Raw genomic sequence first — 72,089 nt, 5'->3', positions numbered from 1 at the left:
GATAAAAAAATCTCATTAATCAAATTCGCGGACATATGAATGGGAGTGCATTGTATCTTTTAAAATGTTTAATAAGTGTTGGTGTATATTTTTTTTTAGTTTTTAATGCAATGTATTCAAATGTATGTCACTGTATATTTATGGAGTTTACACTGTTTTGCGAAATCAAGAACATTTAAACGGAAGACTTTGAAGCGGAAAGCTGTATTTCTTATGTTATATTTATTGCGAGAGTTATCGCTCTTGTCATTTGTATTTCTTATGTTATCTTTATTGCGAGAGTTATCGCCCTTGTCATTTTAATTGCTTGTTAGACATACTCAAATAAATATTTCATGATGGTTAGTTTTGAATTAAAGTACATACAATTATAATCATTGTGTGTTTCTATAGTAGATTCTATAAGGATTAGCCAGTTTGGGTATGATTAGTATTTTGTTTTAATTTGTAAGTAATTATACACTACGGATCATATATGGTAATGTGTATATATGGGGTTTTCTACACGATGGGTTAAAGGACGGTTCTAGAGGTAAAACTCGACAAACCCTGTAAGGTACGTATAAGTGTGTGGACTTCCCTACTTATACTGTACGTCCTAATAGGAAGTGTGCGGTCATCCCTGCGTATTACTGCCAGAGTGTGTTGTCAAACCCTGCTCTGGGTTGGCATCTTTTAGCTACAAGTGTGCAGACATCCCTGCTTGTTGCTGCGCAAGATCTGGTGTGAGGACATCCTTGCCTGTCTTGTGGTAGAGCTCTGGTGTGCGGACATACCTGCCTTGTCTCTGATTAGAACCCGTATTTATATAGTGATAGGTGTGCGGTCATCCCCACCTATCACTGCGCAAGGGCAGGTGTGCGAACATCCCTTCTTGTCCTTGTGGAAGTGAGCTGGTGTGTGGAATTCCCTGCCAATGCACTTGTTCGCTACCAGTCATTAGATCCTATATAGACGCAGTAGAACTGATTAAATCTGCTCATTCTACATATTGGCAGCGACTCAGGGTTATCTGTTTCTATCACGGGTACGAGCCCGCGGGGGTTCACAGGCAGTGACCTCCCTTGCATGTTACAAATGTGTGCTTATTGTGATTGATTTTAATTGCATAACTATATAAGTCTTTTATAGATGAGGGAATGGAGTAATACAACAAAAGGTACACGGATGTACTACAATATACATTAAACTAAACCATGATATGATAGTGGATAAACAGACGCGAGTGTATGCATGTACATCTTTTAGAAGTTATTCTTATGGGTGTAATTTAGTATTTCTTACTGTTTGATATACGTGTAGTATAAATTTCATTCAAAGTAATAACATATATTAGCGGTGATATTTCTTGATATTACTAATGATGGTTTTCAAGGTAATTACAGCTCTATAGTCAGAGGTTAATGTTTCATATAAATCTTGTCAACCTAATTTAATACTATAACTGGTCTAAATGGTAAACAAGGTGTGTTAAACGTAGGGGTAAAATACACATATTCTAACTCGTATAATACTGAAAGTATGTTTTATACCATATACGATCGCTATTTTAATAGTACATTTATTTCGTAGATAACAAAAGCCCAGACGTTTTAGGAAAATATTTAATGTCTTTTAGATACAAATTATTCACTTCTGAATTAAATATGACAAACAGCTAGCGTTTCTTAAATACAGTGAACAATTGTCTACACATCGGTGAACATAAATTACGACGTTGAATCAATATCTTTAAAAACCAGATCTTACATGGCTGCATAATGGAACATTTGCGTATCATATCTTCAAAATCTCGTACATAATGACGCACTCTGGATCATATCTTCAATGGTACTTCTGATGACCTAGGCTTTTGAATATATATGAATCAGTTGATATATATATATATCTATATATATATATATATATATATATATATATATATATATATATATACATGGGCCGAGGCCTCTGCTGGTGGACTGTTAGTCCCCGAGGGTCTCTACAGCCCAGTAGCTAAGTACTTCGTTACTAGCTTGAAAATACGGATGTATATTTAATTGCTCTTATAAAATTAGAAATTCATTTCAAAATTAAGGATTATCTCCCTCATGCATAGCTCTTATCCGTGCACGAATTTGGCTCCACTTTTTTGGCACGCTGTTTTTGGCTATATTTAGCTCTAAAACTTCATAGTTATTTCGGATTTCAAACATTTCGGTTGAGCATCACTGAAGAGACATTATTTGTCGAAATGCGCATCTGGTGCATCAAAATTGGTACCGTATAAGTTTTATAAATAAATAAATATATATATATATATATATATATATATATATATATATATATATATATATATATATATAAGCACTGAATAGGCCACGACACTGTTGGTTATTTAAAACTCAAATTTTCGACGCATCCCGCGTCTTTATCAAGATACATATATTACATCAACAAATAACACGCAAAAACGACAAGTATCGATAAACTACATTGGTGATATATATATATATATATATATATATATATATATATATATATATATATATATCCTTGGTCTATTTTGTAAGAAAAAAATACGTCATTCCTTTATAAATTGCGTCTTGTAAACGCTTTATGTTGGAAAGTTAGTTTATATTATATCTAGAGATACTGTGTCGTTAATTATTGACATGATAGCTATAGTACACGTAGAGAAGTCTATCACTATGGTAATGTAATCAAAATCAGACACAATTTGAAAACTTAAGTCTGGGGTTTTGTGCTATCCTGTTTAAATAATGGACATCATCATGATTATTATTATATTAGGTGAAAACTTTCATTTGAAATAAATCACGTGATACTAAATGTCTACAAGAAATTAACTTGTTTTATTATGAATTATTATGAAAATTTTACCTTAGGCGTAAGCTATAAATGCCTCAATATAAGTCTTTGGTACTAATAGTGTGCGCGTGTATGCCCGTGTATTTATTTTATTTTTCAATTTTGTGTACTAAAATAACTATAGCGCTCTCTTAAAAATCTGGACTAAAATGAATATTTTGCAGTAGCTTCATGATACAAATGGATATAAAAAATCCCATTAATCAAATTCATGGTCATGTAAATCGGAGTGCATTGTATCTTTTAAAATGTTTAACATTAACTGTGGGTTTATATTTTTTTTTTAGTTTCCAATGAAATATGTTCAAATCTATGTTTAGGTATATTTATGGAGTGTACACTATTTTATGTAATCAAGATTACTTAAACGGAAGCATGTGTGTTTATTATGATTGAATTGAACTATATAAGTCTTTTACAGATGGGGGGTATGGAATGACACAGCAAAAGGTACATGAATGTACTACAATGTACACGAAAGTATACCATCATATGATAGTGGATAAACACACGAGAGTATATGCATGCACATCCTTTAGAATTTTTCTTATTGGTGTATATCAGTACCTCTTACTGTTTGATATAGTATAATGGCAGTAGCATTTCATGATAATAGTAATGATGGTTTTCAAAGTACTTAAAGCTCTATAGTCGGAGATTAGTGTTTTATATAAATCTTGTCAACCTCCTAATTTAATACTATATCTGGTTTATGTGGTAAACACGATATGTTAAAAGTAGTGGTAAAATATACATATTCTAACTCGTATAATACTCTAAGTTTGTTTTATACCATATATGACTGCTATATACATCTGCTTCGTACTTATATTTCTTTTTGAAAATGAATATCAACGGCAAATTCACAGGTCATCTTTATGACGAACAGGGTGATTTCAGCTTCTCCATCGATATTTATGTAGCAATATTCCGTTGTCACCTGCATATGGTGTTTATAGCTCTCAACTGATTCGATACAGGAGAGCTGCTGGTACGTATGATAACTTTTAAAATTGAGGCAGGCTCTTTTCAAACAAGTTGATATTTGAACAGTCTCATTTAAAGTCAACATTTCGCAAATTCTATAGTCATTATAATACTGTAGTTTGTCAATGCAACCAATCATTGGATAAAATGCTGTCTGACATGATTCACACCGATTATTAGACCGTTTTAGGCACATTGATTTTGACAACAAATAACTCCGTTTACCTGATCAAGACATTGGGACCATGACGGGTGCGACCGATCGTCAGGGGATGTTTACTCTTCCTAGGCACCTGGCCCCACCTTTGATATATCCAGGGGTCCGCGTTTTCCCAAACTCTTTATTCTGTATTCCTTATATGAGTTGTGACATTGATAACTTAGTTATCTTCACCTTTTAATTTTACATCTTTTTGGAGTTTTAACTCTCCACGCTTCTTTCAGAAATACAATTACAGCACAGTGGTAGTTTATACGCATCGGAAACGTGCAATTACGAAGTAATTCTCCACATTCGTTGTTCATTGCAGATTTCTCCCATTCAGTTTCATTCATTCAACACCTCTGAACTCGCCGTACCTGCAACGGTTGGACATGCTGTACTTTTGTTGATTGATATGGGTACATTTATTAACAGCATTTTATAAACAATCAAGATTATCTTAATTAGTTCTAGACGTTGTGTTTCTTTGCATTTTCAATGTTAAATCCACCGCGGTAATAAAATGTAGTACACTACCTAGATATGATGCTTAATTGAACAATATATGCCACTACTAATCCTTATTGTCCAACGATCCTATAGCGCAAAGTTTTTCCTTTACTATGAGTGAAAAAAAACCAAACATGGTCTAATTACGACTTATAATCGCTATTTGTGTGATGTGTCGTGCGTCATTCTAAACTCATATTTATTTAGCAACTTTTCATTATAACCTGCATGAAAGGTGAAGGCAACGAACAGTGATGCTGTTTATGTCTTTTAACTGATTCGATACGCAAGAGCTTCTTTTGTGTATGATAAGTTTTTAAATCGAGACAAGCTATTAACAAACACGTTGATGTTAAAGGGGTTTTAACAGTTTCGTTTAAATTCAGCATTTCGTAAATTACGTGGTCGTTATAACCTGGAACTAGCCAATACAACCTACAATGGGGTCAAATGCTGTCTGACGTGTTTCATACCGATTGTTAAACCATTCTTGGTACACTGATTTTGACTACGGATAACTCCGTTTACCTGATCAAGGTATAGGGCTCAGGGCGGGGGTGACGGGTCGACAGGTTATGCTTATTCCTCCTAGGCACCTGATCCCACCTCTGGTTTGTCCAGGGGTCCGTGTTTGCCCAACTTTCTATTTTGTATTGCTTGTAGGAGTTATGAGATTGGTCACTGTTCGTTATCTTTGCCTTTCATCAAATACTTTCTTAAAACGTTTGGGGTTTTGTTATTTACGAAAGTCTGTAAAAATGTGCGAAAAGCACTGTCTTTGAATATAAAACACATTTCAATATAAGAATAATTTTAAATAAATCGATAAATCCAATACAATCGCATATACATGCGCGGATCCCCCACCCTCCCCATTTCGTACTTAATATATGCGATTCATATAACATCCCCCTTGTAACAATGGTATGTTTCAAAAGAGAAAGAAAAACATGTTAGAACATTATATATGATATTGTACATAATCCTAGTGGTAACACAATGATGAAATACTTCAGAATTTCAGAATTTACATATGTTATTGCAGTGTGTTATTGCATATCTTATTGCAAAATTGCGGAGCTCCTCTCCACTGTTGTTGTGAGGATATCTTAAGATGTATTTACAAAACTAGAATTAATTAATGATTTTCCAGTTGTTAATAGCAATTGATATGGTTGGTGGTCATGAGAGGAGGGGAGGGGGGGGGGGGTAATCGTTTCAAGTATTTAGTTTGATGTTGACGGATTACATCAAAACAGTCAATGAAAACTACAGATACGTGGAAAAGGGTTAATGTGTCTGTATATCGACATGTTTACAAATGCATCGATCTCTAGTTGCAAAGGATTTATTTAAATGATCTTCAATCAGATATAAATTTGTTTTGTAACGTATTAATAATTTTTTTTGATGATTTTGAAATTGAATTATCTCTAAACTTTTTTTTTGCATGGTCATGAGTAATATTTTTAGAAAGCTATGAAATTTGAATTTTCAAGATTTACCCTATCAAAACCTGCGCTTGAGACTTATTTGTGAAATTACATCAATGAAAACACCTCTTGAAATAACTGATATTTCATCGAAAAAGATATATACCATTTTTTTTCAAAACAAAATTTCATACCCCCCTGTATCAATCCTATTATAGCAGAACTTTAAATATTAATACACCCTCCTGGAGTCTCATTTACTAAAACAATATCGTAGGTATGCATGAAAAAAAGGTAGCACAATATGATTTTAAATTACTCAATAATCTTCTATGTAACACATCTTTTCTCATGAAAATAAAGAAAACCGAATCAAACATGTGTGAATTATGTAAGAAGATATTGCAGACAATGAACACTTGATTTATTTTTGTGAAACTGTAAAGCCTACATGGGAAATAACGTCAAATTTGACATGAAATGGAAACACATTCTTATTGGATTTTATTTTGAAAACAACCACAGAATTGTCATTTTGAATAACGTAATTTCTACTATAGCAACTGTTATTTATAAATACAAGATGTACTGTAGAATCAAATAAATTGAAGAAAGTACCGAAAATAAATCCATGCATGTTAAAGCTTCTTTAAAGATGTACTCTCATGTATACAAAAGGCTACATACAAATTTCAATGATATGTTGGAAAAAATTAGTAATATATTGTGATGCAATTATATATATATCAATGTTTTCTTGTTATCAAGACATGCGCCCGAATATCTTGAACATTGTGGGCACTTTGAAATATGAATAAGCTATTACAATAAAATTTAAAAAACACAACTTTTTTGCATTAGCAATTAGCAAGCACGAAATTTGTATTAATTTTCTCACAATCGGTGGTCATATATAATTTCGTTGCACTAGCTGTGGTAGAATTAACGATATCGTGCTTCCATACAATATACGTTGGTTTAAAAAGGTCAATAAATCTCGCAAAAGTCCATTATGACAGGTATTCAAATGTCGTAGTTTTCGGAGCAGAACACAGTGAAAAATAGGTGTGTTCTTTATAGATTTACAACAAAAACATTTATACATACCGTATGTAGCGCGCTTCACCTCTGTCAGGATCATCAAACAAATACGGTGGAAGAACCATAAAAACACTAAGTGAACAATTGTGGAATAAACTGTCACTGGAACTTCGAGAGCTTGAAGCACATGGTGCATTTCACAAGAACCTAAAACACTCTTGTTCAAGCGTGAATATACCCTGTAAATGTAAAATTCAGTGTAATATCAAGGATTCCATGTGCAAGCTCTTGCAAACTGAATTTTGATCCAGCATACGAATACCTGTATGCCAATTGTATCTTTGCAAGTCAAAGTCGACCACTTTGTCATTTTACTAGCATGTTTTATTCAAATTCTTTCTATTGTTTTATCATTTCCTTTATAGCTCTTGCAGGTCTTTAATTAGTATATCATAATGATTGTTAACACAAACATTGCACAGTGCAAAAAAAAAAACCCAACTATATGTAAGTTTGCGCTTTATAAATGAATAGAATAATAATAATAATGATAATATATTGAATCGACATGTGAATGAAAACGATTATTGTTAATAAATAAGATATCGTCGATATATCTAAATGTCGAGTTGAAGGCCACAACAAGAATTTTTTTCTTCTCATGTACAAACATTTAAATAAACTATGTTTCAAAAGAATATAAAACCAGGCCAGCTGATAAAAGAACACTATTCATGCCGAAGTAAATTCCAGCAGACTGTTGAAAGACTTTGCTTTAACATACGTCGATATTCGTAGGAATATTTTTATGATGTGTCCTCACCATTCTTTTATTATCATCGGAGGCTAATAAATGGTGCGGCCTTTTGGACGAGACCGCGAAAAGCGAGGCCACGAGTCAAATCACGTGTGGCACGATAAAGATTCCTCCCCGCTCGAAGGTCATAAACGCTGAAGATAAGCCTAAATTTTGTAGCCATTCACGGCCGGTGTTGTAGAGTGAGCCTTCCCCCATAATGAGACTTCCTCCCGGAAGCCTGACTCTAGAATGAGCCTTCCCCCTTGGGAGAAGGCTCACTCTAGAGCAGGAGAACCCCGGGGAAGTGTCACTCTAGAGTCAGACTTCCCCGTGGGAAGACCTACTCTATCACTAGTTGTAGAGTCAGACTTCCCCCTTTATTTATTCCTGATCAACTACTATACAATTTATGGAGGCTGTCGATATACCAAGACCTTTTTCAGCAGGGCATTAAGTTACTTTGCTTAAGTCGTTCATCAAACTCAAGAAAAGAAAACGGCGAATAAAACATATTGGAATTAATAAGTCATTTTGTTTGAACCATAGACCTTGGACTTTGACCCACACAATACCTAAGCCTTGGTTAGTTTTAGAAGTTTGGAAAATGAAATGAGGAAATTTCGAATTTATGTTTCTTTTCATCTGCGTACAAATATCGGTTATGCTTTTAAACTTGTACAACTTCAGGTAGGTAGGTTGTTAGGTAGGTAGGTACATGTAGGTAGGTAGGTAGGTAATTCTCTGTCCGATAAACTAAAATTTATTTCATAGTTTGCGCAGGAGGGGATGAAAGCGGGGTTGTCCCTCTAGAACGATATTTCGAGAGGGTGTTATGCCTCTAAAGTGAGTCTTTCCCGAGGGGTAAGGTTTATTCTAGAGCAAGTCTGCTGGGGGGAAGGCTCAGTCTAGAGCGAAACTACCGGGGGTAAAACTAACTCCAGAGCGAGACTTCCCGGTGGAAACCTCATTCTAGAGCCAGACTTGCGCACGGGGGAAGGCTCACTCTAGAGCCAGACTTACCCCGCGGAAGTGTCATTATGGGGGGGGGGGGGTCTGGTTCAATAACACCGGCAATGGTGATGCCTCGATATGAGTGAAAGATTATCGAGTGAGACGTTGAACAATATATAATAAACCAACGGATGGTCTCAACTGGCCAATAATATTTAGAATTACAAAAGCAGTATACTGAAAACAAACAAAAAAATTATTTCGAAACATTTATAGTAACATAATGTTTTACAGATGATCACATGGAACGAATATCATATAAAACAGTGTATTCCCTGTGAAAGTAGGTCATGTACGCTCTGAAGGTAACTTTTCAGCAACAAAAACATCTCTCCATCATTTTGGAAATAATAATTTTTCAATGTAAATATTGTCATTTCATGTTCGGGGATTATGACAGTATATATAAAATACCAACAGGAACACAATGATCTAATTCATTGTGAGATTTTTAAGAAAAACAAATGTGTTCCAAGCAATTTAATGTGTACAAAAAGATCAATCGATGGGGAATGCTTTATGACAATTCATTTAATTTTCCGAAAACGATATCCAGAGACGTAAAAATACACATTGTTGGTTAAAGTAATGAAATGTGAAGATAACGAAAAGTGATTAATCTCATAACTCATAAAAACAATACAAAATGGAGAGTTGAGCAAACACGGACCCTTTGATATACCAGAAATGGGGTCAGACGGCGGGGTGAGTAAGCATCCCCTGTCGACCGGTCAAATTCGCCTTGGGTCCTATACCTTGATCAGGTGAACGGAGTTATCCGTAGTCAAAATCAGAGTACCAAGAACGGCCTAACAATCGGTAGGAAACATGTCAGACAGCATTTGACCCAATAATAGGTTGTATTGGCAAACTAGATCGTTATAATGATCATAGAATTTGAGATATGTTGAATTGAAAGGAGAGCGTTGAAATTTCTGCACCATCAACTTGTTCGTCAATAGCCTGGTTCGATACGATTAAAGACAATATATAAACACTCTTTCACGTTGAAATAAGTAACAGGATATAATTCAAAGTTGAGTGGTTAAAGGGTCCTATTACGAAATGTGGCTGTTTAAAGAGAAGCATGACCTAGTTGTCTTTTCTTCAAATTTAAAAACAAAATATAAATAACACAAAGTTAATGATATAAATCTTATGTGTGAACTTTAGAATATAATATACGATTAATTAATGATAAATAAAGGTTAAGTTTTGACAAAAATGACAGGTCGCACCGTCTCAGGACTGTACTTGGCGTACAACCAAGCTATCCCAACCTGATGAAAGCTTAACATAAGTCCTTGGATAAGAGTTATCATGTCCATTAACGATCTAGTTTGCCAATCCAATCTTTCATTGGGTCACATGCTGTCTGATGTGTTTCATGTCGATAGCTCCGTTTACCTGATCAAGATATATGGTTCACGGCGGAATTGACAGGTCGACATGGGTACTTACTCCTCCTAGGCACCTGATCCCAAATATGGTGTGTCCAGGGGTCCGTGTTTGCCCAAGTATTTATTTTGTATTGCTTATATGAGTTATGATATTGATCACTGCTCGTTATCTACACCTTTTATCTACATTCCTAAACAACCTGGCTAATTACTCAGTAACTAATACCAAATAAGACACACTCACTCGCCGCAGCTAATTGATGAAACTCTCCAGCTGCACCAACTGGGTATATTCGAACCTCTAGTTTTGTCTCTAACATTTTAAACGGTCCTCCAGCGACATGTAAACTGCGGGCCCCCTGCCCTGAAGATAATATAAGAACTAATCCCATCGAGCTGGTCATTTTGAAGCCCATTCTGTAGCCCCGCATTTCACCCTTGGGTGCCCATTAAGTGACCCCACATGACGTACCACTGCCGACCACCTCGCTGCACTGAACTTGTGAAATGAAAAACGACATTCAATCTTGTGAGTATCATTATTCTTTTGCAGGATTTATATCCCTGGATTAATCTAGGTATGAAATATCTTATTATCTATACCAGATTGATGAATGATAAGTTTGTTAGAAAAGGCAAATGTTGACATTTCAAAAAGAATATGATTTGTACCGATGCATCATCAACACACTTTTGTGCACAGGAATGATTCCAAAAATATGTAAGTGTACACTTCGTGAGTCTTACAATGTCTCCTAGTGATTCTTATCATCCATCTTTTATTTGCACCTCTTCTTTCTCTCGTACGTTTTCAGATATGTGCGACGGGGTATAAATATGCGTCGCTTGCCGATGACCTGACGTTGACGTTCCCATAATATACAAAACCATCCACATTGTCCTCAACCCTCTCGTAATGATCATTTACTTCACTTACTTCTGCTGACAGCTCTAGGTTCTCCCCAGCTATTTCTAATCCATCTGTATTTAGCTCCATATTCACAGCAGATTGTTCTTTCTGTATACGGCCATAGGATCGAGGTATGTTTTCAAAATGCATCCTTTTTCTTTGACACATTTTGTTAAAAATATAGAACATGCAGAATATAGAAAATATTACAGCAAAAAATCCAATAACAGCAATAATCCCTAAAAGTAGTATTTTGGTATTATCGAGCTTAGATGGCGATTGTGTCGTACTTGAAATGGAATTCACTGTTTGCTTCTCGTAGGATATCGTTTCTATATGCGCAGTGGTCTCTATTGCTAAAGAAACGGGAATTGGTTGACCTGTAGATTGAAAGCATATTTCGATATTACGATCGACCATTTTAAACAAATTCAAAAGCAATGCATAGGTCCTTTCAGAACCCCAATTGCATAAAACAAATTCTAACCAAAGCGCCATAACTTTAGATAACGATAATAGAAAATCAAGAATTAATCGCCCCGTCTTCTTTAGCGAGCTATAACACAAGGTTGGTATCAATGTATCATCCCATAATTATTCAATGATGGTAAGAATTAGCATAATAATGATTTTGAAGTTTGTGTAAACCTAATGCAAAATGACATATAACTAAAGCGACTACCTTGAAAATTAAAACTTTTATGTATTATGGTAAAAGGTTACAAATTACAAAAACACAAAGAAAGTAAAATGTCTGTATTTGAATGGAATGGGTTAAGGAATAAAAGAAAACTTTACTCATTTTATACGATATAATCTAAGTTGGGACATTATACGCTATGTTGCGGTTTATAATGAGTAAACTGCCACAATCGGCTTTATATCGTGTAAAATGAATGCAAATTACTTTGACTCATTAAGCCAATAAAAAGGAAATTTGATGGAGATTTGGAGAGATTCACATATTTTAGAGGGCAACGTTGTTTGACGGGCAAAGTAGAGATGTGTAGATGACGAGAGATAGTAAATATGAGTTATCGTATTTGTGAAATGAGCATTGTGTGTTAAGATACTGGAGTGAACTGATTAGGGATCACTGCTATTGTGTAATGGACCTTCTGAAAACTGTTTAAGGTGGGTCCTTAGTCCTGGATTTTGGGGTTTAGGTAGCATTTTTTTGTTTGGAATCAATAAATTAACATTCGGGGTAATGAAAAAAGGCAAATCAGTTAAGGATTTCCATATTAATTTTCATAACAGACACTACTGAAGTCATGTACCCCTATATAGATTTTTTATGAAATTCATTGGAATGTTGTTATTTTAAAATAAAAACAATAAAATATTTTTTTTAATTGCATTCATTTATCGGGAAACATGTCAATAACCAAAACACATGTCATTTTCAATATGTTCATCAAGTTTTAGAATAATATGTGCAAAATTATTGAATTAGCGTTATTCTACAAAATGTTTAAAAAACAAACAAATGTGGACACATTTTCCTTATAGCATGGTTTACATATAATTTTTTCTGTTTATATTAGTAGATGTACATCTGTTATAGTTATTTAAGAAAAAATCCATACCTTTCCTTAATGATTTCAAATCTATAGCTTCCAGAGTATGTATACCCTCATAAAAAACGGAAGTCTGGCACCATACAGTTGAGCTATTCAAAATCCCTCGGGATTAAAATTTTATGCAATTTCATGAAAAGACACAGATAATGATTCCTTATCACCTTGGTAAAATGTTTGTCAAAAATAAAGGAAATCTATCACATAATGAACTTGATAATTAATTTAATGAAAACAGAGTTATTGTCCTTGGATTCAATATTTTGAAACATATCATTGACTATTCATATGTAACTAAGACTTTTGAAATATTTTATGGCTAACAAGATTTTTTTTACAATAACGTTTGGAAAAGGCTCCAACAAAAATATTCCTGTCATTAAATCATTGACTTTGCAAAATCCTATGACGTCACAGAAGTGTGGAACGACGTTAACATTATCACTCATTAGAAAAGTTTGAAAGAAAATGTAATTCAGAGGCATCATTCCAATTGTGAAAAATTATTCATACACATTTATACAACATACATATATACATCTGATACCATGGCGATCTGGATTAGAATTGGTCATCAGTATTCCTTGCTTGTTGTAAGGGGCGATATAATGGGATGGTCCTTCGGATGAAACCGCAAAAACTGATCCCCCGTGTCACAACATGTGTGGCACCATAAAGATCCCCCAGCCCAAAGACCGTCATCCCCGAGCATAGGCCTAAATTTTGTTGCCCTTCAATGAGTAAGGTGACGTCCCCATATGAGTAAAAAAATCTCAGAAAGGACGTTAAACAATGTACAATCAACCGATCATATAGAAATGGTAACCATATTGTATGAAAAGACGAATGACCCGGTAAATGAATACGTTGGTAGTATGTACATTGCAAGTTTGAATAACTTAGAAGATACCGTTTCTGACATCAGAAACATTCTTTAACTTCCCCCTCATCCATCCACAAATATAAGTCATGTGCATAACCGAGTGAAGATAAAGAAATGATCAATCTCTATATATAGAGACTGACTTGACGATTTCTATGAAACACGTCACATAGAATTTGCAAAATGCTGATTGTAAATGTCACTGTTGAAACCCCTGTAACATCAACTTATTTGTCAACAGCCTGTCTCAATTTTGATTAGTAATCATACGCAGAACATGTTCTAGCATATTTAATCAGTTGAAAGACATACATGTATAAGCCATATGTAGGTGATGATGGGGTATTGCTCCATAGATATGGAAAGTTAACGATGGACTAGCTGAAGACATCTTTTTCTCTTAAAGTTGAATCATCAATTTGCCGTTAAAATCCATGTTAAAAAATTCAGATATGAGGCTGATATTGAAGACTCTGTGATGTCTTTTATTTCGAGTTCACTGGAATATATGTTATGAGACTGATCACTGTTTGTTATCTTCACCTTTTCATCAACTCAAGATATGAATATTGATCTCTTAAGACATTAAAATTATCGTTATAACGATCTGCTTTACCACTTCAACTTTTCGTTGATCAAATGCTATCTGGCATGTTTCATACGACTTATTAGGCTGTTCTTCCAACACTAATTTTGACTGCAGATTACGCCATGTACCTGATCAAGATAAAATCCCACGGCGGGTGTGATCGGTCAGCAGGTGATGCTTATTCCTCCTGGGCACCAGATCCCACATTTGTTACATGTATGTCAAGTGACGCATGTTTGAACTACTGTTAATTTTGTATTCTTTATAGAAGTTACAAAATGTATCATCATTCGTCATCTTCACTTTTTCATCAATGAAAATGAAAATTAATGATTCAACACGTCATCGGAATAGCTAAATGTAAGTTGAAGGAAACATCAACATATTTTTTCGTCCAATATAGATTATTCTTCAACAAATGCTGCCTAATAAGAATACAAACAATGTCATCTGATAATGGATTGCAGTGGATGCGCATTGGAATTTCAATATGCTGTTGAAAGACCTGATCACCAAAGACTACGTAATATTGTCAATGAAAAATACATCATCTTGATATCAACCTCACAGTACTTGTACGTAGAATCAGAGTAGTATTTGAAATGGTAATTTCCTGATGAATGATCACAAGATACAGATATATTCGTGTTCCATTGTTATTGACGAAAAAGGTGTCCATAATGTCAAAAAGTCTGGTCTTTAATGTATGGTTAGGAATGATCATGTAAAGTGTTGAAATGTTATCTGTTTGATTTTGATGTTCTTGATTTGGGAAAAGTTTTGTGATAACCTTTACTGAATCCCGCTACGCATATCTATTTTTTCTTCTTCTGTAGTTTGAGAATCCATGTAGTAGCATACATTCATTCATTACAACCCTTGATGGTTTAAAGAGCCTGATATAGGAAGCATCCATGATAACATAATTCAAACTGTAATTTGATGTTGAAAAATCCAAGCATGGTTTTGTTTTCTTCAAATAAACCTATTCAAAACTTTCAATGGGACGAAATAAAGTGTTGTGCAAATATGATGGACACCGAACGTCTGTGAAGGAAATGCGATATTGCGTGTCTTTGCTTTAGTATGAACGATCTTCATGATCTGTTTAAGCCTTTGTATATCGGGATCCCGATCACATTCACATTATTTCCTTGTGCACCAATAATATTTTTCACACTATCTATCTTGTAATTGTACCCATATTGATATTCAATGAAAGGTGAAGATAACAAACAATAATCAATCCCATAACTCCTATAAGCAATAAAAACAGAGAGTTGGGAAAACAAGGACCCCTCGATATACCAGAGGTAGGATCAGGTGCCTTGGAGGAATTAAGGATCCACTGCCGACCGGTCACACTCGCCGTGAATCCTATATCTTGATCAGGTAAACGAAGTTATCCGCAGTCAAAATCAGTGTAGGAAACACACCAGACAGCATTTGACCCAATGACAGGTTGTATTGGCAGACTAGATCATGATAACGACCACAGAATTTGTGAAATGCTGACTTTCAACAAGATCGTTGAAACCACTGCACCATCAACATGTTTGTCGGTAGCCAGCTTCGATTTAGGCATTCAAATGATTGCTGGTTTTATTGATCACTTGTATATATCATGCATGCATAATGTATCTATCAATCATGTACATGTATACGATGGACTATGCAGAAAGTGTGTACTAGTCTAAAAAGATATCAGCCTGTTGCCCACAGACGTCGTTACCTCTGAAGACAACACAAACAAGGACATCGGGGTGTGAAAACAGATTTCCAGACAGTCTGTTCTAGGGATCCAAAGGATACGGAAGCACAGCGAGACAGTTGAACATGGAAGAGAAGGACAATTGGTAGGGGAAGCAGATGGAAAAACAAGTAAAACCTATTGTCTATATATGTGTTAAGGATGTTAGCTCCTGAGCTTTTGAGTACAACTGCGCAGGATGCTACAACTAAGTATTTGCTGGTTCAATACTGATCCCATTGGTGCAAATATATTACGCATCTATTGCTAAACTCTATCCAGTAAAAATGTTCTAATTCTGCATGATATTACAGTTTCTGTTTCATTCAATGTATCGTCTACTGTTATACCCCTATACTTGTATTTCAATTTTATAATTTATGATACATGTAGTTGAGACTTGGAAATAGTTCAAATGTTGTAATTTATTAACTTGGTTGACATATTTTTCCAAAGAGAACACCGATTCTTAAAAAAGTTTTAATAAATTTACCCGAAAATTTTGTATGAAAATTCAGTATTTTCGCCAATAATTCAAAAATTTGATCTCCAACCCCCACCTTTTAAAGTTGCATTTTAAATTAGAAGACCTGACCTTGAACATTATGTAAAATTTTAGAAATTAACATTACTCCTAATATGTCCTTTTAAACTCTCAATTTTGATATCATGAATTTTTTCGTATATCAAGTGCAAAAAGGTCATTATTTATTTCCTTCAATAAAATTAATTTCTTTTTTATCTGTAGTGTTAGAGGACATGATTATGTATCTATTTTATGTAATGATTGATTTGTGTTTCTTATGTTGTGTTGACACTAACAGAAAAATCAAGTTTAATTGAATAAATGTTAAGTGCAAAAAGGTCATGTTTAGAACACTATAGCTCAATAACAAGCGTTGCCAACCCAGTTTTTCTTTTAATTTCATAATTATCCTTCAATGCAGAAATTAAATTTACACTACCCAAAAACTGACATTGCTACAAATGTCAGGTGCGAACCTCTTTGATATATGTTGTACAATGATCTCTCTCTCTCTCTCTCTCTCTCTCTCTCTCTCTCTCTCTCTCTGTGTGTGTGTGTGTGTGTGTGTGTGTGTGTGTTTATCTTCTCTCTGTAGATGTGTTAATAGATGTGATACAAAGATCTTATAAACGTGGTCAAATGCATTAATATCATGTCGCTTAAAAATGTCCTATATATCCAAAGTGTGCATATGAATATTCCAAATTATCTGCAAGTAAGATCACAATGAATTCGTAATCATCAAATACATTACACATGGTATGTTTTTATCAAATTTCCTTTTTCATGAGAATATATCCAAACAGATTTTGTAATGGTGGAATGTTGTTAAAGAATTCTTCAGTCAGTAATTGTCGTAGTCACAACAGGTACGACTGGCACCTATAGTGACTGTACCTACGCTGTTTATAATCAGATATATCTTAAATATATGAACTGTTTTGAAGTTTAGACTATACAACTTTGTTGATATCATTGCAGTTATGCGACTATATCTTTCACAGATGATAATCCATTGTTTAATTACATGTAGGGAACTACACACAAATGTCATGTATGTTTCACCATTAATAAAAGAAGGATGTTTTGGTGTGACCGGTCGGCAGGGGATGCTCATTCTTATGATCTCATTTCTTGTTATTCAGGGGTCCGTGTTTGTCCTACTCTTTATTTTGTATACCTTATAGGAGTTAGGAAATTGATCACTGTTCGTTATCCTCACCTTTCATTCATGTTATTTTAGTCAGCTACCATGCGTGGTTAGTACATTTAGCTTCCATATTAACTACAATTTGATGGATATTGTAGGATTGGGGTGGTTCATTACCACGCATTCTATCCAATGGCTCGTTTAATCACCTCACATATACATTTTCATCATCGAAATGGGGATAAAATTTATCAATTATCTGATGTGATTTTCTGTGTTTTTACCTAAAATGAACAAATTGTTTCGTTAGTGAAAAATAATCCATAGTTCGTTGTGATTTGGTGCATTATATAAATATTCAATAAAGTGTGTATGAAATACTCAGGCTTTCTAATTTTATCTTTAGAATTTAAAGCATTTTTTTTAAATTCCGGAATGTTCTTGATAAATTATGTCAAATAATTGAGAGGTTGTATCATTTCTATGGTGATATCATACTTCATAAGAGGTACTTTAACAACACTTTTGGTGCAATGAACAACCCCAACATCCACGGATGTCAAATGAAATATTAGTAAATATACTTATTTAACAAAACTCACTAGTTGTCCTGATACAGCCTGTAATATGGTGGCAGAAAGTTGATTCGCAAAGGCAAGTTTCTTGACATGCCTTACCATAGCTGGGATATTGGCATTGTAGTGAACACCTTATTCCATAAAGTCCTGGGCTACATTCTGTAAACAATTTAATGATATATGTAAACAACAGTTATAAATATGATGCATATGAATTTTCAATTTCTATAAGAACAAAAATGAAATTGTAATATGGAATATAGTTTGAATACAAAAAATTACCTTGACACGTTTTTGTTGTAATGTTCCATAAGTATCCTGCACAGCACACGTGTTCTCTTACGCTGATGGGTATAAGTATAATTCCATCATTTACGTATTTGAAAATTCATATCCAATGTATGATCACATGTATAAGCCGTTTATACACACCACATAAACTCTAATGATAATCCACTGTTTTGAATAAGCATCGATATGATTATTTATATAATTGCTGTGATTAGATTTAGAAAATCATTTCAAAATTAAGGATTATCTCCCTCATGCATAGCTCTTATCCTTAGGCGAATTTGAATTTGACTCCAGCCTCTCTCTCTCTCTCTCTCTCTCTCTCTCTCTCTCTCTCTCTCTCTCTCTCTCTCTCTCTCTCTCTATATATATATATATATGTGTGTGTGTGTGTGTGTGTGTATTTATTTATTTATATATAATACAATACAAAAAAACAGGAAAATATACAGTTCCAAAATATATTTAAATCAAAATCTATATTTTCCTGCTTTTTTATTGAATTATTATGACTGTGTGATATCAACTCTTTCTATCTGGATTATATATATATATATATATATATATATATATATATATATATATATATATATATATATATATATAAATTCTGTCTGACGTGTTTCATACCGATTCGTAGGCCGTTCTTGGCACACTGACTTCGATACGGATAATTCCGTTTACCTAATCCAGATATAGGGCTCACGGTTGATGTGACTGGTCGACAAGGGATGCTTACTCCTCGTAGGTATTTTATCCCACCCCTAGTGTGTCCAGGGGTCCGTGTATGCATAACTATCTGTTTGTATTGCTTATAGGAGTTGAGATTGATCACCGTTCGTTATCTTCGCCTTTCTGATATATATATATATATATATATATATATATATATATATATTAATGTGGGAAAACACATATTACAATGCTATGATTTATTCTCATGCGCAGATAAGTTAACACGCAAATAGTCAATGGTTGACCACATTCTGGAAAACTTGATGGAATTACTGTCAACCCTGTGTCACGCAGTCACCAGTTGTGCTTTGTATATACAATTGTAGGTTTTTGATTTACAATCCTAAATGCACATCATAAACTATAAAATGTATACATGTGCAATTACGTGCATTGTTCCGGATTCTTGCAAGTAAATCTTATATTTAGAGCTGATGAAATCGGGTCTGTTTTGGTGGTGGATTTGATTCAACGTACGACTTATTTGATAGAACTCATGAGAGGTATGACCGGTCAGCAGGGCATGTTGACTTCTCATAGGTACCTGATCCCAATTATAACCTTAAAGGAGTTATGAGATTGACCACTGTTCGTTATCTTCACCTTTCTAAATGACAAATTAGTTCACTCTTCCCTTTTAAAATATTTGTAACTTAAGTTTTCGAAGCAACAATACAATTAATCCCGGTTACATGATTTTAATGGCTTCGCATCGTTCTTTCAGATTTAGCGCTTTCCCTCCACAAGATTATCTCAATATATTTGAAACGAACACCTGTTTTACCATGTGAAGATAGTTCATTATGATATGCTAATTCAATTATTCACCCAGCTGTTCAAAATTGATCAAATTAATTACATCGATATTATTCTTGATTCCACCACGCTTAATCAGTTGTTGGTATTATCAAAACCCGGAAACAATCTAGCTGCATTCGGAAGATATACCCAGATACAAATTGTGTCACAATTCAAAATGATCGGTATACTCTGAGAAAATGGTTGTTTGGCATGAACTTTGATGACCGCTGATCGCGTTACACAGAATAACCATAGTGTCAAAATAGTATCTTGATTCATCAAGTGTACGACCTCATCTGCTGATATTGCTTGTTAACCTCCGTTGTAAAGAATGCATGACTTCATAATGCGACGTCAAAGTCAAACCTGCTTAGTGATTTTTCAGCGACAATTGATACTTACATAAACATGTACATGCTATGTACAATGGACAATTGTCCATGGGTATTATGCATTTCAATGATATTGAGTATCGCTTATACTTAAGCATTAAGCTGATATAAAGCACTGATGCTTCTCGGTTCCTATGGCATCACACCACGTTGCGTTGCAGTGGATATATCACTTAGATATCATTGTCATTGACGTGATTTTAGGTTACAATGATTGAATGTCCAAATATGTTTCCTATCTGATGATGGTGACATGTACTCATATTTAATGGATAAAGATTAAAGCTTTACTATTGCAACGGTATTAGCGTTACAGTGTACATCATGAAAATAGCTACTTAGAAGAATGTAACGGGTTTGGTAGTGATACCGTTTTCAAGTGGACAACATTTGTAGTGATCGAAAAAACTTGCATGCTCAACAGTATATTGACACTGTAATGCTTTCAGTTGTCGCGCCGTGTTTCCATCAGAACTGCTTAATCTTCCATCAAGACAATGTTTGGTGTCGTGATGTAACGTGTAATGAACTACATTCACCAAAACAATGTCGACAGGTTATGTTGCCCCTCAGAGAGTCACAATCTCTCAACAATGAAACTTGCGCAAAACATGTTAGATCGCGTTCAAATTCATCGGATACTTTACACGTCATGCACTTCCGGAAGAATGCTAAACATCCGTATGACTAATTTGTAACGATTTTTATGTGACTGAAAATTTGACCAGGGGAATACTCTTCATTGAGGTAGGAACATTGCAATGGCTACCACTTCATCAGCCTCGATATTTCTGCCAGAATAATGATGGTAAACTCTAGATTATTGTATTGTTCAATATGATACTAGTAGATAGTATCATTTTAAAGTTATAAAATCAAGGGACGTATTTGAATGAAATAATTGCAATATTACAGAAAATCGGAAGTGCAATTAAGTATATATTTAGTTACTAGGATATGCTAAACATATTTTTGTTTGATTGTTGAATTGGTATATAGATTTTCAATAACCATTAAAAACATCTAGAGCGAGGGGAAGGATATCTTTCTTTGTTTTCTCTCTCTGTGTGTGGTTTTCTGTACATATCTCCTTCATTCATTGTATTTTTATAGCAATTATATTAGCTGTTACTATTTTAGTCATTATTGTTTTACCAGAATTCTAATGTAATCCATTGTTAGTTTGGGTTGAAGGAGGTACTGATCACGATAACACACAGTAAGTTAATCACTAGAAAAGGTACATTTATCATGATGTCTTCACCAAACGCTCTTGCTTGAGTCAATGATTGTTTTTCAAAGGAAAAGTTAACGTTACATTGAATACCACGTTTAATGATGTCGCCTAATATACGGTATTGATTACATTTCAGGAAAATACAAACTACAAGATAGTGAAGTACAATAAAAGGTGAATATAAGGAACAGTGATAAATCTCTTAATTCGTATTAACAACACAGAATATAGACTTGGGCAAACTTGAACCCCTGGATATGCCAAAGGTGGAATCAGGTGCCTAGGAGGAGTAAGCATTCCCTGTCGATCGGTCACTTTTGCAACATATATATGGAAAGCTGACGGTGGGGGAAATTGAGTGGTTAATTTTCTGTTAACATCTATTTTCAGTAAAATATCTAAGTATAAGGTAGACGTACACGACTATCTACATCCTTATATCGGCTTCAGTGTTAAAACTGATATAAAAACGAAGTTCACATAGACAGGGGTTATTTTCTGATGAAAATCTCAAGCGTAAGAATAGGGGATATAAAAACTAGGTTTTATAGCCGAGGGTTTCTTTCCGTACAACGGCCAGGCAGTGTGCTAAAACACCCTGTTTAACTTGATTTTTCGATCGATTTTAATTAAAATATAAATATTTAGCTATTTTCAAAATATGTCTCACTATGCATATATTGTTAGAGAAAAATACTCACATTTAACAAGTTGAAGTTTTTAAGTAATATGTTTCACATTTAGAGAATCATATTTTTGTAAAAACTTGAAAAACCTACAGCACCAAAAATGATAAGAATATCTATAAGAACATGTGCAAATCTTCAAAACCTAAGGATAGCTAATAACAAATTGAAAAAAATTGGGAAATATTGGTATAGTGTATAGATTTTGGAAAAAATCACCCTTGGCTATATGAACCCGCTAAATATAACCTGCTTGTATACCAAAAAAAACAGGAGAAATTACTTGTTCTCTTATGTGATGTAAACTACTTACCCTTGACAAAGGCCTTTCATTCCTTCTGATGAAACAGTATTGCATAGCATCCCCAATAAGATGCTACATAAGTAAATCATGTTTTCGGATTGCATAATCTTACTCTAAATTGATATATTGCATGCAACGCTTTACACCATACAGCTTAAGATGGTAAAACAATAATTGTAAATATGTTTAAAACAAAACATCTAGAATTTTACTAATTATTATTCCAATCCAATTTAACTTTTGAGCTTTTTGACAGGAAAACTACAGGAAACGTTTTCATATCATCAATTAATTTCATGTGCAATAATTACAACGTGTACTCAATAAAATTGGTATTTGGTTTTCATGTTGAAAATACTTGACTGAAGCTTTTCAGAAATGTTTTGCCGAACATCAAAAGTTGCCTCGGGTTTATAATTTATAGATGTATTCTATTTCTGCACCCTTTAAAATTGCGTGGTTCAAGATATGGAGAAAGGTCCTCATCTTGAGCTTCATATATATATATATATATATATATATATATATATATATATATATATAAAGCACTAAATAATCACAACTAGGTACTGAAAATTTTCGCCCCAGCCCGGGGTCGAACCAGCGACCTACGGCACCCACCGCCTAGCAAGATTGTCAAACCAGTGCGTAAGTCCACTCGGCCACAACGACTTCCCTAAGAAAGGAAGCTTTATATATATATATATATATATATATATATATATATATATATATATATATGAAGCACAAACAAACAATTATAACACCCAACCTTACGTTTACCCCTAGGATCTAAACGATACATGTGAAAATCAATTAATTAATATATAAAGCACTAAATAATCACAACTAGGTACTGAAAATTTTCGACCCAGCCCGGGGTCGAACCAGCGACGTACGGCACCCACCGCCTAGCAAGATTGTCAAACCAGTGCGTAAGTCCACTCGGCCACAACGACTAAGGGAAGTATTTGGAAGATCCATGAAATGAAATGTGAAAAGGGTCATCAGACAACGGTAACACCTCTTGACGAATGAGGTGTATATCATTGAACAAATGAGGACATCATAATTATTAAATTAAAGGCACATGGCACAGATTGCATTGAAGTTACTTTACTTATTCACATAGTATCTGAACGTTCGTGTTTCATGTTAAAAAGGTGTGCTTCAATCAGGATTCAACATGAACACAATGTAGCTAAATATCATTCGTTTAGTTTTCTCTCTTCTTTGTATGATGCAGTGTTGGGTGCAAAATGTGTATCATTTTCCTATAGTTGGTGACGAACATTTTTAAAACACTTAACGCTATAATTTACAAATTACACATACGGAAAATATAGTCATAGATGCAGTGTAAAATCATATCAGTTCTGTTAACTTCCTCAAAGTATTGTTTCCTTGTTTGGTAATGTTTATAGCTAACACAGATCGCATATCTTATGTTATACCATGTACTATAATTTAAGCATTCTTAGGTGACGATTGATGTGGTATTCACGTATAAATCACATGGTAGTTTATCGATGGATGTCAATGTCTGCACAACATTATATTCACACATACCAAGAAGAGATACATAAATAGAGAAATATAAAGAGGGGGAAAGAGAAGGAATGCGAGTGATTGGTAAAGAAATATTGGCTTTTGTTTAATTCTTATATGAATTGTCTCGCTTGGTATTCCGGTTTTTTATGCGTTGACCTTTAATGGTTACAAATGAGCTTGTCAATGAAAAATTAATTATCAAATTCGAATTAGGTCTGTCGTCGCGGAATAATATAGTGAAGAGGTGAAGATAACGAACAGTGATTACTCTCCTAACTCCTATATCATGTATAAGGAATACAAAATTTAGAGAAGGGCAAATACGGACCTCTGGACATACCATAAGTGGGATCAATTGCTTCTCTGCCGACCAGCCACACCCTCAATGAGCCCCAACATCAGAATCATATAAAGCAGAGTGATTCGAAGTCAAAATCAATATGTAAAGAATGGCCTAACAAACGGTATGAATCACGTCAGACAGTGTTTGACCTATTTGACAGTACTTTGAATTGATATCTTATTTTTTCTACTTTTCATTTGTGCTTCATTTGTGTATCGATATATATAGTACACGACACGAGTTTTATGCGTGTTCCACGTAAAGCGGTGGAACAAATTTGTCCCAAACACGGTGGACCTTTAACATTGTCGGCACCTTTGAAGTCCTATTTTTTTCGCGCGAGTTAGACATTGAAGCCCACGGAGGATCTCCGTGGATGCCACCGCGCATATCCGTCGATGCCATCGTGTAACCCCGTGTGATAAGCAAAGAAATAATTTCCTAAACGATTCACCTAAAAAGTCTTTTCGCTTGGCCAGCATGCATGCCCCCCACCACATTCATTATTTAGAAATTAGCTATAAATCATTCAATTCTTGTAATTGTTGTTTAATTATAATGATACGATGGTGTTTTCGGTACATATCCGTATGTAGACTTCCCTACAGACGTTCACACCTTTTTTATGAAATGCCCAAATTCTCGACACCCTGTATATAAACACCAATGTTATTCCCACCATTCGTCGGTACATTTTTTCACGACACGTGCAGCACAATTTCACCAAATAAAAGAACGGTCATGAACAACAACAATCACATGCCAGTAATTTCAATTTGATAAATAGCAGGTCGAAGAAATGTGTACCATATAAGCAGTGGCTTATTTTTAACGTAAGGTTTCCATTGTAATTACGAATAGGTGATGAAGGTCTGGTATATATGTGTTTTACATTGGAGATGAATTTCATTATGTACTCAACTGTGGTGCAATGTGTGCAAAAAATCAAATTTTTATCACCTAAACAGATAAAACTTAAAATATCTTTATTTTTAAACAAACCTTTAAAATACTCTGTACTTTAATTAAGAAAATAATAAAATAAAATGTGCTCCCCTACCTAGAATAACCATACTTCACATTATTAATAACACGGTTTTTTCTAACTTGATAAATACTTTATTACACTCATGTAATATATATATATATATATATATATATATATATATATATATATATATATATATAACAGCTTTATGTCCTTATAGTTTGTATACCATTGTATAATAGTGATGAGATCAAATAAATTGAATTGAGTACATGTAGTCTTGAAATATCACAAAGTATACAGTTGACAACGATTGAAATAAAAATGCAGACGTTTTCTCGTTTATTCAGTGCCTCAAAAACTTGCGCGTCTTCCGAATGAAAGTTGTAAAACAAACGTACTAGGTTTTTGATCAATTATAACATAATACGGAGGTAAAATTCATCTCATCCCCGCTAGCAATGGTTTTGGGTCAACCGTGCCTTCGTTGACGAATAATCATGGGGAAAATGCCTAGATAGTCCGCTTGCATAAACATGTATTATGAAGGTTAAATCAAAAAAATTATCCAGTAAATTCAATGATGTTGTAGTATATATAGTTGTATTTATTTATTTTTTACTGAAAGGGAGATAGACAGCTAAGCAGGTAACATCGCTTTAGAAAGGAGGGAGGGGGTTCATTCATTACTCCTGGCCCGGACCAGCCGAAAAATTTAGCGTGTAAATAAAACATTATGGTAAATTAAAAAGAATATCAGAGAGAAAGGGGATGGATCATTAATCAGAAAAAAATTGTACTTTCAATTGTACCTTCAATTTGACATTTAGATATATCGACGACGTTTTGTTTATTAACAATAATAGCTTTCATTCATATGTCTATTGGATATATCCTTGTGAAGATAACAAACAGTGATCAATCTTATAACTCCTATAAGCAATACAAAATAGATAGTTGGGCAAACACGGACCCCTGGACACATCAGAGGTGGGATCAGGTGCCTAGGAGGAGTAAGCATCCCCTATCCGCAGTCAAAATCAGTGTGTCAAGAACGGCTTAACAATCGGTATGAAACACGTCAGACAGCATTTGACCCAATGCGAGGTTGTACTGACGAACTAGATCGTTATAACGACCATAGAATTTGTGAAATGCTGACTTCAATCGAGACTGTTGAAACCCCCGTACCATCAATGTGTTTGTCAGTAGCTTACTTCGATTTAAGAACTGACTATACGCAGAAGCTCTTCCATATCGAATCAGTTGAGGTATATAAACACCATATGCAGGTGATAATGGAATATTGCTACATAAATATTGGAAGTTGACGATGGAGAAGCTGAAATCATCCCGTTTGTCATACAGTTGAGTGGTCAGTTTGCCGTTAATGTAATAGTGGAAGTGAAAGGTGAATATAACGAACAGTGATCAATCTCATAACTCCTGTTATCAATACAAAATAGATAGTTGAGCAATCACTGTGATTACTTGGATGAACCATAAAGTTGACTTGTCTTCTCCATTGCGAATATAAATAATACCAATTGATGAATTCCGTATACCCAACATGGATTTTGGAAAAAAAAAAATCTAAATCGTGACTCAATATATAAAGCTACCGTATTTTGATTGAATGAATTAATCAAACCACTTTGAAGGGTTTTGATAACTTTATTGCGCTATAATTATTTCTTTTATTATTGTAGGTTTATATAGCACTTTATATAATAAACACAATTAAGCTAAAACGATTGACATGTGAAACAAATTAAAACAAAGAATACTAAATACATAAAAAACATAAACATGATAAAGAGGAAGTTTAAAAAGATTAATTTATTCTATTTCAAAATCAGCTAATACATCTTCGAATCGACACAGTGTTGACGAGGACATATCGAACTGTCTTTAACCATGCAGTTTAGTGCGAATGCGTTGCTTTAGAAGGGATCCGAAGACCGAAGAATTTGCTGAGGATGGTAAACTTGAACTAAATCCTGAATATCTACTGGAGTCAATCCATGTAGAGCCTTGAAGGTATACGTTCGATATTTCACAGGTAACCGGTAAGGTGATTTGAGAATTGATGGAGCATGCTTATGTTTCCTTGAAGATGTCACTAGCTTGGCAGCAGTGTTTGGAAATTTCTATAACTTATATAAGGATGTTATAGAAGTGCCAAAAAGAAGTGCATTTTCATAATCAAGACTGGATGTAATCAGTGATCTATCAGATGTCCTGCATGCGTCCTCCGTTTAACAGATCTAATTCTACCGATATTACAACATTTGAAATAACATGATTTAGTAAATGCAATAATTTCATGCAAAGTGTGCTGTCGGAAAACATCCCAAGATTTTTGTATACATGTAGGACTAGTGACGAGAGACCTAACAAAACCCAGCTGATATCCTGATAATTCACCTGGTTTAACTTGATGTACTCTAGCATTTAAGAATGGTCTTATTCCTAAAATCATAACGTATAATCACCCGCCTCCTGACAGCCGATGATAAAAGTACAAACTATCAACATAAATATCTGAGGTATGAAAGGTGACGATAACGAACAGTGATCATATTCATTTTTGGTACATGTACACTTACAAAAGGATGGATACATGATTATTTCTGCAAAATCGATATGATCATTATCTTAGATTCACCCCTATTGTTATGATTTTATATGACTTTCATACAAGCAACTTAAACATAACACTTTCAATGCTTGTTTTCGACCATGTCACTGACATGGAATGATTGAAAAAAATATCGAGATCCATTTGACAACAATTCACAAATTTAATCACAATACCGCAAATAACAAGAACATTGACGCCATGATGGCAATTAGAGCAAGCAAAGTTAAAAATAGCATTTATTCTTACTTCATGACTTTCTAACTAGTATACGGATATCCACAGTGTTAAAGAACATGGATTACCACATGGATAATTTGATAAGTTATAGATATGGGCGGTACCTACTGTACTGATGAATTACACGTAATATATTTCTTTTAAATCGTGAGCATTATCATCACAATTTAATAATAAACTAGAATGTAAATATAGAGTTTATTCAGCGTATGGAAATGTAAAATGGGAAATGGTATTTGGTTGACTTTTTGCAAACAATATCACAAAATGTTTTAGAAACTTATATAATAGGTTTTAATCTTTTTGTCATGTTTGCATTTATCATCTCACTCGAAATCATGATTGAATATGATGCTGCATTCAGAGGCTTCTACCTCTAAGGATTCAATTACTTTTCTAAACTGAATTAAGTGTTTATTAAGCTCTTCACCGATGAATGTGTCTTTCCCAAGGATTTCTCTTAGATACATATTTATATCTTGTGTACTCCTACCTGTGTGACCTACATTGTATTGTAAACCGCGTAATTTATTGGAGAGGTTATCGTTTACCTCATTTCCCAAATTAGAAATCTGACCCTCTGGCATTTCTGTAGCAAGATCCCCAAAATCACCCAGAAGCCTGTTTAGTTTCTGTGTGTCAGTAACATGAATATTCATTCCACGCAGTGCCTTTGCACATTGATGTCTGATATCGGTAAGATTGTTTCGGCAGTCTTTTACTTTGATTAGTTTTAAATCACTTTCCCGTCGACCAAAGCTCGAAATTATTCTATATGATGCCACCATCGCTGCTGCAATTGGAAAGGAATTAGAAACCTCTGAATGTTCCCTGTTTGTTTCTTCATCAAATACAGTCTGTATGCCATTTGAAATAACCTTCAGGTGAGAAATGAGACAATTTCTACCAGACAACCACTTATCTTCGAAAAGAGATCTTGCTTCTTTAAACCTTTCAACAGCTTTTTCATATGTGTTACTCTCTCTTGATAGAAAATAGTTGTCAATATTATTTTCATCACATTGATCCCTTCTCATGTATATACAGGTTTCTATGTCTTCTGGTTGGTTGTTTTCTATTTTTGGCACTCTGCATGATATATAATATGTGTACATCAGACAGCAATCAAATTGTCCAAACATAGAAATGTAGTATGTATATATAAAAGTGGGCAGTAAGGTGAAGACAACGAACAATGATCAATCTCATAACTCCCATAAGCAATACAAAGTAAAGAGTCGGGACAACATATACCCCTGGACACATTAGAGGAGGGATCCCCTGTCGACCGGTCACACCCGCCGTGAACCCTATATCCTGATCAGGTGAACGGAGTTATCCGTAGTCAAAATCAGTGTGCCAAGAACGGCCTATCAATCGGCATAAAATACGTCAGACAGCATTTGACCCAATGATAGATTGTATTGGCAAACTAAATCGTTATGATGGCCATAGAATTTGCGAAATGCTGATTTTGAACGAGACTGTTGGAACTCCTGCACCATCTACTTATTTGTCAGTAGCTTGCATTGACCAGATGAATGTGCAATTCTTTACTGTCTCGAATACCGATTTTTGGGAATTCTTGTTAAAGTGAAATGTCTAGTTTCTTTTTAGATCTCTTCTGTTTGAAAAGAGAGGAAGTCCTTTCCATTTTGTAATGCCTATTTATATATTTTTACTTACTCGGGTTATTTCAACAACTGCCTCACAAATTGCTTTCATTTCCTCTAGAATACTTTTGTAATTTGAATAACCTCATTGTTTAAAACTTCTTCATTGCACATTTAAATATTTAATACATTTGTATATTTCATACATAGATACGCTATCTGTAGGTGTAATCTCATACGTTTGGACCTAAGAATGATGCTAGCCGTCGTAGCATCGGTGATTCTATAAACTACCAAACAAAGAGAATAAGTAAAGAACACTCTATATACTGTATACCTTATTTTACGCGAGTAATTAACGTCGCTAAATGAGTCATGCACGTCAAATCGCGAGAACATAAATTTGCGAGTGTTCTGTTCATCAAGATTTTTATGTGTATTTTAGCAACATAAAGGTAAAAGCAAATAATTTAATTCTTATTGTATTATAGTATCTGATTGGTTAGATTGAGGAATGTAGATTATTTTTGTATAACCTGGTTTTGTATGGAGAAACATCTCCTTGACAACTACCGGAACTATTTTTCCCTCTCTTTAAATTTACATCGCAGCACCGTTTTCAGCCTTCTATGGAATAGAAAGTCAACGTGTGCAATAAGATACTTCGGTTTAATACACATATTGTTTTATCGTTGTCAATAAGCATCTACTTCTACGCAAATCACTGTTGTAAAATATATTTCTCTGCATGATGGTCGAATAATAGATTAAAACAAAGCAAACAAAAATCATAAGTAACATTTTATTACATGAAGTCAGTCACATTGACATATGGATTGCGATTTGTCACTTGCTTATATATATTTTCTTGTGTCGGATTTACTATTACCGACAACGTAACATGCAAGGGTACGTTTTCATGTAGTAGAAATTTTCACAGAGTTAAATGCCGCAAATTTTATTGTATTCCCTGATATTTGAAGACCTACGCTGGTTAGACCTAAACAATGTCATTTTCCGTCTTTTCTCAATTTGTTGGAGATGAACGACTTCAAAGTCGATCTCTAAAGGGCAGCAAAATATGCATTGCATGCATATCCTACACATATTTCCTGTCATGACAAACTTCATCTTCGATACAATATTTTGATAATCCATATGGCTCGTAGAACTAAGATTAAAAATGACTGTTTTCACACTAGACGCTTCGTCGGCGTTGTTAAGTGAATTATTGCGCGGCCCAGTTGGCTTGCGTGTTTTCGGGTTTTTTTTTAGAATTTGATAAACGAAGGTTAGTACCTGTGTCTTTTGCATTAAATTGTAAGGAATAACTTTAATTCTGGGGCATGTTATTCAAGTATAACCTGGTTTAGGTCAGCTTACGGTTTTTTATAATCCGCTTCGCAGAAAAAACCCTTATGTATCGAATCAGTTATACTAGCGGGAAAAAGAAACTGTGAATTATTTAATATATGAAAAAATAATAAAAAAATAACAATGAACAAATCTTATTTTTTGTAATATTGCTAACAAATGTATTCGTTACAACATTTCATAATCCACTAATGTTAACGTCGAATAACGTCAATTTCAGCACACTCGAAAAACACTGGTATTGGAATTGGAATTAATAAAGTTAATAACGAGTTTGACCACCATTTGCATTCATGCATGCTTGACAACGACACCTCATATATGTCACTAAAGTGTTCAGAAATGCTTGAGAGGTGTTGTTCCAGAGGTTGGTTAAAGCCTGGCTTAAATCAGGCAATGTTACTGGCTGATTTGGTAAACGGTGTAGACGTCATTCCATTTCATCCAGACGCGCTAGATCGGCGATAAATCGGGGGAAACAGCTGGCCAAGGCAAGACATTGACATTCTGTTAAACAAAAAATCCCTGAATACACGTGCAACATGTGGTTTTGTGTTGTCTTGCTGCAAAGTGTTGTGATTTTGCTGTCTCTGTATGAAAGGTATCACATGACGCTGAATAATTTCGTCTCGATAGCGTACGCCGGTGAGATTTCCATTGATAATTTGTAGAGTGGTCCTTCAACTTCCTGCTATTCAACCCTACACCATAACGCTACCTCAACCGAATTATCGACGTTGCACAACACAAGCGTCTTGCTACCGCTCTCCAACGCGACGATACACTCTACTACGGCCGTCACTGTTATCCAAGTGAAATCTGGATTCATCAGTGAACAGAATATTGGCCGAGTCCTGTATTCTAAATTGCAGACGTCGTGTGCACCACGCTAGTCTAGATATGCAATGATGTTGACGCAGTATTGGGCGCACCGCTGGACATCTTGGTCTGATGTTGTGCTCGCGCAGACGATTACTCACAGTTCTTGGACTGATTGGTCGAATTCCAGGAATGCTACGAACAGTCAAACTTGCTGTCTGGAAACGATTTCTCAGGTGCACCAGTCTAATGTGGTTGTCCTGTCGACGCAACGTCGCTCGATGACGTCCAGAACGTGGTCAATCCAGAGTGTTACCAGATTGTTGGAAACGTCTCCATAAAGACTGGATGGTGTTCCAATGAACTCCAAAGTGTCTAGCTACGATATTTTGTGCCACTCCATCTTGAAGCATCCCAACAGCACGATTACGTTGGTTTTCGCTGAGTCGTGGCATGACAGAAGGGTAATTTTTGTCAAAACTAAAGTGCTTTCCTTAACGAATAGTGTCGAAACAAACCTTTTACACTTCTTACTCCAAACAGTATTGGCCAGTAAAAATCGTGCGTACGAACACTTCAATAAACAACATGTGTTCACTAACCATGAACAGTTCCATGCATCTGAGTCGGGTACTATCCGATATTGTTAACAAACATCACCTTTATCGATTGTTTAGATTTTAAAAATATAACCAATAAATATAGAAAAATTATACTAAATTTTATAATGCAGAGTTTCTTTTTTTGGCTAGTATATAATCATCATATGCAGGTGATAATGGAATATTGCTACATAAGTATGAAATTGACGATGGAGAGGCTGACATCATCCTTTTGTCATAAAATTGAGTTGTTAGTTTGCCTTTAATATCTACATGTATTTCCAATAAAATATTTAACTATAAAGCAGATGTGGACGACTCTTTGGTGTCCTTGATTATGAGTTCACGGGGATTAATCAAATCCACATATGAATGAAAAGTATTATTGTTACTAAATAATACGTCGTCGATATATCTAAATGTCGAATTGAAGGCCACAAGATATTTTTTCTCACGTAGAAGTTTTTGAATAAATTCTATTTCATAGGAATATAAAAACAGGTCAGCTACCAAAGGAGCACAATTCGTGCCCATGGGGATTCCAACAGACTGTTGGAAGACATGTTGATCAAAGACCACGAGGTTATTGTTAATGAGGAACTTCGGCATTTTTTTTTAAATTTCAATTTCAAAGTACTTGCGCGGAATCAAGTGGTGTTTAACAAAGTAAATTTTTGGATGACAAATCACTGGGTGTGAATCTTTCCGTTTTCATTTTTGTTGAAGAAGCAACTATTTATGATGTCCCAAAGTCTAGTCTTCAATTTATCGTGAGGAATGGTCGTGTAAAGTTTTAAAAAGTCATACGTTTTGATGTTATTTACTTGATAACAATTTTGAGATTTCCAATTTACTAAAAGTTCTTTGGAATTTTTTAGGATCCACATTTGATTTACACCCCTTTTGACCCATCTAGTCGTACAGTACGTTTGATGATTCTCCTTTACAGCTGTTAATATTTTCGTGAGGAGCAACTATAGGGGCTTTGTAGAACATTTACTGGATCCAGCAATGCATCTTTGTTTGTAAGGGTTTTAATGAAGTTTAAGAATCCATATGGGGTTTCATACCATGAGTAAAAATATGTATCATTAAGGTATGCTTACTGTGTGTCCAGGGGTCTGTGTTTGCCCAACGATCTATTTTGTATTGCTTGTAGGGGTTATGAGATTGATCACTGTTCGTTATCTTCACCTTATCGTAAAACTTTTAAAAGATTAGAACCTGCATAATCGCCTGAGCAAGTAAAATTTAACCAAAGTCGAGCTATATAGATATACAGAAATACTACAACTTACACGTGTATTAACGCAGTGGCATCTTGATTTCCAACTGAAACATTAAACAGATTTAGATAAAACAAACAGTTTGAAAACATATTCGATATGTATATATATACACAAAAACAAAAACACTTACCATTCATCCAAGCAAGCACCATTAATCTAAAGACTCAGCACCTACCCAAACAATCGACATTCTTTCAAAGACCCACCATATGCCTATACGACTACCACACACCCCAAGATTTATAAAATACCTGACCCATCGATTACAACTCAAAGATTCATCACATACCCAAACAAAGACAACCACCTAACCCCCACAAACAGTACACACCCCATATTCCAACACCTACAAAACAATCTATATTTAATCGTACACTCGCCATCTATCAAACAATTGGTATAAGTCCAGATATTCACAACTTCCCCATAATTTAAGACATGTACTACATCTCAGCACCTCCCAAATGATGCATGTACATCAAAAAACCAAAGCTACTGCAAGAACCCCGTCACATACCACTTTCCCAACACATCATCTACCCGACAAAACTGTACCTACCCAAAGATGCAGCATTTATCCAAAGATACATCAGCTACCCAAAGACACAACACAGTCTAATTGAACGTTTGTGTAGTGAGATAATGTCATATATTAGTGCTGATTTTGGCGTATGTTACCCCTTTCCAACTTTCAGGTGGTGGTAGATACTATTGTCAAAGTGATAACTGCATATCAATCACAACACGAATGTTACCAATCCCCCGGAGATTTTCAACATACAACCATTAAGATAACATTGATAGTAGATTTGCAAATAAAACTATATTTATTGCAGTGTAAATTATACCCATCAATGTGTTTGTGTTTGTGTGAGCATGCGTGTTCCTGTGAAGTCTCAAATGAAAAATAAAACGAAGCAAAAACAAATAAAAATATCAGTGTTGTGAGTGCTCTAGAACATAATATTTATTTCTCGACAATTTCTACATTTTACCATATTGACGATATTTTAGATTTGTAAATTTCTCATTTTGTAATTATTCAGCAATATTTGTTCCGTAAGTTTGACGTAGATTTCGTAATATTTGAAATGTGCCCACAACAAAAGATATTCTTTTTCGTGTACATAATGGTTTTAAAAGCCTTAAAATATAATTCAAGCATTAGTTAAACTGACATTGGAATCAAAGGCATTTTACTTCAAATTTTAAGACTGGCTTACAAGATTTTGATAAACATTAAACAATCTATAGATCCCTATTCAAAGTTTTCTAGCATTTGCTGACAGAAGTAACATAATGGTGAAATTCAAATGATTTAGGCTGTGAAATATATAATTCATAATGTACATGGCAAAGGTCAAAATGTGTGCGTATTATAGCTGCAATAGGCTTCAAACAGACCTATTTATGTGCTTACTCCTCCTAGGCACCTAATCCCGTATGTTTAGGGGTTCGTGTTTACCCATCTATCTATTTTGTATTCATTATGGGAGTTATGAAATTAATCACTGTTCGTTTTCTTCGATTTCCATGTAGATTTACGTTACATTGATTTAAAAGTCCTACTAGGCACGAGTGCAGTGATGAATTACCGATAGTCACTTGTTTTCAATTGCCATTTCCACCTATTCATGCTACAAGAATTGTCTGGACACACTAGAGGGTTGATCAGGTGCCTAGGAGGAGTAAGCATATCATGTAATGTTCACAAAACACGTATACATTTGACTTTGTATAAACATGCAATTTACCGAACAAGAAAAATACCCGGTCAAATAAAGTGTATATGAAAGATGAGATGAAGCCAGCAAGACGAACGGTTGACTCCATAATGATTTTCACCTATCACATATGTTAGTGTGCATTATACTTTGTAAATTATCTCCCTTTACTTTAGGAGTTAGTCTTATGAAATTGATTTACATACACATTCCCTGTGAGCTTTCCGATGACCTCCTAGAGCAATGTGGACAATATCTTTGACTACCTTTTCTTCGATGTTGACCTATCGTGAAATAAACATACATGTGATAAATCAGTCGTACCATTGAGACGTGCATTACATTTAATATATATATATATATATATTATTAGGGTTTTAATAAAGGTTTCGATTCAAGTCAGTATTTCGCTAAGTGTATGGTCGTTAAGGATCTAGTTTGCAAATATAACTTGTCATCAAATGTCTGGCGTGTGTATTGCGAATTATTAGAACGTTCTATTCATACTGACTTTGATTTAGGATTAATCAAGGTATAGGGCTTGCAATGGGTGGGACCAGTAAACAATTTATATTTACAAATGATTCGTGTTTGTCCTATTCTTAGTTCAGTATTACTTAAGGGATTTGTGAAAGCGATCACTTTTCGATCTCTTCAGTTTCTCTTTCAAGACTAAATGTAAAAAACTAATTATGATGTTGTAGGGTCCAACGATTATGAGATAGATAAAAAGAGAAAAAAGGGTGGGTGTACATATCTATGTTTGTGTTGGTGAACATATGTGTAGATGTACGTGAACATGTTTTGTTGATTCTATCATTACCACATTTCTTCCTTCCGTAATAAAGAGCCATCACAGCAGCACCAACAAGAAAGGTTAAAACTCCAATAGTTCTGTAAAATATATCATAAAATTGTCATTATCTAAGTCCCAGAAACTGTAATAACATCGACACTTGGTTATCACAACAAATATACACAAGAGTACAGATCAGTCATTAAATCGACCTTCAACTAATCTAAACTGTATATTCTGAACAACCAAGGCCTTCAAAATTTTGTTATGGCAATTTGAAATTTGTGATTTCATAGATACATAAATCGTGCAATGCGACATAACCATTGTTCAATGATAAATACTTTACAAAGATACAAATGTATCACTGAAGTTACTGAACTAGTAGTACCCAATCAGAACGTTCATATCATGTGCAGTGTTCGATGTGGATTTCACCGTATACATTGTATTCCTTTGTACTAAGTACTAGATATCGACATAACATGGATAATGAAAGCTGAAGATAACGAACAGTGATCAATCCCCTAATCTCATAACTCCTATAAGCAATACAAAATAATAGTTGGCAAACACGGACTCCTGGACACATCAGAGGTGGGATAGGGTGACATATACCATGGAATATATCTTTGAAACACCGAGAAGGTATCCATATGCTGAAGGTATTTTAATTTCGTTTACTGCCATTTTTGTCCTACATAAACATGGAAATTAATGTTACAATCGTCCGTTAAGGAAATTTCAAAGAAACCTCTAGGACACCAATGTAAAACACTAACGGTTTCGTGTTGATGTTTTTACTAATCATTTCTCATTGAAAGCGGTCTTTGGATAAACTTTAGATGTTTTGTTTCGTTGTTTGCGACAGTTATATAATTATTTAAACCCCTAAGTGGTGTTCTACTTTTTTGTTCATTAAAGTACATTTGTGATATATTTATGACAATCATACAATGGCGTCATAAGGAAGCGCACATTTGTTATGTTGTTATGATACATAATGTTTTCATATAAAAACTCAAAATATGTTTTGAAAGATCTGTAGTCCACTTTCCTCAAAGGACATATGTTAAAGATTGTGCAGTTTGCATGCAGAAATAGAATATGCTTTGTCATAACATACACGCGAGGTCCTATCAATACATTGGAGTATGTTGGGTGAATATAAACTCGGTTATTTTTTACACTACAATAAACATTTTAAAGAGTGCTGTATGCATTGAAATGATGAGAGCCAAGTGGGGAAAGGTGTTCAAGATGTATGCTATTATGTGACCTCGAATTTTCAGCAACGCTTTTACTTTACAAAGGCTTATGGATATTCATTTACCAGAAATATCGCCAAAGATTTGTATAGTTTACATTGACAGTATCACTGTATTTCAAGAGAGTATTTCAGATTATTTTCAAATGCGTTGAAGAGAAGGACAGACTTTAAGTCATGCTATTTCACAACTTAATCCAATATGTTTTTTCTGCTTCCTTTTGTGCTGGTATTTGCATGGATAAAAGTACCATACCAAATGTCATGAATCCTTTATCACTTTGACAGGAGAAAATGTATAAACTGTTCCTGCAGTTGCTAAACAATTCAAAGCTACCAAAAAAAAAAAACACCCAAAAAACAATGCACTTACATGTAAATCATATGCGAATCGAGTGCATCAACTTGTTCAGAAATGCTGTTGTCATTCGGTATTTCAGTAGTCAAATTTGCTGTAATTCCATGTGCACCTTCATTTTCATACTTTCTTGTTGAAGGTCTTGATTTTTCAAGATTATAACAAACAGGGTCTTTAAAAGAATGAGATAGATGTTATGTGTAAAAGTCTACTATTGACGTTCTACATTTGTACATGTGCATTAAATTGTTATAGGAACATATGCTTACCGGAGTAGTGGGCTTTATTTGATATCTACACATCCAATGTTTTGCCTTTGATAGCCCTATCAGTTGTAATAACATCCGTTTTCTCGTGAATTTGTTATGGTTGTAAATAAAGCATATAAAACAGTAAATTATAGTATATATACCTCTATTCTAATCCCAACAGAAAGGAAAAAAGATAAACATACGCTTCACGCCGATATTCTATTGATGAAACTTTAACTTGCTTCAGTAAGGATACCGAACTTCGCAGATTATAGCACCATTTATCATATTTCAGAATATTTTTGATATATAAATGTTAGGTGGATAAATTTACTATTTCTTCTGGATAACGCTAGCCGTGAGATAGTTTCTGAATTATCTGTCCTAGGGAAATAGTCTCCAAACTATTTACCTGATGCTATATTTTCCCGTGTTTTCTTTTCCGTGAGGTCAAAATCTGATAACTTTAATTAGTTTACTTCACTTTGGTAATTCTGACACTAGTATAGTCAAGTTTGGTATAATAAAAAAAAAACCAACTATTTACTGACTATTCGGACAATAGCAAGTTTATTGTGTGCCTCCGGAAATAGTTGCTGTCTTGGGGGATAATAAACTTGCTATTGTCCTCATAGTCAGTAAATAGGTGTATAATATGTTCACACAGAAATACAAGTTGAATTATTTTAGGATTGAAACGAAACGTGAAAATAACGAACAGTGATAAATCTCAAAACTCCCATAAGGAATTCAAAATAGATGAATGGACAAGCACAGACCCCGGGATCAGGTACTTGGAAGGATTAAGCATCCCCTGCTGACCGGTCACACCCTCAATAAGCCCTAAATATTGATCAGGTCAGGTAAACGGAGTAAACATCCATTGTAAATATTCTCATATCTGAATCCACTCTCCTTGGAGTACGTTTCTTAAGGATGTGCTAGTTTTGTTTTTCTTACCGTCGAGAATTCCATATTGAGGCATAATCAGCAAATATTGATCTTTGAGTGGATTTAAAAGGCCATACTTGGACATTTAATTTGAAGGAAAAAATAGAGTGGCATGTATGTTGTCTTAGTTAATTTTTATAATATATGTTTACATTGCGGTCTATCTGATGGGATTTCTCCAGTTAACTGAATACTAATTTGAGATAAGTGAGTTTTAAAGAAAAAAAGAACAAGGGAAGCTTTACGCCCAACAATTCTTAAATCACAACAGGTCAGTATTGAACTGTTGTTCATATATTTAAATTTTACTTTATTTTCTGTTGGAATATTTACAGCCGTTAAAGCAGCCTTACTATGATTTTCAGGATTCAAATGCACATCGTTCAGAAGCATGAGCAAATGGCCATCATTTCACTTGATAGATGTATCAAAGGAATCAGAGAGAGAGAGAGAGAGAGAGAGAGAGAGAGAGAGAGAGAGATACAGGTAGACAGAGACAGACAGGAAGAAAGAGATAGAAAAACGGGTGCATTGTACACCTTATCAAAGATGATATTGCAATCTGTTCGTGAGTTTACTTTGATCGTGCTGTTGTGTCTTCTATTACTTACATTTAAATGCTTCCGATGAGCGATACCTGACAGGACATGGTGGATCCATAACAGTACATTTCTTTGAATAATGCCCCTGTATTCTCGCCCCTGCTATATTAAGCTCAGTGCAGTAACCTGCAAGAAATTATATATATATATATATATAAATATATATATGATGTAGCTCCGTAAGGCCACGTCGAGCACTCTAGAATATTATATCGGAGATTTATCCCACTATATATATATATATATATATATATATATATATATATAACATTGAACTGAAAATTTTCAAGTCAATTGAGCTAGATCTGAATACACTTCACCAAGTATGAAACGATCTTCTGCACAAACTTCATAAAGGTGTATCCCTTCTGCATCAATGACACAATGATACTTGAAGTTTTTGGGGTCCGTACAGTTTTGTACTAATGAATGTTCTTTGCAATTTAAACGAGCAGCTGCTGCCTTAATATCATCCTCTTTTGTTGGACATGTAGTGGCACGTTTTGATGTTTCTAAAATATAGGGACAATACCATCGATCCGTCTAAAAATCAGAAAAGAAAACGAGAAATGACATACATGTGCATTTCAAGTAAAACTGCTTCAAACGATACGTTTTGTCTTTGGCTTAAAGGTTTCTACAAATTGTTGAAAATTGCAAATTGATGAAAATTTGAATTGATACTACCAAACGTTTATTAACACGTTGTTTTTCTCTTTTTGATAACGACTGCGGCATTTATGTTAAATATAGTCTTGATATAAACCAGGATAATGTAAATACACTGTATACACAATTTAGAACAATGCACAATGTCATAAGCGTGTTGTCAGTATGAATACTTTGTATATACAAGCCGCATGAACCAATCTGACGTCAAACTAGATAGGCGTTTCCATAATTCTATATTTCTATTTAGTCAACTGAACGCCCTGAATACGTCTCACATCTCAGCCATGAATCATATACACTATAATATCATGTCCTCGGTGAGAGCATCGAAAATAAAGATCGACTAACATCACGGCTTTCCACATCGTTAGACGTCTGACTTTCACAAAAATGTCATGGATGCGCATTTTCGCACTTTCCTTACATGATAGGGTCTTCCACTTCTTAAAACAACTCGCAAATTGCGCACACCACAGGGAAACCGTTTATCATCTGTATATCAATTAATTTGAAATAGTACGGTTATTTTATTTTCGTCATGTTTTGTCTTTATCGGCGTTTTCACCAGGTCAACACAATTCTATGATTGCGCCACGCTGTTAGAATTAGTTGACGTCACTATTTCAGGAAACTGTTTTCTTTTCTCGTGGTGAAAATTTTCAATGTCACCCTCAATTAATATCTATATGAAACTTTATCTTAATCAAAATTCTAACGCTTGAAAATGCAAATAAAGTTTGCTGTACCTCGGCTAGTGATTTACTGACCAGCAGAAACTGGAGGATGTACAACCACATGATCAAATCTTGAAACTCCCGCAGTACCTAAATTAAAGTAAAATGATATAAGTTTCTAAGCGTTTTGAATTAAAGTTTCTTTTATTACCCCGCAGCCAAAGTCAGGAACATATTGTTTGAACTGGCCCAACTGGCTCTCTCTGGCCCAAACGTCAACACTCCTGGTAAGTTTTGAATAGTGAGTTACAGTGGTCCCCGTTTTCAGATGTACCATGTACATTCTGTTTGACCGGACCTTTGTTTGGTATCAAAGCTTTTAACAGTGTAACTTTGGATTTCATTTCTGAAGATCAATTGTACATTGTATTTTTCTATGTCCATCAATTTCTTAGGTATATATTCATTTGACGGGATGAGTTGAGTTTCTTCGTCTTCAAATCGCTATATTTATATAGTTTATTAAGTTCGATTATCACCAACATATGGTGGCATGTCTTTCACCAATTTCGATAAGTAAAATCATGTTCTGAATGTGATCAGTTTTAAATCGAGACAGACTGTTTAAAAATAAATTGATTTTATTTGTATCTCAACATTCTGGTTTAAAGTCAGCATTTTGCAATTATATCGTTGGTATAGCAATATAACCCACAAATACAACCTGTCGGTAGGTTGAATGTTGCTTAACGTGTTTTATACAAATTGGTTGGGCGTTATTTGCATACTAATTTTGTAGACGGACTACTCCATTTGCCTGATTGAAATAAAAGACCCAGGGCGGGTGTGGCCGGTCGAAAGGAGTTGTTTACTTCTAGATATCTGATCCCAACTCTGGTATATCCAGGGACCAGTACGTGTTTATCATACTCTTAATTTCTATTGTTTATATAGGAAATATGAGATTGATCGGTGTTCTTTATCCTCACCTTTTCCTTACATCAAAGTAATGGATAACAGATAAAGAAATGGTTTTTTTCAGTTTGGGAGTTCTCTTTTATTTTCTTACAATCTAAGATCATTCTAGGACGAAATATATTCTATGGTCTGAAATTTTTATTTCGATAAATATTTTATTTTTTAATTCATTCGGAATAACTTCAGATACTTCCAAGTAAATTCCGATACGATATACCAAGGAGTGAATATAGAAAGGGTGGTCATTGTAATAAATCCAATAAAGATTATAAAAATTATATCAGAGCAAGCAGCACGGTCCTCTAAACGTCAAGGATTGAACTGGGTACACAGCAGTCAGCATCGCCAGCCGTGGGACCTATAATGTGATCAGTTAATGGAGTAAATCGTTTCCAGAGGCCCGTGTTTGTCTTACTCTAAATTTTGTAATTTTTTTTTAATGAGATTTATCCCTATTCGGTATCTTCATCTCTTTTTCATCTTACAAAATAATCGTGTAGTAACAACAAATCATATGCATGTATATGGTGCCGGAATAGATTAACTTAAAACAGTTATGTTGATATTCAGAGCGATTCTTTATGAAACACTTAAGTGTTTAGAAAATCAATTCTGCACAGGTTGATTGAATGCATAAGAATAAATAAAAGAACTAGAAAAGTTGCACACCCAACCGAACTCTTACATTAAAAACAAAGTGTAGAATTTACACAATGCCGTGACTGGTACTTTAAAAAAATATATTACACGCTCGGGGATCAAACGCAAAAGATTAAGCATACCTCAAATATTTGGTAAATCTTCACTACATGTTCATACCTCGGCCGGACGCTCAACTCCGGCCTGAAGAAATAAATATTTTACATGCAGACATTGCACCAAACCGTTCAAACATGATGGGTTGAGTCTTTCACATTCTATTCTATCCAAATAGAAGGAACACTCATGAGAAAAAGGTTTTCAAGATTTTTTCTTCATATTTTTGTTGATTCATACTTTTCTTAAAACATATTAAAATATCACAGAGAAGATTTTAATTACATTTAAATTGAATTGCAGATGAATTAAAACCAACTTTTATTCTTGGACTGATGTACTAGGACTCTTTAAAAATGTTATGTATATATCTATAAAGTTCTACGCATTGCTTAATAGCGTCATAAGGATATTTGCATTTTAACAACTTGGCTCATATGATTAAGAACGAATGTCACCAAACGATATAGCGAAATTATTCTTCGGAAAATAATATACTCATAGTGTTGTTTCACTTTATTGAGCGCAGGCTGTCTGAATTGATTAAATGATTGTCAAGTGGTGTCATATTTGGCATTCCTTAGTTATATCGGCCGATGTAAGCGATTCAAAAGAATGCTATTATTAGTCAATAGAAATATCAATCAATATTCTTTACCATTTCGATACAAATGTATATAGCCATGAATCTAAGCTTGTGAAATCCAGTGGCGGATTTAGAGCCCCACCCCTTGTGTGAAAAAATGAAAACAACAAATGGTAGAACACCAACAGTATAAGATTTGACATTATGCCTACGTACAAAATTAGATGTCAAAATATAAAGAAATCAGTCACCTGTGGTTATTTATTGGTTTTATTATGTCTAAAGTATAGCTATAATAACTATTATAACATCATTGTTCGTTACTTTCACATCTCATACAAAGGTAACCCAAAAACATTTCTTAAATCCGGAGCCCCAGAACCTCCCATCCCAAACACACAACATATTCCCCTTTTTAACAAATTATAGTTCTGCCAATGGAATTAAATATCATGGAATGATAGACAAATTCAACGAGATCAACTTTACAACAGCTATACACCTGGTTCCTGTCATTGTGCCAATAAATATCAAATCTATAGATAAATAATATGCGATTTAACCCATATTCAAAAGTTAGACAATTGGGGTTTGTAATATATCGAAGAAGCACGAATAACGGCGACATCTATCACAAGTTTTAGAAACCATTAATATCATCTTTAAAAATTTGATCAAATTTTAAATATGCTTTTACAAAAACTCATATACATAGAGTGCAAATGAAATAGGAAGAAAAATCAAATAATCACATTTACTTTCTTCCTAGCATGGATGTCATCTTATTTGCATCAAGAGAAAATATAGGCATGTGCATGAAAATATTGTAGTCGTGATTTGTTTTATGATTTACGTTTCATATACCAATATGTAATATAGAGAATTCGAGATAGACTGGTCATATTCATGTAATATAGAGAATTCAAGATAGACTGGTCATACTTATGTCACGTATTTTGTATGAAATCATTAATTGATATCGATGAATTTAAAATTCTTGAAAATCGTTGAAAAATTACGAAACTTAAGCAAAGTAAAATTAAACAAACCTGTTTTCCCAATCGTAGAATTCATCAACTATGATGTCATATGTGTGCGAAGGTGCGAACTATTGCATTTGAAATATGCATGTACTGGAAAACTCATTCCAAAACACTAACAGTGTGCTGATATATCATCAGAATTAAATGGTTAAAATATGCATTGTGTATATCAAAACCAGAAACATATCGATGACCAAAAACAATGATACAAATCCTCTCACTCTGTACAAAACTTACGTTTTGTCGCATTCAAATATCACGAACAATGCAAGGCAATGACATAAAATCTTGAAATCCTCATAATCCTATAATCATTGTTAACTAAATAAGTACTGTTAATAAAAATGGTTAAATTCAAAATCAATTATTTTAAAAGTGTCATACCTTCTTGTACGAAAGCAGAGTTGGTAATTTTATCCATGCGGAATTTAAATCTATCCAGAAGATAGGGCATTGTTTTAACAGATCAGCGCTCACATATTGTACTGTTGTATATCTGATATTCCGATAAGACATAACGAAAAACAAACTTGAGATGAAGGATTTAAAAGCCGATGATCATTAACAATGTATAAACTAAAGTAGCAAATTACGCACATTTGACCTGACGCCTAGACGTCGCAATATCAACGCTTAGTGATACTTTGAATTAAGGTATATGTGAAGTCTAATTTTGATTCGCAATTATTTTGATGACAACATCTTTTAAAAGCATTATAGTGATGTTGACGATGATTTTTCCTTCTATATATGCACTTTTCCCAGTTCAAAGGAAAATCGCTTTTTTTTAATTATCAAGAGATGTCCATCAGATGAATAAATAAATTGATGTTAGGAGACGAAATTTTCCTATATACCGATTGTTAGACCGTTCTTCGCACATTTTTTAAATTTTAGTTTTACTACGGATGATGCCATTTACCTGTTCAGGATATAGGGGTCACGGCGGGTGTGACCGGTCGACAGGGGTGTTTACTCTTCCTAGACACATGATCCCACCTCTGGTGTGTCCAGGGGTCCGTGTTTGCCCAACTATCTATTTTGTATTGCTTATAGGAGTTATGAGATTGATCGCTGTTCGTTATCTTCACCTTTCATATAGAATGTAATTAACAAGAATCAGAGATAAAAGAACATTCGTAACGGTGAGACTTTCCCCGTAGTGAAACATCCCCCGAAAGACTGGCTAAGTAGTGAGACTTCCCCTCAGATGATTGGCGATAAATCGAGATCCCCCCCTGGAAACTGGCGATATAGTGAGACTTTCCCACGGAAGACTGGCTATATAGTGATTCCTCTCCCAAGGACGTCTCACTATATAGCCAGATTTCCGGGAACTCTCTATAGCCAGTCATCTCCGTTCATAGTCAGGCATCCAATGAATATTTTCATATTTGAACTTTTGAATGACTTTTTGATATCCGAAGGATAACATTAATTTGAAGTGTCATAATATAACCAAACGTATGTTCATAACTTAAAGGAATCTGGTGTTCTATCATTGCGTGCAATCATGTTCAGTTTTTGAGGGGTGGGGGACCGGACTGGGCGTGGACCAATCCTCATAGGCAATGGGTTTAAAGAGTCATGCATTCAGTGTGTGCCTAACTAAACCCAGGTGGGGACATGGGATTAAACATCTAATGTTATAGGGTAGACTTCCCTCTGGAAAATCTACTTTATGCCTGGCGAACAATTTACGATAAAAATAAGACCCAAAGGGATATTTACGACCAATGATAATGTTGTAAATTTAAACGTTATTCTCTATTGACTATTTGATTAATCGTCTATTATTCAACCAATGATTTTTTTTCTCACCAGGAAGGGATCCAGGATTTCAAAGGGAGGGGGCAGTAGGTCGTTGGGCGACAATATTCCTAGTGGGTGTCAGAGGTGAAGTCCCCGAAAGCTCTTGGATTCTAGTGATTTTGTAAGGCAAGAATTAACATTTTGACCATTACCTTTACAGTCATGCATGATTAATGATGAACGAAACAGAATTTATCTTAAATATGAAATTTTAGGGGACCATACGTTGGGTGCTTTCCAACCATAATTCTGCAACTGCTCACCTCTCCCTTTTTATTTTTTTTCCTCTAGATCCTAACACAAACAAGTAAGTAAAACATGTATACATGGATTTACAATAGGAGAATTTATTCTGTTTCAAATTCCATTTTTTCTTCTGGGTAATTTTCAGAGATAGTGATGAAGTTAAGCATAGCTACTAAACTATAAGCTCCTAATTGAAAACTTCATTTAAATACAATGTGTATGATATTCAAGCAAATTGAGAATTCTCAGTCAGTCTGCTTCATTCATTTACCAGTATTAATGCAGAATTATTATATAGGAACATATATTCTGAAACAAATGTATTCGTGGTGTGTTATAGTCATACTCTCCCAAATGCTGACCCCCCCCCCCCCCCGGAAGACTGGCTATATAACGACACCACCACCCTCCCAAATAAAAATAGTAAGGTTCCCCCACGGGCTTGGGCTGCATTTTATTTTTTAAATTTCCACCGGAAGACTGGCTTTAGCAATTAGTGAATCATCTGTGGAGCGCCAAATTAATATAAACTCAAATAATTGAATATATTTTTCATTATTTAAAGACATCATAAGTTTAATTATTGCGCGCATCAATTGATGACAGCAATAATTGATTTGATGCGCATAACAATTCAATTGATAATTATTAGGCGTATGAATTGAATTTACACGCGCATTAATACGCAAGATCGCGACTACTTTGTCCGTCTTGGTTTTAAATTCTACTTTCCCCTTTCAAAGTCTCGCGAGACCCAGAGTATGCGAGAATTTGGGCATGTTGGTAAATAATACCAGTTCTGCAACTTTTGTCGTGATCGATTCACCCGATTTTAACAATGGTGTACCATCAATGCATTGCATTAGACTGTAGTAATGATTCAAGAAAGAAACATAATACGCAAAAATATCCACAACTGATAGATTTTAATGGAATTGTGGTGGTCTTTTTCCCACTGCTGTCAGCCAGAGAATTCCCAAAGCTGAGAAGAGCTTGCGTCAAAATTTATAGCTTCGCGAGCTAAATTCAGAAGTTCATTTCTCCTGTATCCAGACGTTTTAAACACCTTTCATTTAAAAATATTTTTAAAATTGTGGAAAGCACATGGAGGTTAAATCGTCTTCCGATACCATGTTTTGAATAAACAAAAAATGCCCAAGATCGACACGCTTTTTCGGACTTCTTTACAAGAGAGTTCCGCTAACTCGGTATTTACGATCTTGCGTATTGAATTTAAGCTTTCTTCATTTTAATTGTAGCACGCATCAAATGAATTGATATCTTCAAATAATTAAAGTATTTTTATCATCTTAATTTATAATTTGGCGCTGCATAGTCATTCCCTTTAAAGAGGTTGCTATATCCCCTAACCACTAGTAATGAATCTTCCCCCACATTACACATACGTGGTTTGTTGCAATTATATCAATAAATCTTCCATACATGTGTTAATTGAACGGGTAACTTCTTTTCTCAGGTATTCAATAATAAATTCAATGAGTTTATCAATGATCAATTTTTGAATAAAATGTATTTGGAAATGAATTTAAAAGGAAGAGTATTGAATAATCATCTATTATTCATCCTTTCCATATTTACGTGGGGGTAATCACTGTCATGATCGTGTGCAGGACTGGACAAAACAAGATGGCAGACGGCATTTCCAAACAAAGGTAGGCTCTTAAAACTCTTCATTTTACCGACTTATTAGACGACGAATTTACGAATTTAAAACACTGCCTGGCCAGGGAGGCATCATTAAGTTGATTGCTTGTTGGAATTCGTACTCATGTACACGTATAACTTTAAATTCATTGATCGAAGTTGACGATGTTGCCTCGATAGAATCCAAAGCGGGCGAAGATGTTTCTAATCATGTTTTCATGCATTTTAAGAAAGATACTTTCGGTAAAATAGACTCTGCACATATCTTTTGATGAAAACTTGAACCAGTGTATGCGATGTGTCCTTTAAATTGCCTTGGTTATATATCTATCTTGACTTGAACATTTGCTAATGTGCAGGATTGGACTGTGGTCGTTTCCACGATAAACGTGCCGGATTGGACCTCGATTTTGGTTCAGGATTGGACCCTTTCTTAAATACATGCATTTGTTTTTCTCTTACAGATCCAGCCAGGAGCGGACTTCCTTAAGCTTAAAAGTTGCAAGTGAATGAAGTGTGTTCTATTCTATGTCTCCTACTAAAACCATGGTTTTGACAAACCTAAAAGAGCACGTGGAGCAAGGAACTATCAGTAAGCCGGAAGAGCCAGCTCGAAAATCTTTAAGTGTTTGAGAATTTCACCGCGCACATGAATCTAAAGTTCTGCCACACGTTAGAAGGAGCCTTGTTCTCGAAGATCAACATGTTGAAAAGTCTTCATTTTGCAGAAGCAAATACATTTATATTGTATATACACATGTAGACCATGTTCGATACCCAACCACTTAACATTTGTGATATCTGCATGGAATTAATAAAACTGAGCATGGGTTGACGTATAATAATCTCTTCAGGCATGATGGTTTACATTTCACAAAGCTGTTCAATGACAATAAAGACTACAATATTTTGAGATGTTTCAATACTTAATGATCTGTCCACATGCACTTGTTCCTTTCATATGTATGCTTCTGCTGGAACCAGTTTTGATTGTTAAAGCGGGATTTATTATCTTTTGAAAAATTTCCCTTTCATTTTAATTCTAATAATCTCGAGTGCATATGTCGTGCAAGATATCGAGGCCAACTCACTTACAAGGATAATTACTTACGGTAAAAGTGTTTGTTGGAATGTAGTAAATATCAGTATTTTTGTATTTAAAAACATTTCGTTTCTTGTAATTACATTGAATTCAACCTTGGAGTGCATATACTGATGAAAGAAAATAAAAAGGATATTTTCTCAAAAATTCGCAATATCACTCCTGTAGCTGAAAGATGAACCTAAATGAAAAGCAGTTTTGTCCATGATGTTTTTTCTTCTTCAATATTTGCTGCTCAGATGAGAGGTTACTCTTCAATACAATTTTTTCACTAGTTGTTATCAATTCAATACAAACACAATAACATTGAAATATATTTAATAACAAGTAAAAATTAAGAACACTTCTGGTTCAATGAAATAACAAATCAACATGTGTAAAATGCATTTGTAAAAGATTAGTAGTATCTCTGTAAAACAAAGCATAATACCGTAAAAATAATCGTTTCATAATGTACATAAACGGATATATAAAACGGCTGCCATGGTATATGTATGCACTTCGTGTATTCAGAAAACAATGTAATTTTTTTTGCTTCATGTTTCTTTTATAATGTGCAAAAACGTGTGTTGCACTGGTCACAAACGAAGACAATTTCTCTGATTGATGTTTCCTTTTAGCATGCCTACGAAATTCAGAATTGGTCTTGAATTCCTCACCACCAATTTCGCACATTCGAAGTGTACCCATCTCATGGAATGAAGTTCTAGGGCTTGATACCTGAAACAAAGGAGAAAATCTTTATAACAGAGTTTGGAATTAGGGAATATGTAAGCGGGTTAATTGAATTCAGGAAACGTCGAATTTATATTGTTACAGAGGATTATAAAATGATGATAATTTCTTACGTGTTTTATAGGTCAAAATGGCCTTATATATCCTAGATACGAACAGTCAACGTTATATCTGTCGTAAGCAAAGATTGGTGATTCATGTATAGATCTGTTATATTGGTTCAATTTGAAGGAGATAGCGAATGAATATTTTTACAGTAGCAATTGTCGTCGTTGGGGACTTAAACAACGATGTAATTTGGTAACAGTAAAAAAAATTCAAAATACACCATGGTCATGTTGGAAATGTCTGAGAATCTAATAAGCTACATTAATCAAACTAAAATATGATAAAGTGAAGTTGAGATTCGAAAATATAAAGGATTTTGAAAATAAAGATAAAAAGAGGGTCCAATCCTGAACCAAAATCGAGGTCCAACCCGGCACGTTTATCGTGGAAACGACCACAGTCCAATCCTGCACATTAGCAAATGTTCAAGTCAAGATATCTATTTAACCAAGGCAATTTAAGGGACACATCGCATAAACTGGTTCAAGTTTTCATCAAAAGATATGTGCAGAATTTATTTTACCGAAAGTATCTTTCTTAAAATGCATGAAAACATGATTAGAAACATCTTCGCCCGCTTCGGATTATATCGAGGCAACATCGTCAACTTCGATCAATGAATTTAGAGTTGTACGTGTACATGAGTAAGAATTCCAACAACCAATCAACTTAATGATGCCTCCCTGACCAGACAGTGTTTTAAATTCATAAATTTGTCGTCTAATAAGTCGGTAAAATGAAGAGTTTTAAGAGCCTACCTTTGTTTGGAAATGCCGTCTGCCATCTTGTTTTGTCCAATCCTGCACACGATCATGACAATGGTAATGCTGCTAGTTAGCCAGGTTTACAGGTCGGGTGGGGCTGCTTTATAGCCAGGTTTTCAGAGGATAAATGGCATGGGGGGGCTACCCTTGTACTCTGTACAAAGAAACAGTGTATGGGCAAATAAATACGTTTATTATATCATATTTTTAAAGAATTTTTCTATATACATGTATCAGCACCACTAGTGTTACCCCAAGCTACACCCGGGTACCGTGATTTGAACAAACTTGAATATTCTCCATGTCACGAAGCTTTCGTGTAAAATTCCACTAGCCAAAAAAGGAAGTTTTACAAATGTAATAAAGATGAGAGAGTTAAGTTATCCTACTATTGAGTATATACGTGTAAATTGAAGTTATAGTGTAATCTAACACCCAAAAGAAGAAATAGGAGGATTGTTTTTCTTGCTTTTACACTAAACATTAAACACATTCAAACTAGTATAATATAAATTTAAAGGGATTTTCATTTGGGGATAGACGATTCAAGAAATCGGGAGGTTTTGATAATGCGATAAGGAAAACGTGACAAAATGCACAAAGCATGTGGTCCATTAATACAGATCAAGATAACTTTTCATTTGAAATACTTTTAAAGTATTCAAAACGCGCACGCAAGGGTGGTTTCTAAATGAAAACCTCCATAAAACAAGAGGTCCATGGGTCATATTGCTCACACGAGTGATATTTGCCCTGTCACTGTTCAGCAGCTGTGATTTTCAAAAGAATTTTTATTAATCTTTATTGACCCCAAATTAGCCCCAAGGATCAAACATACCTGAAAATGAATTCACATAACACGGATATGCCTCAACACTAATATGACTAACATGAATTTGATGTTTTGGTTAAAGTCATATATGTACATCATGGTATGAGATAAAAAATATTTCAATAAGAATTAAGAAGGTCACAAGATCAAACATGATTGTATCGAAAGGTCATATCTTAAACAAAATATAGAAAAATATGAAAGCCCTACTTTGAATAGTTCCGAATATATTTAATATGTTTACATTTTCTAATAAGAAGGGTAAACTGTAAGTTTATAAGGTCAAAGTTCACAGTTTGAAATCACAGATTGATTGCTTGATTGTATTTTGCTTAACGTCTCGCTCGATAATTTTTCACTTATATGGAGACGTCACCAAGACCAATGAAGGGCTTCATGTTTCTTCATTTGAACAAATTTGAATAACTTTTACCCAAGAATGACCTTTGGTAAATTTTATTGAAATTTGAGCAGTTTTTATGGGGTAAAAGTCGAAAACATTAAAAGTTTACGGATCGACAGACAGACGACCGAAATGTTAGCAGGAAGCTCAATTGAGTCTTTGACTCAGGTAAGCCAAAAATTAATACCGCCGTGTGTGATTGAAAATTTGAACATGCAGCCAATTCAACAGAGGAGGAGAATAGGGGTTAAAGTACCCTACCCCAACCCCATCAATCCTGATATTTTTTTATGATTTTTAAATTTTTATTCTTGCTCTGTACTCCAAAAACAGTTTGATTCTATGGAAAAATTTGGCTACCTGGAAAAAAAGAAGACAAGTTCAAACAAACACAGCATAATTGTAACATTAAGCGTTGCTATCGCGATACTTAATGATACAATTTGTTGCATCATTAGCGATTTGGACTGTAAATTTGTGGTTTTTTCACAGAAAGGTGGAAAGACCTAATAAAACAAAGAACAATAAATACATAATAAATGGCATAAATTATACTAAAACTGAGGTTAACATAGTAACTATGAGAGGGTTGAACTACATATATTTTTTTTTAAATAATTGTATACAATAGGCCTCTGCTGGTGGACTGTTAGTCCCCGAGGGCCTCTACAGCCCAGTAGCTAAGTACTTCGTTACTAGCTTGAAAATACGGATGTATATTTAATTGCTGTTATAAAATTTAGAAATTCATTTCAAAATTAAGGATTATCTCCCTCATGCATAGCTCTTATCCTTGGACGAATTTGGCTCCACTTTTTTGTCACGCTGTTTTTGGCTATATTTAGCTCTAAAACTTCAGTTATTTCGGATTTCAAACATTTCGGTTGAGCATCACTGAAGAGACATTATTTGTCGAAATGCGCATCTGGTGCATCAAAATTGGTACCGTATAAGTTTTACATACATAAATACCGAATTACAGATTAAATGCAAGTTTACGTTAAATCACTCCTGATATGATCTCATAGTTTTTGCAACAACAAAAAAAGTAATCAAATAAACCACTGCATGTGATAGAAATAAATGTTTTAGAGTAATTTTATTCACTGGATAAAACAAAACATCTGCTAAACTATTGATAGTGAAAAAGTTTATACTTTTTATAGATAAGTAATTATTCATAGTTAAACATGTGTGTCAAGGGTTATAGATCCTATGCCGCTATATCCTCTACTCTATACAATGGTTTTCCTAATTTCCACTATTAATTAATATATATTTATAAATTTACAGTTTATCTAAACTGCTGACATTGAAAAATTGTCATTTGAAAAAGTTTTTATCTATTTTTGTTACTCTAATTTACGAAAATGTGTGATTTTTTTTTATGTTGACCTATACTTCTGTATTCGTATGTCTGACATCTTAAAAAAACGTGTCAACATAGTCATATTATTTTGGTTATTAACTAGATCAAACTATAATGAATGGAAATGAATACAGTTATTCCACTTCTAACCATTAGTACGAACAAGAGACATGAGGATGGATCTACTTTAAATGAATATGTTTATGTTTCAATTTTTTTAAAATGAAGTGTGTCTCCATTGTTCAGTCCCTTTATGAGATTTGCGTTTCGAACAAAAGGTTGCTGTTTTTATTTTTATTTTGAGTTTTCTTTTGTCTTCAAGTTCATAAATTTGGGTTTCGGTTGTTTGTTTGTGGATGGAAAATAGATATAAACCCAACATTTGTGCTCCGCCAGGCTTTAGGGATTTGATTTCATATGTGTAATGTCACATGTGGATATTTTTTTTTCAACTTGAGGATTTCAAAATATTTTAATAAACAGTCAATAATTATTATGTAGTTCTTATCATTCCAATGGAATACTGTACCCTCTGCTACCGATGGTAATTCGGATAGTACTGACGACTTTATTGTTTCTATTCTATATTATTTGCTTTTCAAACAAATGAAAGGCGAAGATAACGAGCAGTAAACAATCTCATAACTCCTATTTTCAATAAGAGAGAGAGAGAGAGAGAGAGAGAGAGAGAGAGAGAGAGAGAGAGAACTGCATAACGAAACTTTTTCAGTAATGTCGGTGTTTATTCCTGGCCAAAATGATCGCTTTTTAATTCTTTATGTTTGCCTAGCTCTTAATTTAGTATTTCTTAGAGGAGTTACGAGATTGACTATTGTTAGTTATCTTCACCTCTTCATTGCTATTTCCTGTTTTACAGCTCCATTGCTTAAGTTAGAAACAATCGTTACAGAGTACCTCGTGGGAATTCAGGTTAGAATATGTCCTCAGTAGCCTTGCTTGTCGTAAGAGGCTACTAAATAGGGCGGTCCTTTACGTAAGACCGCGAGAACCGAGGACCCGTGTCACAGTAGGTGTGACACGATAAATATCCCTTTCTGCTCAAACTCTGTAATCGCCGAGTATAAGTTTACATTTTGCAACCCTTCGCCCACATTGGTAATGTCATCATATGAGTGAAAAGATTTTCGAGAAGAATGTTAAACAATATACAATCAATCAATCGTTACAGAGGTCAGGAGTTACGCTGGTCAGGCTTTCCAATGATGTTTAATTGTCAGCGGTTATCTCCAATGAACGTAGAAGATAATGAACAGTTATCAATCTCATAACTTCTATAAGCAACACAAAATAAAGAGTTGGGAAAATACGAACCACTGGACATGCCAGGGGATCAGTTGTCTAGGATGAGTAAACTTAAGCATCCCCAGTCGTTCTATGTGGCATAATAAGGGTATTTTGGCATGATTAATTCACGATCTCACTACAATTATAATTTTAGATTAGAAAAAAATCTCAAAATTTATAAAGATCAATATGACGTTGTACGAGACATCGGAAAATACATGTATGCAAGATGAAGACAACGAACAGTGATCAATCTCATAACTCCTATAAGCAATAGAAATAGATAGTTTGGCAAACACGGACCCCTGGACACACCAGAGGTGGGATCAGGTGCCCAGGAGGAGTAAGCATCCCCTGTTGACCGGCCACACCCGCCGCGAGCCCCATATGTATGTTGCTAAATGATATGACTTTTTCAAATACATTTTACACAGTGCACACCAATAAAGAAAATTGGTATTGAGTTACTGAAGAGACATTATTTGAAATGAATTTCTAAATTTTATCACAGCAATTAATTATATGTCCGTATTTTCAAGCGTGTAACGAAGTACTTAGCTACTGGACTGTAGAGACCCTCGGGGACTAACATTCCACCAGCAGAGGCCTCGATCCAGGGGTCATAATGTAAAACTTATACAGTACTAATTTTGATGCACCAGATGCGCATTTCGACAAATAATATCTCTTCAGTGATGCTCAACTGAAGTGTTTGAAATCCGAAATAACGATAAACTTGCTAGAGTTATTTTAGGAGAAAACAGAGTGGCAAAAAGTGGAGTCAAATTCGTCTAAGGATAAGAGCTATGCATGAGGGAGATAATCCTTAATTTTGAAATGAATTTCTAAATTTTATCATAGCAATTAAGTATATATTCGTATGTGTGGATTGGATGTTTCAGAAAACTTACATTGTACCATTCTCAAAATTTAAATCAGTGATTGATCTATTGCATGAACGTAATCTTAAGAAACGTTCTAACTTGAAATCATTTTGCAATATTGACTACGAATCAGAGTGTTCTGCAAGTGAATTATCTGATGGCTTGTAATAAAAAACGAAAGATATATTCTCTAGATGGGGGTAATAACAGTACACTTCTTCCTTAACTTTGTTTGTTTGAACCTGTGACTGTCAGACTGTTTGTTTTAAAGAATATTTGGACTTATTGATTTTAGCTTGGGACTCATTATTATATATGAAATCCAGGAGAGTCCGCTGAACTAATGAAAACAATTTTCAAAATGAATCACTGTCCAATAGTTGGACTGTTTCCAAAATTATACTGTAGTTCATTAGTATTTGCTGCTTCCTGATGAGATCGGAAATGCAGGCAATTATGAATTAAAATACAATAATCAACATTGGCAATTTAATTTTTAAACAATTAATTCACTTCAATACAGCAAAATGTCTGTGATCGCACTTTATATAGCTTTCATTTATGGAAATATGCGTGCATTTTCTTTGAAATGTCAGGGGTAAGATATTTCTAATGATACTTTTATTCATTTCACCGTTAGATTGATTCAACTTAAACTTCACAGCTATCATCGTATATTTGTTACTATCATATATATTTTTCTTCACGTCGCAGCGGATGACACCAAATTTGAAAGAATAATGTTCAAGATTGGTATAATTGTCCAGAGCTATGCATTCCTATGTGATTACTAATTAGGCTATACAGCTCCTGTGTAAGAATGTACTTTCCAAACATTCAATTCTATTTTTACTTTTATGTAGTCGAAAAGAAATTTCTCTCGACTTTAAGCTCGAATTGAGCAAGTGTTTCTAATTATTCAAATCATTCGTTTATCGATTATGTTTGTCACATACGAGTACAAATCTATCCAGCAATTAAACTTACAAAAATATCATCAAGTTTAACATTTTCTAATCTGCGTATATTTACAAAAATCTGCAAATACACAAGTCCTTGCATAGAAACGTAGCAAAAATAAAGATGCATTTGATATTTTGGTATATCCAGGGGTCCGTGTTTCCAACTCTCTACTCGTATTTTGTATTGCTTTTAGAGTTATGAAATTGATTACTGTTCGTTATCTTCGCCTTTCATTGTATAAAGGTTCTGCATATAACATACTGTGTTTTAATTCGAAAGGAATACTTATCGTTTCTTCCACATTACCTGATTCAGTACAATGTACATGTTCATACGCACAATGCTCCTATAAAATTCGTAACGAATTACCACATCCTTCAACTTTCATAAACACCTTCATTTATACCCACAAAACGGAATAAAAAAAACAAGTAATTAAAATATTTTATAACAATCAGACACTTTTTATGTAAATGAATTTACTAAACATTTACAGAATTATATCTGTCTATTGAAAGCTGGAATTCGATATTTAGTTGTAATGCTCTTTAAACATGTGTTTCTTTATTTCATGCAGACAGGAGAAAAACAAATCTGTGTGCTGTACGGGGTATTTCTGGAATACGGAAACAAACATATGCCAAAGTAAGTACTATGTAGATCAACGTACATAATATCTATAATTTCTCCATAACGATAGTACGTAAATGTATATATGCTGGATTCCTATGTATTAGTTATTATTTTTATTCATTTCACCGTTAGATTGATTCAACTTAAACTTCACAGCTATCATATATATTTTTCTTCACATCGCTGCGGATGACACCAAATTTGAAAAAAAAATAATGTTCAAGATTGGTATAATTGTCCAAAGCAATGAATTCCTATGTGTTTACTAATTAGGCTATACAGCTCCTGTGTTATCTTCACCTTGCATTATCCAGTAGCAGCTCAGCTAAGGATCGCCCCAAAGAAAAAAATGCCTTATTCAATTTTTTAAATATTTACCATACCAATATATCAGATATCATATGCACGTAGTACAAATGCTGTAATGTTTGCAAAATGTATTTCTACTTTATCAGAAACAATAGAACAACTTTATTTTATAGATGAATTTAATTGTAAAAAGGTTGTGTATATACCATAATAGCATAATATTGTTCAAAAACAGTGTGTAGTACACACAAGGGGGGGGGGGGGGGTGGGGGGTGGGGTGGGGTGGGAATAAAATATATTTTTGGACAATATTAACGATGAAATATCAAAATCCGAATTTTGTCATTGTCCAATATAATACATGTGGCAATGACAGTAGATGAGGGAGATTTATTTTCGTCATGGACGAATTGCGATATTATAGATTGGGTATGCCTAGCGTAAAGAAAAGCGACATTTTATTGTAGGTATTAAAAATAAAGTAATATCATGGATGTGTTGATCTAGTGTTGGTGATGAATACAGCGACAATTCTTCGTCTTCTTCTTAGTCATGCCATTTTAAAAATTGCATTGCTGGAAGTGGTCACCCAAGATACAACCTTTGTTTCACTGTTGTGAATATGAAACTGCAGACGTATTGTGTCATAACAAATGCGCATGTCAATTCTGAAAAACCCAAGAAACATTTAGTACATTTGAAATCACAATTGTTTCACGTATGAAGTATGACGTTTAAACACTTTACCCGACTCGTTTCGCCGTGAAATAAAGTCTACAATTTTAACACCAAATAAAAGTATTTCTTCAATAAAAAAAGGAACACGAAAATATTCATAGCTTGTGGTCAGTTAACCAAACTATTATGCTGTTAAAACCACCCTGATTCTAGGCAAAATACTCTGAAGTTGATATTATAAAGACGGTGGAGTTCCTCACTGACAGTACTTATATACTCTGTCGTACACAGGTCTTTCAACAGCGTGTTGGAACCGTTGGTACGAATTGCACTTCATTAGATGATCTGTTGTTTGTATACTTATGAATTTGTTCAAAATATTCAACATAAAAAGAAAAATAACTCCACATTTAGATATATCGACGATGATTTGTCTATTGGAAATACGTATTTTCAATCATACATGTATGTCAATTATTTATATCCCCATAAGACACGAAGTAGTCTTCTTTATCTTCATGTTTGGATATTTTATTCAACATAGCTACATAATAAACTAATAACTCAGATATATAAGAAACGAGATGGATTAAGCGTCTCTATCGTCAACTATCCACATTCATTGCCAGTCATTAATTGGGTTCGATTATGTATCCAGTCACGATAATATCTTTTAATTCCTGATTCTCTTTCTATATGGAGACGGGATTGTAAACTAATAAAATCCCTGTCGTGATTGAGTTTAACTGCAAAGTCGAAAAAAATGCTTCAACACTGACTGCGAATAAGAATGCATTCACGAATAATTACGGTTTTATCATAAGCATCGCTGTGTTATCATAGCCTGTAACTCCTTTTCAAGGGGCTATCCATATATTTATACATCGGGGTATATGATTTGGCTTTGTGTTCATGCATGTATTGTATAATTGTAGAATGTACAATGGGTTTTCATGGAGTGAATTGTTCGGAACGTTGTCCGTATCCAAGCTTCGGTGAAGATTGTCAATCAGAGTGCACATGTCCGTCCAGTCTGTGTCATTTTGATTTCGGATGCACAACAGCTACTGGTAAAGTAATAATGGCATATGCTCGAATATCAATAATATGTGCATATATGATTCAGTCAAAATATGTGCTGAATTGTAATCATCTTTTATAGAGGACTTTTCAAAGAAGATGGAAAATAGTCTTCAAACAAAGTATGCAACACGCAGCTTTAATGCAGATCAAGAATATTCGGTTAATAAGAGAGAAAACATGAAAACAGATAGCCATCAAACAACGGAGACAACAAAAGCAGAAGAAAAATCATATATATTGTTAGTATTGTGTGGATTGATTGGGATTTTCGGGACACTTTTCTTTGTGTTTTTCACTATGTTTGTGAAAAACAAATATTGTAGGAGAAATAGTTCAAGGGAACATGCTACAGACGTAAGTAAAATCCGTAAGCGTTCGTGGTTTGGGGAGAGTAATGCTGTACATGCAGAATCCAAGTATGATTTATCTACAACAAATGACTTTCCACCTCAGCCAAACGATACTTATGAAAATATCGAAGCAGATAGAGTGAATTCTGAGAACCTTGAGAACTGCCCGACAAATGATAAAAATGAAAGTGCAAGCGATGAAAATTTATATCTCTCACCTTTATAGATAATTTGCTTTTTGAAAACAACTTAAGCAAAAACATCCATGTCCTTTATTAACAACATAGCCATTATTACGACACATAAAATGATTTGAAAATAAATATATATTACTGATCTAAATGATACATAGATATTTTAGGAGACAAAGAAGACACATAATCCGTGTTTCACTTATATATCCGATATCGATTGGGATTAAGTCATGAAATCTCACTTTTTGGTCTACATTGCAAAATAATTATGACTTTGATTGGTCTAAACATGAAAAGAGCACATGTCATGGTAATTACATCACGTAGGATAGCAAATAAATACATATTATGAAAAGATAAGTTGGCATACACAGATGCATCTTGTAAATCTCATAAAAATACATAATTAAAGAAAGGGTAAACGTAGACTCCTGGACATATCAGGGTGGGATTAAGCATGTTCAAGGAATATGCATACACTGTTGACCGGTCACCTTCGACTTTAGCCCGGTATCTTGATTAGGTAAACGAAGAAACTCTAATCAAGTATGTAAATAAATGTTTAACAATTGGTACGAACACGTTAGGAAACCTTGACGTCATATTGTACAAAGATTTGTATATATGATCACTAAACCACCCAGAGAATCTGCAAAATTCTGCCTTCAAGCGAAACTCTTGAAACCCCTGTAATGTCCCATTTGTCAGTATCCTACCTCGATTTAAAACCCGATATGCGCAGAACTTGTTCTTGCATATCGAATCAGTTAAGACATAAACACAATATGCAGTTGAAGATGAAACATTGCTACATAAATATGGGAAGTTGACGATTGAGAAGCTGACGTCATTTCGATTGTCATAAGGTCGAGTTGCGAGTTTACCGATTACATTTATGTTCAATAAAATATCCACGTATCAACCAGACGATTTCCCCCTGAGACTAATAATATTTAAAACAAAGAACTATCTGTATTCAAAAGAATAGCAATAGCCAAATAAATATAAATTGAAACGTGGAACATGAATTCGCTGAGCTTCCTTGTTTTATATTTTGACTGTGTACATTATCATCAAAATTCCATACATCCATTGTATCACAATGCACTTACTTCATGCACTTCAAACACTTAATGTAACCATGGCTTTTTCAGTTAAAAAAATTAATTTCAATTTAACAAGGGCCATTTTTGAATTGAGGAAACAACATACATGATTTATTTCATTATCATTATTTATGTGGATGCTAGCTAGGCTACGGATCTTATAATCGTTAAAAACTCTAATTGTCAACAGTATTTTAGTATGTAGATATGTGTAGAACTTATAGATAAATAAAGCAAAAATAGATAGAAAAGAGCAAAACACAGGAACAATACTCTTGTTATGAAACAGAGGTGTACATGACTCCATTCTCAATTAAATGTTCAGAATAATTTCTTTCTCGACAGTTTTTGCAATTCATTTAGGTAAACATTCAAAATAATTTTCGTGCATATCTAAATAGATTGATAGCAGAAACGAAAACAAAACAAGTCTCACCAAAGAACAAAATCAAGGAAAGTATCACATTTTTGGTGCCAACATACAATTCTGATTTTAGTTGGCGATGTGTTTTATCTATTTGGATTATTTGTGTGGATTTTATTCATCCTATTGTTCATGTTGACATTGTGTTCCTAAATCGTGCCATTGTTGAATCTTTTCACGTATTTCAGCTTTTTAAAACAGCAATTCGAGCACAAATCATCTTAACTTCATTTTGGTCTTAAATTTTCAAATAATATCATTTTTGTATTTTTCTTGATTCTTGCGCGTAATTTTTGTCGTCCTAAAATAACCAGCGATTCATACAAATCTAATCTAGTGGTGAATCTAATTCAACGCACGACTTATCGGGTGTGATCATAACTGGAATGATTAATAGATAACGGCTGTTTTAATAACTGGATATCTTTAAGATATTATTCAGTACAGTAAGTTTAACTCTCTGCATTCTGTGTGGCGTGGTTATTTCTTTCAACAAACCCAATGTCATCCATATTTTTTGATATATCCCAAAATATCTACATGGAAAAATGTTAACATAGAGAAATGTAATATATAAATAAAAATTATCATCAAATCACATGTGTTATTTGTTTTAGAAGGAACTTATGTAAGAATGAAATGTGAAGATAACGAACAGCGACCAACCTCATATGCAATTTTCTGGCCACCATTTTTTAATAGACTCTTTATCGTGCAATTATATAAAGAATAATTTATTCGTATTTATCTCCCAATATATAAAATGCTATTAATCAATATTTGAAGTCAAAAGCATACGATGAAATACACTGCAAACATGATATAAAGAACACATACATAGTTCAATGAACGTAGTCATCAATAGGAGAGCATTACAACATTACGGTAATAGTTATTGATAATTACCCAAATTGGTAAGATATCAAGAGAAAACAACAACAACAACAAAAAGCATATGGATGCACAGCTTGAATTCAGTTGATCCTCAAGATATAAAAAATCCAAATGAGTTCACCAGGATGAGGTGTGCTAAACCTTTACCACATCGTGAGTTTCGTATATATGCCTGATCATGTTCACAACACTATAGCTGTATTTTGTAGTTTATTTTTAGCTTAAAACCCTGCTTATTAGTTTAGCTTCCTAATGTACTAGGCTACAAAGAACCGGGTAGTTTCCCGGACAGCGTGCCAGTCTAATTTTACAATACTTTGCAAAATAATTCATCTGTATGCTTGAACCATTATCAGACGAAACGACTCTCTTTCATTTTTCACTTTATAATAGTCTAATCTATCATTTCTCCCTGGCAAGGATCAATGCACATATATCTAATGATTATATATTTGACTTTCTAAGCTGTTGATCTAGATCCTTGATTCATGATATGGTTCATTTGTTCATTTTCTTTTGTATTTTGAATATATGCTATTTATTCACAATGTCTAGAAAGGAATCTCACCGGGTATGAGGTGATATTTTCATTGATTACCATTTCAAACTATTCAAAATCCTTGGAAATAATTACGTCAATCTATATCACACTGTGCATTGTGGACAGCCCACTGGATGAATAGAACGTGTCAAGCATATTGATTAACAAGCCATAAACGATCAACACGCAGTGTACACACGTGTGTGGATTTCGTGTAGATGCAGTGCTAGCTTTTTGTGAATTTGTAAATATATATTTAACCTACTTATTCGAAACGTATTTTTGCTTGTATTTAGGAACAAACATATCGTCTCAAAAAATGTATCAGTGTGTGTGTGTGTGTGTGTGTGTGTGTGTGTGTGTGTGTGTGTGTGTGTGTGTGTGTGTGTGTGTGTCGGACTACCTCCTTTGTGTGTTATGACCAACATTTTTCATTTAAGTATCTACACTCTGTCGGTTTTGCATTTGCAAAGAGAACATATACACCAATGAATGTTAAATAACTCTTTAATGTGATGATACATAAACAGTGATGTAATATTGATTGCTTTTATTAATTGTTTTTTATCATTTTTGGTTGCTATCATCAGCGTTGCGGAATATTCTCGATCAACAGAAATAAATTGAATTGTGAGAGCATTTATGGTCATATCGAAACCATGCATAAATAATATATTGCTTTAAATGAATCATTGAGAAGAGTATACCATGTTTTAACGTTACATTTCAAAACTATGTTTCAAATAATAGCAGTGATATCACCGTTCCGAAAAAAAGTAGATACTTATATCATTACGAAAATTTACCATTTAGTAATGATTGACGCTGGAATTTCGATGATTCATAGAAACATTATTATCCGAAACTGAAATTGGAATATAAAACAGTTTCCGCAGTTCAAGGTATTGATCTGTTACACAAAACTGTATCAAAAACAGGTATTTTCATATTATTTCACTTTCGTTTTCATATACATGACATGATATTTCATTTTTAGGAAACCCATTGCATAATATGGAAGCATTGCGCGGTCATCATTTAAGGCTGATACAGGACATTCTATTTTCAATTTATATCCATTTACAGTCAGAACTCTTACTTGGATGGTCAGAACACTTTTCTTTCGATCTATTTTTATCAATAGATTACATTTACAACAGTTAGCAACATACAATTAAAATGATATCATTTTTTTTTAATAATGTGGAAAATACTGAATGCGATACCACAGACTTCGATTGGTCGACACGTGATATTGGGATTTCCGTGATTCATTTAAGATTTGGATTGTCACTTACATGTATAGATACTCTAATATCGGCCATACCTTTACCTCTCTTTGACCATACAACAAGAAGGTAAGAATACATAAAAGTAAACTTAACTCAAAATAATATTTATCTTTCTTTTGTACATATTGGTTGGTTGGTTGTATATTGTTAAACGTCTCATTCAAGAATTTTTCACTGACATTTCGACGCCACCGTGGCCTGTGAAGGGCTGCAAAAATCGGCCTATGCTCGGCGCTTACGGCACTTGAGCAGGGAGAAATCATTATCGTGTCATACTTGCTGTGACCTGTGACCTGGATTTTCGCGGTATCATCCAAAGGACTGCCCAATTTAATTGCCTCTTACGACAAGGGTTACTGAGGATCTATTCTAACCCGGATCCCCACGGGATATGCTTTACATGTAATTGTGTATGTAACGTCATTCATTGTTTCCTTGCCCGACTTTTTATGTGGAAATTTTGAAACCTGATACATTTTGAAAAGAGTTAATTATCTTCCTAAAAGACTATCTGAGGTGCTTCGACAAGAAGAATGTGTTGCACCCTTGATGCTGTATTTTCCCACAAGAGGTTTTTGTATTTAAAGCTATGAAATTTGTAATGCTATATTACTAATTCGTAATGTAGGTGAACTAATTATCAATTCATGATTAAATAATCCATTGTATAAAACAAATCATCAATCAACAATCTATGAGTCATATCACAATGTTTTACCCTACCCACTCTTGCCTTCGTTGTAGCAAACATGAATTCTCGCTAAATGAGAATAACTTGCAGTCTTGGAATTATTGTGAAAGCTGTATGGTCCGAATTACAATATATTTTTTTCATCTCGTAAAAACGCTATTGAATCATCGCACGTATCTAGTTATGAGGCTGTATGACATATCATACATTATTTCACCTGTTTTAACCAAAATTATTTGATTTGAAATCGATGTTTACAAATAACCGTGTCACTCTACCATTTCAAGTGACAGTCACGTGACCAGTTCAAACTTTCAAATCATCGGTGATCTTATCTGTGCAAAGCTGTGTATTTTCTTACAACAGTACAGTGTCATAAGTTTAATAGAAATAAAAATATCACATACCTCTTAGTAAATCGTTGTTCTACGCTCTTTCAGCCTTAAAACTAGACAGTTGCGTATGAGTTACACATCATGTTTGAATTCCCCTGACGCGCGTGGGTCTATTTACAGACGTCTAACACTGTATAATTTATTCTGGGATGATTCATATATGTACCACACTATATTTACTTTCTAAATAATATTCTGACTGTTTTCTTTGACATGCAGATGTTTTCAAGTATGTAATGAAAGGAAAGTTATTAACTTTATAAAGTAATCAATCTGCTTTAAAGTAATTATATACAAAAATAATACATGAACATCGGGTCATACAGCTTGAAGTTTTTTGTCAGTCATAATTATTTTAGGGGACCATGTGGTCTGTCTGAACACATTGGTTATAGTGCACTACAGGAACCCGATTTCACCGTTGGTGTGTCCATGGTCCCCCCGATCGCCATTCCCGTAATTTTTATTCCTGATGGGATTTTTTAGATTGATCACTGATCGTTACTTTGCTTCTTCATGAAAATATTGAAATCCTTGAAAACGTTTAATTGCTGAAATATATGGAAAATACTAATCACAGATTTAGTAGAGGACATTGAGATTTCTACAGTTTCAGAAAGTCGTGCACTCAATCCCCTCGCATTTGGACATCGGTAAGTGATATTCGGACTTCATTACACTTCCTGACCAAACAAAGAGAGGTTTTCCATTTCTTCTATCAACCAGTGAAGGCACAACGCACAATCTAAGAATGACATAACTCTCATATATTCAAATACAATTTCAAAAACTAGATAATCTTGCTTGATTTAAAATGAAAGAAATAGTCAAGCTTTCGACACGGTTTATTTCATTTTATACTTATATAATATATACATAAATATATAAATCAATTACTTTTAACCCAAAACTATTTGATAATAGATTAACGTTTGCTACTCAGTAATTACAGAGAATTTTTATAGCTTCTATATCCAGATAAGGCGAGGATAACGAAGAGTCCTATGAATCTTATAAAGAATACAAAATTCAGAGTACGACACACATACGGCAAGATCAGGTGCCTAGAAGGAGTGGATATCCGTTTTTGACCGATCACACCCACCGTGAGTCATATATGTTGATCGGTTAACCGAAATAATCCGTGGTTAAAATTAGTGTGCAACCTAAGTCGTTAAAACAGGTAGTGACAGTTCCATCGCCAAACGTTCGGCATAAGGTGTGAATATCACGGGTCCTCGGAGATGACCTTTAAAACGGATGACCCGTGTCACAGTAGGTGTGGCACGCTAAATAACCATCACTGCTCAATGGCCGTAAGCGCCGAGCATAGGCTTAAATTTGAAGCCCTTCACCGGTCTTGGTGACGTCTTCATATGAGTGAAAAATTCCCGAGCGAGACGTTAAGCAAGATACAATCAATCAAAATTAATGTGCAAATAACAGAATCATTTGGTATGAAACATGTCAAACAACATTTTACCCAGTGACAGCTTGTATTTTTAGATTATATCGTTATAACAACGACATAATTTCCAAATACTGACTTTAAACGAGGCATTTGTGACGAAATATCAACACATATATTGATGCAGTCTAAACAAAAATCGTAAGTTGCAGTTCTGGAAGTAACACATTAATACGACTAAAAAGCCAAATCTTTTAAGTAAGTAGACTAAAGTGTTTACTATTCAAACATTCTTTGTTAAGATGATAAATCAAACATATCGTTATAGCTCCTTCAGAATGAGTTTTGGTGGCGTCGAAATTATATAAGCTTTATAAAGCATAGACATGAAGCGTTTTGTTGAAAAAGTCTTGACTAGTTGAGAGCAAGAACAATCTGCTCTACATTTATTTAAGGTATCAGTTTGCTTTATGCAAACGAAATGCCTCCTTCTAATCAGAACTATCATTTCTTGTTTATTGATAATTCTGACAACCATTTATACAGGCATATTTTACCACAGGGCGACGTATTTCAGGTGATGGAACATGGTGGAACACACAGAAATCCTTACATGTCTTAAACAATTCAGGCATACCTCTCTCCGATAGCTATGACCGAGTTAAACTTTTCATGCATTAAAACTCAATGCAAAACACCTAGATTCCTATGCATTCAGAAGATTACAGGGATCATAAGTTTTCAGTCATGCCTTTACTTAGCAAGTTTCATGTTACCATTAGCATACACTGTTTTCATTGAATGGAAATAAATGATTCATTTTGTAAAGATAAGAGGATATAGAATAGAAAAAACAGATAAATAAAGAACACTATATGAATCTAGAATGACTAGAATTCGTCTGAAGTAGACTTTGACACGCTCGTTTAAAGTCAACAACATTTTCCGCTATTTACTATTTTGTATCAAACTTCCATATACAATCTCGTATTGCGTCGAATGTCATCTGACGTGTTTCATACAAATTGTTAGACCGTTCTTTACACAATGGCTTTGATTAAGGTTTGCAATGATTCTCTGGTCTAGATATAAGGCTTACGGCAGATGAACAGAGGGTGCTTACGACTCCTAAGTACCTGACCCCACCTCTGATATGTCCAAGACTTGTGTTTGTCCTATTTTCGATTCTGTTGTTTTATAGGATTCATGAGATTGGTAGCTATTCGTTATTTTCAATTTTCATCATGTCAGTTTGTTTTTCAGTATGCTAATCTTTGGAATAAATCAACATTTGTTCTTGGATATTTTATTAATGATAGAAGTTATAGATATTGTTAGTTGTATATTTCTTTGAAACATTTGGAATCACCACATGCAACCATCAACAATATATGTAGCTTATTTCTACTAATGCTCAGAATATAGTTGCTTAATTAAGACAGGCATGATTGATAGCGAGTTGTACAATTCGTTAACAGGGCTCTTGTTCATGGTTAGCAATCCCCGTTGCAAACACAAGCGTTTAAGATTTTAATGTTTTCAATGTTTCGACAAAACAGCAAAATTATGTACGAATTTAATGGTTTTTCCGTAAAGATCTGTTGTTTTTCAGTGCTCAGTGGCTTGTCGTGATAGTTTACAAATGATTGAAGGTACAGATGTGTTTTCAGACAGGATACATTTGTTTGTTTGGTTGTGATATTACATCTAGTTTTGATTGTATTTGTCAAACATTAAACTATGTATGTCAAATAGATGAGGACACACTTTCGATAATAAAAAATGAATTGCGTGTTAGGTTCTGCATATTATGTAATATTTCACTTTTCTTCTACCTTCTATATTTTTCTTGAATTGAAATACTTATTTAAATTCATAGGTTAGCTGCACCTTGTGTATACAAGTACCATGAGTGAATCGGGAAAAGAAAAGGTATTTCATCACACTTCCAAAGCCAGTGCTGAAAAAATTATTAAAGAGGGCAAAATAAAAATGTCCAACGCTAATGCTAATGGAGATGCTGTGCATGGCCCCGGAACATACGTAACAAAATTGGGTCCCCACCATTCTCCAGATGATGTTGCCAAGAATAATTGGGATGGTGCTACAAAATATTGGGAAAGTCACAGAGATAGTGGAAAGACGGATGTTGTATTTGAAATCAATCACCCAAAGAGCGACCTGAAAGCCTATGATAATGCGGGACGGTCCGTCCTCAAAACATCGGGTGATTTGAGACTTCCGGCGGACACGAAAGTGCACGTGCGATATAAAAATGACCCACAGAAATATGCCACTTATACAATCAAGACAAAGGAAAAGTAGCAGTCATTACTCTTTGTGTAATGATATTGACTTGGACCGTTTTGATTATGATAATTATATACATCGAATATGATTATTGTTTTAGATTTTACTTTAAGAATTCATGCATGTTTATTTATACATGCAGGTACACTGCTATATAGTTATCTTTGTTTTATTTGTCAAGGATACAATTTTGTGTTTATGCATGTATTGGTTGAATGAATTCACAGTAGTTACAATGGCAATAAGATAAGAATTTCTTATATCGAAAGAGCAATGAACAAATAAATGATTCATTTAAGGAATGAAAGAATTTAACTTATAGATTACACTAGCTAGATTATGAGAAAACTCGATCTTGAAACATGGAATACATACCATCGTTTTTTTCCTCTCATAAATTGTTCTACAAATATCAACTTAGTTTTACCTTGTCATTCTACGAAAATCAGTCATCAATCATTGTAAACCTATCGCAGAGACGCATAATGTTTTGTGTAAAGAATATACAAAGCAAACTGAATTATGATCTTAAGATACAAAATTACTGTTTTAGAAAATGATTTTAAAAATGTCAGTCCACCTAAAGTAGAAGTTTTGCCTTATTTGAAAAACAAACATCTGCGCAGAGCTACCCTATTTTTATTCATTTGTGTCAAAACTCTTTAGGCAAGACAAAGTAAATGATATTCATATAAATGTTTTACTATGGGGTGATCACCTCCTACCATACAATAGGATCAGTTGTATGTTTTCAGAATTTCTAAATTCATTGCAGAATCTGGTGAATTTTATCCATCATAAAATAATAAAGAAATGCATCAGTATTACATGTAGTCATTAGGGAATGTGGCTCCTCAGCTTTTTTAGCATAACTGCTATAACCTTGTGTGTATATGTACTAGGTCAATGCTGCTCTCATTGGTCCAAACATATTTTACATCTATAACTTAGCCTGTCCAGTTGAAAAATGTTGTGTCAATTCAAATGTGAAAGGGTTTGACATGGACAGTGGAATTAAGCTACATATTTTGTGGCGGAGAGATTGTTTGCCTCACATTTTTGTTGATGTTTCAATCATTAGAAATTAATAAAATGTGACAGTATTTTTCTTCTTTTGTTTTTTGTTTTTGCACATGTTTATTTTTTTTAAAAAAACATGCATAAACGATATTCTGATTTAGATTAAAACGTTGCGAAGAAAATTCCTTTTGCGCAACAATATACTTCACAACTCTGTATCAAATAATCGAAGCAATATCAAGAATCTAAATCAAAGACATACTACCAAATATTGTCCATTTACTAATGATCGAGGTATTGGACGGTAAACTTTCGACGATTCAGAGAACCGTTATTCTCAGAAACTAAAAGTCAATCAGTTTTCTGCAATTCAAGGTATTGATCGGTTACACAGAACTATTACATAAAGGTATTTTCACAAGAGTCTTTCACTTTCGTATTCACATCCATGACATGGTATCTAATTTTAGAAAATGGAAACATTGCTCGACCATCATTTGAGTCTGATATAGGACATAATATTTCAAAATTTATACTTCTGTAACTTGGACTATCGGGACTATCAGGAAAACTAATTGTGAGAAAAAAATTGAAATAACATTTTACAAAAAATATAATTTTTCCAAATAGTTTAAAAACACTACACTTTATTGTAAATAAAACACTGTGGTCTTCAACGTACCTTCATGGGTGTTAACTTCCATATTATCAAATATGAGATTTTCAAACATATTTTGTGTTTAAAGTTGTACACCACATGACACCAGAGTATCTGGATGTTTTTAGATTTGTAGATAAGGGAAACACAAGAAATGCAAGACCTAACGCTTATAGTTTTATTTATTAATATGACTTGCCAAGTAGCCTTTGCTTGTTACTTGATAAAGGCAGTGAAAACATGACAGTGATGTGAATTGAAAAAATGTCATTTATTTTGAAAATGACGAAGTTATATAACAGAATAGCTAGTGGGGGTCAGAATGAGTCGAAAACAAAAATACAAGAACATATGTATCACATATGTATGATTATGCAATCTGACCCTCTACAATTCATATTGATTTAACGAGCGCAAAAACAGAATGTTTTACAAAATGTTATCATTTCATCAGCAACTTTATGAAAAGTTTTAGCAGATTTGATTAGAAATGGCACAACTCTGACATCTTTCATATCGGTCTATATCCAACATTATTGTGATTTTCAATGATTCTCAAGTGTTATTGTCTCTTTTGAGGTAGATCATACACTGTGCATGTATGCAAACTATCTGTGACATTTTCATGTTGAATTATCTGTGTTCTAGATACACCTATTTAAATTAGCTGTATGATGAAAAATTTTACATTACTGTATCAATAAATGATATCATCATCATCATCATCATTGTTATTATTATCATAATTTTTATCACAAATGGTCAAGCTATCTTAACATTGCCATCGCTGATTTGTGATTTTAAATGTAAAAACACTCATATCACTTGGCAATGTAACAAGAAGGTAAGAATATCAAAAAGTAAACATAAAATTGTGTTATCGTTTGTTATTGTAATAACATCACGGAGAACATAGTACTATAAATAGCAGGCTACTGATAAACACATTTATGTTCCAGGGTTTCAACAGTCTTGTTTAAAGTCATCATTTCGGTCGTTCTAACGATCTACATGTAGTTTGCCAATACAGCTTATCACTGGGTCAAATGATATCTGCCGTGTTTCATGTCGATTGTTAGCCCGTCCTTGGTACATTGATATTGACTACGCAGAGCTCCAGTTACCTGATCA

General features: G+C 34.1%; 2 protein-coding genes and 1 long non-coding RNA gene across 3 annotated transcripts; 1 reads left to right on the top strand and 2 right to left on the bottom strand.

Moving 5' to 3' along the window:
- Window positions 1–9,130: 9,130 nt before the first annotated feature.
- On the bottom strand, window positions 9,131–22,872 carry LOC130052935 (uncharacterized). Its single transcript, XM_056159219.1, has 4 exons — window positions 22,676–22,872; window positions 18,503–18,564; window positions 18,245–18,379; window positions 9,131–11,544 (listed from the first exon to the last, which is right to left on the bottom strand). Exons 1-4 carry the CDS (start codon window positions 22,768–22,770, stop codon window positions 11,066–11,068), a joined length of 771 nt encoding a protein of 256 aa, XP_056015194.1. The 5' UTR covers window positions 22,771–22,872; the 3' UTR covers window positions 9,131–11,065.
- A 13,176-nt stretch (window positions 22,873–36,048) lies between these two features.
- On the bottom strand, window positions 36,049–65,657 carry LOC125673019 (uncharacterized). Its single transcript, XM_056161030.1, has 7 exons — window positions 65,575–65,657; window positions 41,494–41,571; window positions 40,396–40,618; window positions 40,085–40,201; window positions 38,287–38,443; window positions 36,674–36,744; window positions 36,049–36,134 (listed from the first exon to the last, which is right to left on the bottom strand). The coding sequence occupies exons 2-7, from the start codon at window positions 41,542–41,544 to the stop codon at window positions 36,049–36,051; spliced, it is 705 nt and encodes a 234-aa protein (XP_056017005.1). The 5' UTR covers window positions 41,545–41,571; window positions 65,575–65,657.
- A 1,523-nt stretch (window positions 65,658–67,180) lies between these two features.
- On the top strand, window positions 67,181–70,388 carry LOC125659000 (uncharacterized). Its single transcript, XR_008801323.1, has 2 exons — window positions 67,181–68,185; window positions 68,850–70,388. It is a non-coding gene; the product is annotated as an uncharacterized LOC125659000 (long non-coding RNA).
- The last annotated feature ends 1,701 nt before the right edge of the window (window positions 70,389–72,089 follow it).

The sequence above is a fragment of the Ostrea edulis genome, chromosome 3 (assembly GCF_947568905.1).
Source record: "Ostrea edulis chromosome 3, xbOstEdul1.1, whole genome shotgun sequence".
In the NCBI taxonomy this organism is placed as follows: domain Eukaryota; kingdom Metazoa; phylum Mollusca; class Bivalvia; order Ostreida; family Ostreidae; genus Ostrea; species Ostrea edulis.
The sequence above is the reverse complement of the archived record's forward strand: the minus strand, read 5'-3'. Positions and strand labels throughout refer to the sequence as shown.

Excerpts from the sequence above, each read along its gene's own strand:
- LOC130052935 (XM_056159219.1), bottom strand. The coding sequence starts at position 22,770 with ATGCAATCCGAAAACATGATTTACTTATGTAGCATCTTATTGGGGATG. Across the intron at positions 18,565-22,675 it reads ATGAAAGGCCTTTGTCAAGG|CGTAAGAGAACACGTGTGCT; the intron begins GTAAGTAGTTTA and ends TATACCCATCAG. Across the intron at positions 11,545-18,244 it reads AGGCTGTATCAGGACAACTA|GTCAACCAATTCCCGTTTCT; the intron begins GTGAGTTTTGTT and ends TTCAATCTACAG.
- LOC125673019 (XM_056161030.1), bottom strand. The coding sequence starts at position 41,544 with ATGTGGTTGTACATCCTCCAGTTTCTGCTGGTCAGTAAATCACTAGCC. Across the intron at positions 40,202-40,395 it reads AGAAGATCGTTTCATACTTG|GTTACTGCACTGAGCTTAAT; the intron begins GTGAAGTGTATT and ends AATTTCTTGCAG. Across the intron at positions 36,135-36,673 it reads TTACGGAAGGAAGAAATGTG|GTCAACATCGAAGAAAAGGT; the intron begins GTAATGATAGAA and ends ATTTCACGATAG.